Source organism: Rhinolophus ferrumequinum, chromosome 15 (assembly GCF_004115265.2).
Source record: "Rhinolophus ferrumequinum isolate MPI-CBG mRhiFer1 chromosome 15, mRhiFer1_v1.p, whole genome shotgun sequence".
Lineage (NCBI taxonomy): Eukaryota > Metazoa > Chordata > Mammalia > Chiroptera > Rhinolophidae > Rhinolophus > Rhinolophus ferrumequinum.
Genome location: NC_046298.1, coordinates 49,418,094 through 49,490,182, shown reverse-complemented (window position 1 = coordinate 49,490,182; position 72,089 = coordinate 49,418,094). Strand labels below are relative to the sequence as shown.

The window sequence follows — 72,089 nt, the reverse complement described above, 5'->3', positions numbered from 1 at the left end:
AAAGTTTACAAAAAATTTCTTTTTTGTTTTATTGGGGAACCAGTGTGTTTTTCCAGGACCCATCAGCTCCAAGTCAAATCGTTTTTTTTTTTTTTTCAATCTAATGGTGGAGGGCGCAGCTCAGCTCCAGGTCAAGTTGTTGTTTTCAACCTAGTTGTGGAGAGCATCGAACCGGCCCTCCAAAGCTCACTGGCCCACGTGGGAATCAAACCGGCAACTTTGGTGTTATGAGCACTATACTCTAGCCACTGAGCCAAACGGCCGCCCTTGTTTTAAGGTTCTTGATAATATACATCCAAGCCCCTCTGAAAGTTACACCAGTTTGCACTGCTACCTGGAAGGTGGGGTGTGTGTTCACACCTCCTTTCTGGCATTGTGGTTAGAAGTACTTTCCACCTTTGCTAATTGAATAAGGGGAAGGGCATCTAATTAATAGCACGTATTTGATTGTTAAGGAAGTTGAGCATTTTCCTCTAAGCTTGTTAAATGATTATATCTCCTCCTCCTATCAATTTGAACAATCTCTTTATATAATAAAAATACTCTTTGTCTTCATTTTGTCCATAAATATTTTTCTGTTTGGCATTTTCTTTGAATTATTTTTTTTATTGACAAGGTTTCCATTTTTATATGGCTCAATCCGTTTCCAAGCCTACAAAATCTAACCTTCTGTAAACATTAGAGTGTTTTATTCTGCAGTTTTCATTATTTATGCTTTAAATTTTCTTGATTTTACTTTTGAGTATTGTGTGAAGAGGATCAAAATTACCCGCCTATTGTTAATTGACCCAACTTCAATTAATAAATGATTCGTACATATTATTTTACAGTGTATGACCTATGTCTGGACCATCTGCTTTGTTTCATTGGCTTGTTGTGGCCCTGTTTTATCCTAGATATATCTTTGAATTTTTATGCCTTATATTTAATGAGTTTTCCATCATTGTGCCTTTAAAAAGTATATGTATGTTTATATGAAAAAATGTATAATTTTCTGTAATTCCTCCGGAATATTTATGTTTATTCTTTCGGAAAATTTATCAATTAAAAATAGCTGTTTGATGATTATGATTAGTGAAATGAATTTATAAATGAATGAGGAAGAATTCATACTATTACACTCAATCTTAGCATCCAGGAACATGATACTGTCCTTTCATGCATCCAAGCTTTTATATCAATCAGTAAAGTTTTGTAGTTTTCTTCTCATAAGGCCACACGTTTTCCTTAGTTATTCCTACACATCGTTGTAGTTGTGGGCTTCCTTGTGTAGGGTTTTTCTTTTTTTGTTATATTTCCCATAAAAAGCCAGCATCCCAGGAATGGGGTCACTTCAACCCTGCCCCAATGCATGCATTCAAGCCAGCAAAACCCCAGGCTTCCAGAAGTAGTTGGGGACCACAGATGCTCTTGAAATGTTGATGAAAACTGGGGAGCCTCTCTCCAGGAAAATGCAGGGAAGCCTAGCAGTGTGGGCAGGCCTGTGGGTTGCGAATACCACCTCAAGGGGTCAGCCATGCCCCTATCCAGGCCTCAGCCTGGAATCTCCTCCTGTTGACACTTCCAGATGAGAAGCTCCGGGTCCAGGGCTGGTGCCCAGTCCCTCTGATAATCAGGTCTCCTCCAGGTGAGACCTTGCAGGAAGGAAGTACAGGACCCACTGCAACGGTATCTGGCCCACTTCAGCCTTTCAGGTAAAAAGAGGTTTGGAATGAAGAGAAGGAAGGATGCAAACTCATGCACCCAAGGGAGTCAGGTAGGTTGGAGATGTGAAGAGGAGGGGTAATTCTAACCAAAGGAACCCTTGTTACCAGATGTTTTGGTTTGTCCAGAGGGTCTGGAATGCTCAATTTTTATGGGAAGTCTCCTAATGTTTTTATGTGGACAACTAATTTTTAAAAAGCCAACTCAGGACTATAAAACATTTGTGGGCTACATCTGGTCCGTAGCCACCATTTTGGGGTATCTGAACTGCTATGGGTTTATGTGGTTTCTAATCCCCACGTCCAGCTAGGTGGGGACAGTGAACAGGTTGGGAGAGGGAGAGGAGTGATTTGCTCAAGAGCACAGGGCTGGAAGTGGTGACTGTCAGACTGAATTCCAGCCAGGTCTGTGTGACTCCCAAGCCTTGCTGTTACCTAGCCTGTGGTTTAAGGCAGTGCTTCTCCATGTGTGGTCCCTGGACCAGCAGTACCATTACCTGGTATAGTAAGCTAATGATGGCCTCTAATCCCTGGAACCTGTAAGTGTGACTGTATTTGGAACAAGGGTCTTTTCAGATGCGATGTATTTTGAGATAAGATTGTCTTGGATTATCCAGGTGTACACTAATGCCGTTACACATATCCTTATAGAAGGGAGGGAGAGGGAGATCTCTCTCTCTCTCTCTCTCTCTCTCTCTCTCTCTCTCTCTCACACACACACACACACACACACACACACACACACACACAGATTTGAAAACTGGAAGGATTCAGCCACAAACCAAGGAATGCCAGCAGCTATCACAGCTGAAAAGGCAAGGAAAGATCTTCCCCAGAGCCTCCAGAAGGAGTGCAGGCCTGCTGACACCTGGATTTCTGGCCTCCAGAACTGTGAAAAAAGAAATTTCTGTTGTTTTAAGATACCAGTTTGTGGTATTTTGTTAAAGCAGCAACAGGAAATGAATATGCCTGGGAACATGTTAGAAATTCAGATTCTGAGGCTGCACCCCAGACCTACTGAATCAAATTCCGGGAGTGGGGCCCAGCACCCTGTGTTTTAACAAGCCCTCCCCCAGACTATATTGAAAGCTAAAGTTTCAAAAACACTGGTTTAAGACAAGGGCTGAAACTCAGGTGCCTTGCAGGGGCCAGGCACTTTGTGCAAATGTGTGAATGGGCCTGTGGCAGAATCAGAGAGGTGCTTGACCTAATGGCATTCACACGTTTGCCCAAAGTGCTTGGCCCCTGCAGGCATCTGAGCTTTCCACGCTGTCCTGAAACCAGTGTTTCTCAAACTTGAGTATGTAATAAAGAAAAAGGCAGTAAGCAAAACAAGGTGGTGTGTGCTACAAAGAAAAAGGAAACAGTAAGGAGGAGAGGAAGTGACAATGGGAGAGCTCATTTTAGACTGGGTGATCCAAGAAAAGCTTCCTGAGGAGGTGGCCTTTGAGCAGAGGCCAAAGGGTGAAGAGAAGTAAGCCACCAAACACTGGGGAGGAAAGCGTGCTGGGCAGAGGGAAGGCTTTCCCACCCTCGTTACACTGATAGGATTTCTCACCAGTATGAATTTTATCATGGAAGATGACGGCTGAGCGTTTGCCAAAGGCTTTCCCACATTCGTTACAGAGAAATGGCTTCTCGCGGCTGTGGATGGTCTGACACTCCCTGAGGAAGGAGCCCTGCCTGAGCGCTTTGGCACAGTCCTCATACTTGTGTGGTTCCTCTCCAGAATGGATCCTCTGATGCTGACTGAGGTTTGCCGTCTGGCTGAAGGCCCTCGCATACGTCCCGTGTTTCTAGGGCCTCGCCCCCATTTGGATTCACCGGATTCACTTGGAGCTGAAGGCTCTCCCACACTAAGGACATCCGTAGCCTGTCCTCTCTGGGACGCTGGTCAGAGATTTCACTGGGGTGGACATCTCTGCAGGCCTTTATGAAGTTCATGTCCCAAGGTCCTTTCTTTTGGGGCCTAATTTTTGGGGATGGCTATTCAGAGATGTACTTGGAAGGTGTCCTGTTTTCAGTCCTGCTGCCCCAGACTGAAAGAAACCTTTAAAAAATGCAAATTCCCTTAAGAGACAGGACACTGACAAGAGACAGCTACTCAGTCACCTTAACTCATCAGCCTGGCAGGCTCTAACACCAGTCATTCAGTCAAATACTAATCTAGGTGTTGCTGTGAAGGTGTTTTATAGATGTGGTTAGCATTTACAGTTGGTTGACTTTAAGTAAAGGAGAGTACCTTCGATAATGTGGGGTGGGCCTCATCTAATCAGGTGAAGGCCTTAAGAATGAAAACAGGTTTCCCAGACAGGAAATTCTGCCTTCAGACTGCAGCATCAGCTTCTCTCTGAGCTTGGCAGACCCACAGTGCACGAGTGATTTCTGAAAATAAATCTTTTAATATATATAGCTCATTAGTTCTTCTTTGGAGAACTGAGTGACATACCAGCTTTCTAGTGAGGCTGGACATCTAGGTCCCAGCTGGAAAAGGGGAAGGTATGCACAGATTATAACATCTGGGAAAGCAGGTTGACCCACAGAGAAACATGGCAGCTCACCGAGGGGTATGAGAAGCAGGAAAGGGCAGGCCAGGGTACTAGGGCCCCAGAAGCCCGTGTGGACTGAAGTGAGCCCCCACCATCTCACAGCCAGGTCTCAGAGGAGTTGCGCAGACATTCAATTTCAGGCAGTTGGGACTCTTCAATGAGTCATGAAACTAATTTAGTCAGGTTCTCAACTTTGGTACTCCTGACATTCTGGGCCAGGTCATTCTCTGTTGTGGGAACCGCCATGGGCCCTGCGGGATGTTGAACAGCGTCCTGGGCCACAGCCCACTAGGTACCAACAATACCCTCCGAGCTGTAACAACCAAAACTGTGTTCACGCATTGCTCCATGTCTCCTCAGGGCAAAACCACTCTCAGTTGAGACCACTGCTTTAATGGTTCTGACGGGAAGTTTTAAAAAAATGAAATATAGAATGGACTGGAATAGAACATATCAGAGTGCATTGTGTGTAATAAGGCTAAGTATTGTTCTGTAAAATTTTTGTTTCAATTGTATCAGATGTGTATCAAGTATGTGCAGTGGGCTGGGAAGTAAAATGTACTTTTTACCACAGGTTATGGTAGAAACAAGTTTGAAGAACACTGACATAAGGGTGGTCAACTCTATCACAGGGACAGAGAGACTGGGAGATGGAGGAACACAGAGAAGCAGAGACGAGAGGGGTCAGAGAGAAAAACAGGACTTTACATCGAGCTAAGATGTCCACTCTCTGTGGGCCCCCGTCAGAGGGCCCCCACAATCAGGTCATGGCTGACCCTGCCAGCCTCATCTGGGCACTCCTTTCCCCTCCCTCGCCCACCCGAGCCACACAGTGGCACATAAGGAGTGTTGAGTAGCTATCAGCTAGCAGTAACGGGCAACCTGGGTGTGGCCGATTAGAGAGCTCTGTCCCCTGGCCTCAGCCCAGGATGGTCTGAAGGAACATTGTGTCTAAAATGTTTTCTCAACCAAACAGCCCGTGTTTGGATTCTGTGTGACCTTGGAAAAATACTTTAATCTCTCGAGCCTCAGTTTCCTCCTCTGTAAAATGGGAGAAGGCAGTGCTGTGACGGTTCCATGAGGTAAGGAAAGGAACGTACTCTCCTTAAAGGTTGGCCATTACTGTTATCGTGTTCTCTGTAATGTGTGTTCCTTACCTTTGCATTATGGTCCCTGGGCTGCTGAGACTGTCAGAAAATAGGCGTGAAAACATATCTTTAAACTTAATGGAGAGTATTACTGCCTTTCTCTCTTCTCCACTCCCTGCCATTTTCACTTCCGTGGCTGGCTGCTGGGCGCTCACCTGGCTCTCCCACTTGAGTCTTGGTGGTCTCCTGTGGGACAGAAACAGCCTCACTTTGGTGGTGAGAATAATGTCCCCCAAAAGATGTCTATGTCCCAGTCTCTGAAACCTGTGAATATGTGACCTCATATGGTGATTAAGTTAAGGATTTTTATATGGGAAGGTTATTTTGTGTTATGGATTGTGTCCTTTTCCCAAAAAAGATGCATTGAAATCCTAACCCCTAGCACCTCAGAAGGTGACCTCATTTGGAAGTTGGGTCACTGTAGATGTAAACATGCGGGGGTAGGGTGGTCCCGTAATCCAATATGACCGGTGTCCTTAACAAGAAGATAGCCATGGGAAGACAGTGACACGTGGGGAGGGCCATGTGAAGATGGAGGTGGAGACTGAGGTGACGCACCTACCAGCCAGGGAACGACAGCTAGCTAGTTGCCGGTACACCACCAGAAGCGAGGAGCAGGCATGAAGGCTTCCCTGCAGGCTTCAGAGGGAGCCTGGCCCTGCTGACACCTTGATCTTAGGCTGCTGGCCTCCAGAGCTGTGAGAGAATACATTTCTGTGGTTTAAACCACTCAGTTCGTACCTGGTTATGGCAGCCCCAGGACACTAATACACTGGCTGAAACCAATGTAATTACAAGGGTCCTTAAAATATGGGAAAGGGAGGCAAGAGAGAGAAGATGTGATGACAGAGCAGAGACCAGAAGCCAAGGAACACGCCGGCCTCCAGAAGCTGGAAAAGATGAGGAAATGGATTCTCCCCTGGACCCTTGTCACACGAGAGACCCTGCTCGCTGCGCCATTTGTAGTGTGAGGTAGCCTGCGGGTCCTCTGGTCCTGCTCCCCACATAAGAACGCAGGATGTGGCTAGGCCAAAAAGGAACACCCACGGAGCCATAGGTAGGGGAGTCATACCACTATAGTCTCACTGGAGGCTGGAGTCACACGACCTGCAACCTGCTGTCTGCTTCTCTGCCTGCCAACCGGCCGACTTGACTCCCGACTCACCAACGCAGCCGCGGCAGTTGTATCAGTGGCTAATTGGCTAACTGGTGACAGCTGACGGCCATCTACTACCCGAGCCAGCACCTTTCTACGTGAGGCCGAGAGCCTGGAAACTGCTCTCTGGGACACTGTCCCCACAACCCTCCAGAAGAGGATGCAGCCCTGCCAACACCTTCATTTCAGCCCAGTGCAATCCATTTTGGACTCGGGATTTCTAAAACTGTAAGATAATGTGTGTGTTGTTTTAAGAGACTGCATTTGTAGTAATTTGTTCCTAGGAAATTACACAGTCTCCCTCCCTCCTCAGCTCTCCTTGTATTAGCAGGTTCTTTGTCCTCATCATGAAGTGGAGCCTTCCCATATGGAAGTAAAAGTAAAGAAAGCAGCACAGAAACACAGCTGATGCCATTTCTCCCTCCCCCACTCCCATGAGATGGTCGGGAAAGAAACACTGTAACCGGGTTTCCTTCAGCATCATACAGGACCGTGTGAGATAATTTTAAGGGGTAAATGGATGAACACTGCTTATTGTCTAGCTGCGATTTATTTTCAGGTGTGTCAGACTCATAACTTTTCAGATATTATGCTCAGAGAGAAGATAGAATGTACATTGATATTCCCAAAACAGCCAATGAAAAGAAACGTGGCAACATCTGTTACTCTCAGAGGATCCAACAGAATACAGCTTGCAGATTTTATACTGCTCCACCAAATCCAATTCCATACACCTGGGCCTATTCATCTTGCCTTCTCTAGATGTGTTTTCTCATCTCGCTCGTATGTTTCTCAGAACTCACTTAAAAAGAGAGATATGGCATTTTTGCACCTATCACTTGGAAAGGAATGAGGTTATGCACTGGTACCTGATACTCAACATATAATTGATAACCCTCAGCCCTTGCACTTGTAATTATTATTACTCCTGTTCCGGCTTTCTCACCTGCAAACTGAGGGGCTTTCAAAGTAATTTCCAAACAGCTCTGTGGAGCTTGTCTGGCCGGGATCTGACCCTTTCCTTCAGCTGGGGCCAGTCCCATGTTTATCTATGCAATTGTTATTGGATTATTAGCTCAGCTTTCATTGGATGACAGGATCCTGCTGTGAAAAACATGAGTTTGAAAGTCACCAACACTGGTACTCACGACCAAGAGGCTGGTTGTGTCATGGTTTATGGCACAGACTCGGACGGGGACTGCCTAGGTTCAAACCCCAGCCCTGCAACTTGCTAGCTGTGTGACGTTAGGTAGGCAGGTCATGTAACCAATCTGTGCTTTGGTTTCTTAACAATGACATCTCCCCCATGGGACTGTCCTGGGGATTAAATGAAGGTCTTAGAACAGTGCCTGGCACATGAAACACGGTGTGTGTTGTTATTTTCTCCAAGTGGATGAGGCTATGTTTGTCAGAACTGTGTAGCATGACCTCTTCCAGGATGTAAGTTAGAATACCACAAACATCATAATCTGAGTCAAGGGAGAGGAGCAGAGACCCCAGACCTGAGCGGTCAGCCGTGGGAGAAATGAGCCTGGCTCATCAGTGACACAGAAGCATCGCTTCCTGGGTAGGATGAGAGTTTAGGATCTGCCTGAGTATCTGCCATTGTGTTTCCACCCTGCAGTCTCACAGCTTCAGCTTACATGCCTCTACTCATGGGAAGCTCACTTAGAGCAGCGGTTCTTAATCGACGATGATTGTGTCCCCCCAGGGGACACGTGGCAATGTGTGGAAACATTTTTAGTTGTCCCATCTCAGGAGGTGCTCTTGGCATCTAGTGAGCAGAGCCCAGGATGCTGCTCAACATCCTGCAATGCACAGGACAGCCCCCCAAAGCAAAGAGTGACCTGACCCCAGAATGTCAGCACTGAGGTTGCTTTGAGTCCTTTATACCACATTTGACAGCCAGACCCTGACCTGAGTGCTTTTTATGCAATCCACATAATTCTCTCAACCACCCTGGAAGTTTGGAGCAGCTGACCTACCTGGCTGAGTGCCCTAGCCACTCTCCCCAGCAGCAGGTGAAGCCAAACATCTTCAAGAAGCTGAGCTGGGCTGGTGGGAGGCCAGTTCCTCCAAGGGGCTGAAGTGATAAAGAGGCTGGTATTACTTGCTGGGGGCTGGATCCCCACGTCTAAGCTGTGAACAAGGGAACTGTTAGGGATGGGCCAGCATCAGTGACTTTGGGTGGGGTTGGCTCTGAGCCAGCCCATCCCCTGTTGGCCGTTTCTCTCTCATCTTCTTGGGAATTCATCAACGGTTACCTCTGGGACCTTTCTGTTCCACGGTGCCTCCAGGCTCTGAAAAGAAGACTCTTTGACAACCAGGGCATCAGCCATGCCTCCTGGTCACAGCCTTTCTAGAGTGTTCTGGTAATATCAAAAGCCATAAGAGTCCATGCTATTGAACATTATTAATACTGTATAGTACCAAGAAACATTCTTTTGCAATGTGCATTTTTGCTTAATATGCCTAGGATATATTTCTGTTGAATAAGTAGGGATCACATAGAAACATGTCATTCTTTTTGATGGCTGCAGGGTGGGCCATGCTTTGGATGAAAAATTAAAATTAATGTAGCCATCCTTACATTGGTGGACTTTTAGGTTGTTTTCAACTATTTTTAGCCAAGACAATCCTGTGATTAGCATCCTTGTACCTTCCTCAGACATCTTATTTTAGTCTTTCAGAAAAGTTTTCTTTTTTAAAATAATTTTCTTCATGTCAGCGTTGCATACTTTTTTTCCCTCAATAACTTAGAGTTTTGGTGGCTCTTGTGAATGAGATCTAATTTCCTATGACTTTTCTAATTTGCTATTGCTGATATTGACAGGTTCCACTAGAGTGGAACTGCCAAATTGAAGGGAATACCCATTTTGATTCTGGTTAATTATGCAAACTCAGCATAAACAAGCTTTATCAATATATACCAACTATGTAGAAGAGTATCAAATTTTTTTGTCTTTCTAGCCAATAGTGGATATATCAGTTTTAAATTTATACTCATCTGATGACCAAAAATCATCTCATTTTTGTTTTAATTTACATTTTAATGGTTTCCAGAGAGGCTGTCCATCTTTTTATATGTATGGCTATTTATACGTAGTCTGTGAAATATCTGTGCGTAAAAAGTTTTCTATTGGCCTATTTGACTTGCCTTATTGACTTGTAGGAATTGTTTTTTATATATTATGTATATTGATCTTTTTCACAAATTTTCTTCCCAGGCTGTCAATTTAAACATTTTTCTTTAGAATAGTTTTTATCATACTGAAGTTTAACAGCTTATATAGTCATATCAGCTTATTGTTTTCTTTCTAGATTTTACATCTTTCTTAAGCAGCAGTGCCCACATGGACATTACAAAAATTATCTCTATTTTCTTCTTGTGTTTCTAAGTTTTCTACATTGCATTTATACCTTTAATCCATCTGAAATTTACTTTTTTTGTGTGGTGCAAATTAAAACTCTGTTTATTACTTTTTGTCCAAATACAAAACGAAGGTGTGTTCATTATCCGTTGCTGACTAATAAATTACTCCAAAATGTAGTGGTTTAAGACAACAACAGTTATTATCTTATGGCTTCTGTGGTCAGGAATCTGGGACAGCTTAGATAGGGGTGCTCATGGTCTCTCATGAAGTTGAAGTCAAGGTAGAGCTGGTGAAGGATGAGCTCCAAGATCATTCACATGGTTATTGGCAGAATTTCCCGTGGGCTGCTGGACGGAAGGTCTCAGTTTCTCTGGCCACTGACTGGAGGACCCCTCAGTTCCTGGTCACATGGATCAGGTGACAGCATGGCACCTTCTTTCCTCAGAGCGAGTGAGAAAGAGAGCCCAATATGGAAGCCACAGCATTTTGTAACCTAATCTCGCTAGTAACATCTCATCACTTTTGCTGTGTTCTCTTCATTGTCAGCAAGTCCGTAGGTCCAGCCCAACCTCAAGGAGCAGGGAATCACACAAGGAGGCGAATGTCAAGAGGTGGAGCTCCTCGGAGCCATGTTGGAGGCTGCCGACCACACAAGGACAGACCGGATTCCCATACCTGCCTGTTTGTTCCCGAGCTCTTATTCTATTCCCTTGTTTTAGTTTTCTTTCCAGCATCTCTCAATATGTACTCTGCAAAACACTCTTGGGACCCCTGGATACGCCTAAGACTCTTTCGAGGAATATAAAAACTCCTCAAGATAAAAACTCTCAGTATTGCTGACGAGATTGGTGGTGATACTGGTGAACATGATTTTTTTTTTTTTATGTTATATAATGTAAAGTGTTAACATCTGGAAGATCTTCATGACGCAATGAGTCCATTATTTTCTCCCAAATGACCAATGCATGCTGTGACAAAGTCACGCGTTGGTAAAAGATCTATTCACGTTAGCTCAAACAAGAAAAAAAAATATGATAGTGCTTGCTATGACAGCTCTGTTGATGAAAGTCTGAGAATTACTTTGAAAAGAAATAATGCTTTTTTTCTTTTTGAAAAAGACATCTCTTTCATGTCCTGTAATCTTTGAACATTCCTGTACTCTGCAAAACACTTCATTTATCATTTTTTTTTGTCTTTACACTATTCACTCATTGAACAAATGCTTTTTGAGCACTTCTGTGTACTAGAAAGTTCATTAAGGACCACCATAAACCAGATCTCAGATCTCTTAAGTTATGGATATTATATTCTTCTTGGGGGTCAGACAGTAAACAAGTAAACAAATCAATATATTTTCAAATTTCAGGTTGTGGTATGTGTATGAAGAAAAATAAAGCACGGTAAGGGGCATAGAAGGACAGGAGGGTGCTTACTGAGTCAGGCTGATTGGGGACAACTTAATGAGGTGGTGACAACTGAGCTGAGACCTGAATGAAGTGGCAGAATAAGCTGTACAGGGAACTAAGGAAAGAATATGGAAGCAGAGGAAACAGCATGTGCAAAGGTCTGGAGGTCAGGAGGCACTTGGCATGTTTGAGCACTGGGAAGAAAAGCCCGATGTGTCTGGAGCACAGTGGAGGGTGTGGAGTGGCAGGAGATGAGAAGTAGGGAGTAGGGAGACCACCTGGGTCACCTTGGCCATGGTATGGGTTGGAGTGTAAGCATGATAAGGAAGGCTTAGATGAAGGTGTGACATGGTCTGAATTATGGTTTTTAGTATATGTGCTGCCGAAACGAGCACCTGAATTATGTTTTTTAAAGACAGTTGCAATTGTGGTGTAGAGACTTAACTTTAAGTGGGTAAGGATAAAACCAGGGAGTCTGGGTGGTCTGGCAGGGTCTGCTCTGGCAAGGATGATAGTGGCGTGGACTAGCATGGAAACAGTAGAGGTGGTGACGGGTGGGCATAAATGTGTATATTTTGAATATGGAGTTGAAAATTCTTGCCAATGGTTGCATATGTGCTGTGGGAGAAATGGTAGTAATATAATACATAGCAATTCATAACAACAATGTAGTAATATACATGATAGCAACATAATACATAATATAGAACAATAACAATATAGGAATATAATATACATAGTAGTAATATGATACATAGCAATACATAACACAATAACATTATAGTAATAGGATACAATAATAGTAATGTAACACCTAACAATCATGAATACATGCTTACTTTGTGCCATACACTCATATATGTGACATATATGATTATATACGTATATAATTACACACACACACACACACACACACACACACCCCTTTGGTCCTGACAATAGCCCCATGTGGTAGGTCCTAAAATAGTCCCATTTTACAGATGAGGAAACTGAGGCAGAGAGAAATTGTGTCCAAACCACAGAGTAAGTGGGGGAGACAGATTTGAACCCAGCCACGTGACCCCAAACCTTTAACCATCAGGCTTTCGTGTTGGGTGAGTTCTAGGCTTTGGTCTGAGTATCTGGGTGAACAGTGATGCCATTTACTAAGCTGGGGAAAACAGTAGGAAGGGGAGATTTGGGGAACCTAAAGTCAAGATTATACTTTACTAGTATGTTAACTTGTGAGATGACTGGGGAGAGCGATACATGGGTGGGGGTGATTGGGGAGGTCCTGGCTTGAGTTATAAATCTGGGGGAGTCGTCAGCATATCGATGCCAAGTAAAGCCACGGGGCTGCGTGTTTTTGCTTGGGAAATCTGGCAATTAGAGAGTACATATCTTCAGTGTTGCTACTTGGGCTGACTGTTAAGTTTAGTCTCTACAGAGAGGCGAAGTAACTCATTAAGAACACAGAAACACAACTAGTGCCAGTTCCTCACTAAGTGGAAGCTGCTGGCGGCTCCCCGAGGATGAGAACTCTGCTAACACGCTCAGTGCCCAAGAGGCCCTGCCCAGCGATGTGGAGCTGTGGTCCATGGGGAGGAGCCAGACAGGACGGGGATAATTGGCCTCCACTCACCTCTGACAGCCACTGGGGCCCAGGGCCTCTGAGCTCATTAGGAACAGGTGGCCCAGACTCGCTTGGGAATCCTGAAGGAACTTTCTGACTTGTTGACCTCATTAGTAAGGAACCTGAGGATGTGGCAGGTGCCCCCCCCTTCCCAGGGGCAGCGAGCGGTTCTGTCTTTGTGCTGAGGAAACACATCCCAGGGTTGTGAGAGAGGAAAAGATTTTTCAGCATGATTCAGGATAACACTTTTGCTGTGTGTATTTCAGCTCTTTGAGGACTAACTTCCTCTTCGTAAAATGAGCATGTAGGGATTTGATTGTCTGGTTTCCTCTTGGCATGTTCAGTGCCAAGAATGGTGCTGAGCTCCCAGCACAGACTCAGTGAAAACTTGTTGAATGACTGAAGGACCGAAATGATCTTATTTGTTTCTTCACTGCAGTGGCTCTCAGTAGGGGTGACTTTGCTCCCCAGGGGACACTTGGCAATGTTTGGAATACTTTCAGTTGTCACAACTAGAAAGGGGGCTGCTGTGGGCATCTAGTGGGTAGAAGCCAAGGACACTGCTCAACATCCTGTGACAGTCAGGACGGTCCCCACAGCAGAGTGACGGCCCCAGATGTCAACAGTGTTGAGAAACTCTGATTCACTAGCTTATAATTCTCATCCCTCCTCAGAACATAAGATCCGCATATTTTTGTCTGACTTGCTGCTGCTGTCTTTCCAGCAAGTAGAACCTTGTCTGACATAGTAGATGCTCCATGAATATATACAGAATGGAATGAATTATAATAAGCCCATCCCCTGCTTCAGAGTTTCACTCTTCCTTCTCTCATTTCTTTTCTTTTTTATTTTAACCTTCTCTCCTTTCAAACATTCATTGAGTGTTTACTCGAGCAGGTCCAGGCTGTGCTCTGGAGATTTGCAGATAAGCTAAACATGCCCCATTCTCTTAAGAAGGGTTCATTCTGATGGGAATATATAACTCCCCATACACGAGCTTCAGAGAAATAGAACTAGAGATAAAAATACATCGCAGTGTGATGACAAGGGCATTTAGCTTCCGTGGTGTTTCTCCCCAAAACACACAGCCCCAATCTGATCATCACAAAAACACCAAATTCCACTAGCGGGCCATTGCACAGTATACCCGGCCAGTTTTTCTCAGAACTGTCCAGGTCACCAAACACAAAGAAAGTCTGAGGAACTGTTACAGCCCAGGGGAGCCTCCAGGGACATGACGACTAAATGCAATGTGGCATCCTAGATGGGATCCTGGGACAGAAAAAGGACATTAGATTAAAACTTAGCAAATCTCAACAAAGAGTGGACTTTGATTTTGTGTCAACGCGAATGGGCCACGGGATGCCCAGGTGTCCGGTTAAACATGACTTCTGAGTGTTCGTGCGGGTGTTTCGGGAAGAGATTAGCAATTGAAGTGGTGGACCGAGTAAACCATGCCCCTCCCTGAGGTAGGTGGGTGTCGGCCAATATGCAGTCAGTGTTCAAAGTCCCCAGTTGTCAGTTTGATTTTTTGATTAAGTGTTCTAATAAGACCCAGCCATTGCACTTGGTATATCTGTCTCTCAAATTTCTTTTCTTATTTTTTTTCACCCATCTCACCTGCTCTTCCCCTTTGGCAACCATCAGCTTGTTCTGTGTATCTGTGGGTCTGTTTCTGTTTTGCTTTGTTTTGTTTATTCATTTATTTTGGTTTTTTAGAAGCTACATGGAAGTGAAATCATACAGGATTTGTCTTTCTCTGTCTCAATTATTTCACTGAGTATACTACCCTCTCAGTCCATCCATGTTGTTGCAAATGGCAAGATTTCATTCCTTTTTATGGCTGAGTACTATTCCATTGTATATATGTACCGTATCTTTATCCATTCCACCTATCGATGGACACCTATGTTGCCTCCATATCTTGGCTGTTGTAAATAATGCTAAAACGAGCATAGGGATGCATGTGTCTTTTCAAATTAGTGTTTTTGTTTTCTTTGGAAAAATACTCAGAAGTGAAATTTCTCGATCATATAATAATTCTATTTTTAATTTTTTGAGGAACCTCCATACTGTTTTCAATAGTGGCTGCACCAATTTACAATCCCATCAACAGTGCACGAGGGTTCCCTTTTCTCCACATCCTCACCAGTACTTGTTGTTTGTTGACTTTTTGATGTTAGCTACTCTGACAGGTTTAAGGTGGTGTCTTATTTCTTTTAAGTTTCTTTTCATCTATAAGGACTTCCCTCTACAAATTTTCCTCACAATTCATTTATTGAAAATATGGTTAAGCTCTTGCTATCCTGACAGTATAGTGGTGAAGTGCATAAGTTCTCAAATAAAATAGTCTAGTTCATGTTTTAGGAAATTTTTTATGCCAGTGTTACTTACATACAGAAAAGTACATGAATCACAATTGTGCAGCTTGAATCTTCACAAATGAACACACCCTGTAACCAGCAACTAGACCAGGAAACAAAAATTATTGACATCCTGGAAAGCCCTCTGTACCCAACAGGAGACTCTATTATTTTACAAAGGTAACCATATCTTAACCCTATCTTAACCATATCTTAATCCTATCTTAACATCATCAGTTAGTTTTTCCTGTTTTTAAACTTTGTATAAATAGAATCATACAAAATGTTTCCTGCCTTCTTTTGCTCCAATTAGGTTTGTAAATTCATCCATATTGTTGCTTGTAGCAAAAATTTGTCCTTTCCCATTGCTGTATAGTATTCTATTGTGCGAATATACCACAATTCATTCAAGTATTAGATTGTTAACAAGGGCAGTTTCTCATAAAGTTAATTATACAGCTGTCCTATGACCAAGAAATGCCACTTCTCAGGGGTAATGATAATAGGATACATCTCGAAAAGCATTTGGGTTGCATTTGTAAAAACTTATCAAAAATTATCTTCAAGATCTCTGCATTTCACTGTAAGTAAATTTTATCTCCAAAAGAAAGAAAAACATAAGTGAATATTGAACTATTAACAAATAGCTAATGATGTGCATGCTGAAATACTGGCAGAAAGTATACCGATGACTAACTTATTTGGAAATGCATCAAAAATTAAGAGGCATTGATGGGTGGATAGAGGGGAGGGATGGATGATAGACATGTGGTATAACAAGTATAGTAAAATATTAATTGTGGGATCTAGGTTTAAACATGTTTGAACATTTTCATAATAAAATGTTGGAAATGATAATTATGTAATGTGATAGAAGTGCTAATTATTGCTACAATGGTGATCACATTACAATATATAAATGTGTCAAATCAACATGTCATATACCTTAAATTTACACAAAGTTGTATGTCAAGTATATTTCAATAAAAAATTAATTTTAAAAATTTTAAAATAAAAAAAATAAAGATATTTTAAAGAGTTCTCCATGCAGGACAAGTGTTGGAAATATATTTGTGAAAGCACACTCTTTTGAATGACACAGATAATTAATCAAATGATCATACAGACAGATACAAAAATGCATTTGTGAGGGACGTTCCACTGGAGAGATACATGCTGCAATATGAGCCCCAAACTGAGGGGAAATTAAAATAGTTGGGAGATCAGGGATGATGTCCTCGAGAAGGTGACGTGTGTGGAGACTCAAGGATGACTTGGAGTTAACTAAGGGGAGAAGACCAATAAAGAGTTTCGGGATTAGAACAGGAAGCCAGAGTGCCAATGAGATCGCTAGTTTAGATAGGGTGATCGAGAATGGCTTGCTAAGAAACAGGTGACATTTGAGGTGAGGATTAAACAAAAAGAAGGAACCATGTTGTCACAAGTGGTCCTATTTCATCTTTTCTTACCGCTGAATAGTATTCCATTGTGTATATATACCACAACTTCTTTATCCATTCATCTATCAAAGGACACTTTGGTTGTTTCCATGTCTTGACCACTGTAAATAAAGCTGCAATGAACATTGGAGCACACGTGTCTTTATGTATAAATGTTTTAAGATTATTTGGTTAGATACCCAGGAGAAGGATTGCTGGGTCATATGGTAATTCTATTCGTAATTTTTTGAGGAACCTCCACACTGCCTTCCATAGCAGCTGCACCCGTCTGCATTCCCACCAACAGTGTATGGATCTTGAGGCTATAGTGCTAAGTGAAATAAGTCAGACAGAAAAAGCAGAGAATCATGTGATTTCACTGATATGTGGTATATAAACCAAAAACAACAAAAGAACAAGACAAACAAATGAGAAACAAAAACTCATAGACACAGACAATAGTTTAGTGGTTACCAGAGGGTAAGGGGGGTGGAGGGTGGGAGATGAGGGTAAGGGGGATCAAATATATGGTGATGGGAGGAGAACTGAATCTGGGTGGTGAACACACAATTGATATATAGATGATGTGACACAGAATTGTACACCTGAAATCTATGTAACTTTACTAACAATTGTCACCCCAATAAACTTTAATTAAAAAAAAAAAAGAAGAAGGAACCAGCCACGTGAAGGGGTGGAGAGACAGTATCATCAGAGCCACACTTGTTTTGATATGAGTGATATCTCTGATTCTTGAATATTTCTCAAATATTCTGGTGAAATTGGCACTCTGTGTTTGACCAGGGACTGGCACATGGCTGCATATCTTAGCAGAGCTTCAGAGGCTGATAGGAAGGTGGCTTCTCAGTTGTGTAGTGGTTCAAGACCACCTGCTACCCTGTAAGCTGTTGAAGCCTGGGGTGTGTCTGCTCAGCATTCCTCTCTGCCATTCTCCATAGTCCCCGTGGTCTCCGGATCACAGCATTCTGCCCCACCTGGCTGCAGTTGTGGGCATGTGATCCAGGCTTGGCCAACCATAGCATCTTGTCCATTGGCGACATCTGTGGTTCTCAGTGCAGGCCATGATACAGCACACTTAATTCGTTCTTTGTAGGGTTGACTGAAAGATTCTGGGACAATGAAAATTTTTCCGGAGTTAGGGGAGATGCTAGCCATATTCCTTCATACCTAGCATGTGAGAGATTGAGTTTAATCAACACATAGAAGTAGAGACAGATATAGGAGATAAAGAGAAAAGGTGGGAGGAGATAGAAAGATGGAGATACATGGAGAGATAGAGATGGTGAAGGAGATTCAGGGGGTAGATAGGTAGGTAGGTATAGAGGTAGACAGGCAGACAGATGGACGGACAGATCTCTGGAAGTGTGGATCCCTCGTTCTTCCAGTTACAATCCTTTGCAATCTTTCTTTGATTCTGTGACCTCCCCCATTCTTCCCAGTTACAAGATCCAGGAAATTCCTTTTCAGCTTAAGCTTATTTGAGTTGGGTTTTGGTCACATTTGCTGCTAAAAGAAACCCATCAGTTTTTGTTTTTGTTTTCTCAGGTTTTAATTACTTTATTGTCTTTTTGGTTTTGCTGAATTCCTTTTATTTGTAAATCTTTGCCAGGTCTCTCTCTCTCTCTCTTTCTTTTTTTATTTTATTAGTTTTAGGTGTACGAAACAACGTAATAGACATTTGTCATTTATATCCCTTACACAGTGATAACCCCCCTCCCCCATCTACTACCCCTCTGACATCACCTACAGCCACTGCATTCCCACTGTCTCTATTCCTAATGCTGTACTCCACTTCTTCTAAATATATATATATATATATATATTGTAGTTGACATTTATTATTGTTCAGCTTCAGGTGTACAGTGCAGTGATCAGGCATCTACATCGTCCCTGAAGTGGTCTCCCTAATGAGACCAGTGTCCATTGGACACCCTACAAAATCTTTACAACATTATTGATTACATTCCCCAAATTGACTTTTGTAGCCCCATGGCAATCTTATGGTTACTGATTGTGCTTTCTAATCCCCTCACCTTCCCCCTTATCACCACCCCCCCTCCCATCTGGCAACCCTCAGTTTTTCCTCTATGTCTCTGAGACGGTTTCTGATTAGTTCGTTCATTTATTCTTTTCTTTAGATTCCACATATAAGTGAAATCATATGGTATTTGTCTTTCTCTGTCTGACGTATTTCATTTAGCATAATGTTCTCTAGGTCCATCCATACTGTTGCAAATGATAAGATTTCATTCTTCTTTATGGCTGCGTAATACTCCATTGTATAAATGTACCAGAGTTTCTTAATCCAGTCGTCTACCGACGGGCATTTTGGTTGTTTCCATGTCTTGGCTATTGTGTATAATGCTGCAAAAAACATAGGGATGCATAAATTTTTTCGAATTAGAGTTTTGGATTTCTCCGGATAGATACCTAAGAGTGGAATTGCTGAGTTATAAGGTAGTTCTATTTTCAGTTTTTTGAAATACCTCCATACTGTTTTCCATAATGACTGCACCAATCTGCAATCCCACCAACAGTGCATGAGTGTTCCCTTTTCTCCATGTCCTCGCCAGCACTTGTTGTTTGTTGATTTATTGATGATAGCCATTTTGACTGGGGTGAGGTGGTATCTCATTGTGGTTTTTATTTGCATTTCTCTGATGGTTAGTGAGGTTGAGCATTTCTTCATATGTCTGTTTGTCATTTTTTTATATGTCTTCTTTAGAGGACCCCTTATCGATATATCATTGGCAAATATCTTTTACCATTCAGTAGGATCCCTTTTTGTTTTATTGATGGTTTCCTTTGCTGTGAAAAAATTTTTAGTTTGATGTAATCCCACATGTTTATTTTTTCTCTTGCCGGAGGAAACCCACCAGTTTTACTATCAAAATATACCCCAACCTCTCCACCTTTTCCCACTTCCACCACTGCCAAGTCATCGCTATCTCTGCCTGGACACCTGCATTCACCTCCTGTTGGCCTCCCTGCACCCATGCTTGCCCTTGTGCAGTGTCCTCTGCTCTTCCATCAGAGTGAGCCGGCAGCTGTGGAATCTCTAAATGTCCTACACGGTCAGACTTCCAGGCAGATCCTGGAGAGAAGACAGTTTGGCAGTTATAATGCCATAGACGAGTCAGTGTCTCTAGATCATTCGATTCATTCCCTCGCTGTACATAAAAGGAAAAGTCCCAGAGCGGGTTAGTAACCAGATCACCAACTCCAGCCTTTGGTACAAAGATCTAGAGCCTTGTTTCCGACCACCCCCTTCCTTCCTGATTTATTAGCACTGTACCAGATGGGATGCTTTTGCCTACATGGAACAGAAAGCTGCAAAGAAAATCAGCGTAAATAATGAAGGTGCTTACCTTACAGTATAAGGAATACAGATGTAGGTGATTCCATAGGAGTGTTAATAGCATATGAATGCCATCGAGGACCCAGGATATTCTTTTTCCAGTCTTCCATCTTTAGTGGTTTGTTTATGGTTTTTCTTGGGGGCCACTGTGGCACCAAACCTCATGAAAATGATCAAAAGCAGGACAGGAGCAGGCAAGGAGGCAAAAGATCTTTCTCGTCACGTATTAGGGTGCAAAGCTGTTCCCAAAGCTCCCAACAAACTTCCCCTTATTTCTTATTGGCCAGAATTGAGTCACATGATGATCCTTGGATGAAGTGGCTAAAGGGAAATGAGATCGTTGTGATAGGTTTGGATCAGTTAAATCCTCTGGGATGGGGTATGTTACTGCCTGAGAAAAATTGGAGTCGGTTAGGAAGAGAGGATGGGGAAGTGGGTGTTGGGTAGGTAATAGGAATGTCTTCTACAAATCAGAGGTTATGATGGGAGCCTGAGGAGAGGGAAGTAAGAGAGTAGAACACACAAAGGCAGACAGGCTGATGAGGTCAAAGAGAGAAGTGGCATGGAGAAGAGAGAAGAAAAAATAATTGATGAGGAGGAGAGGAAGGAGACATGAGATCAGGAGGAGGGGACAAGCAAAGAAAATAGAAAAGAGTGATTTGAGAGGCAACATAAATGTGAGATTTCAGCCTCTGCCAATCAGGATCAGAGACACTGGTTCAGGGGTGGAGCCTGTGAACTCAATCTTGAATTCAGCATCTTTTTAAAAAGATTTTTATTAAGCTAACATACAATATTATATTAGTTTCAGGGGTACACCATAGCTACTCAATATTTATATACCTAAAGAAGTGATCACCATAATAAGTCCAGCAACCATCTGATACTGTACAATGCTGTCACAATATTGACTATATTCCCCATGCTGTGCATTACATCCCCATGACTTATTTGTTTTATACCTGGAAATTTGGACCTCTTTTTCCCCTTCTCCCTTTCCCCTCTTTTTAAAGTTTTCAATTACAGTTGACATTCAATATTATTTTATATTAATTTCAGATGTACAGCATAGTGGTTAGACATTTATATAATTTAAGAAATGATCCCCCTGACTAGTCTAGTACCCACTTGGCACTATACATAGTTATTACAATATTATTGACTGTATTCCCTATGCTTTATTTTATATCCCCATGACTATTTTGTAACTACCAAGTTGTACTTCTTAATCCCTTCACCTTTTCACCCTGTCCCCCACCGCCCGGCTATCTATCACCCCAACAAATCTAGTGCCCATCTGATACTATACCTCTTTATTACAATATTATTGACTATATTCCTTATGCTATATCGTACATTCCCATAACTACTTTGTAACAACCAATTTGTACTTCTTAATCCCTTCCCCTTTTTTCACCCACACCCCCAACATCCCTCCTATCTGTCAACCATCAAAATGTGTTCTGTATCTATGAGTTGTTTCTGTTTTGTTTGTTTATTTTGTTCTTTAGATTCCATATATACAAATGAAATCTCATTGTGTATATCTTTCTCTGACTGACATACTCCACTCAGCACAATACCTTCCAGGTCCATCCATGCAACCACAGATGGCAAGAACCTTTCCATGGCCGAGCAACATTCCATGTTACCTCCTCTTTCATTGATCAAAATGTGTTCTGTATCTATGAGTTGTTTCTGTTTTGTTTGTTTATTTTGTTCTTTAGATTCCGTATATACAAATGAAATCTCATTGTGTATATCTTTCTCTGACTGACATACTCCACTCAGCACAATACCTTCCAGGTCCATCCATGCAACCACAGATGGCAAGAACCTTTCCATGGCCGAGCAACATTCCATGTTACCTCCTCTTTCATTGACAAACACCCAGGCTGCCTCCACAATCTCAGCCATTGTAAAATGCTGCAATAAACACACATCCCCTTGAAGTAATATTTTGAGTTTCTTCAGATAAATACCCAGAAGTGGAATTAACTATGTCCTTCTTTGTCTCTTGTTGTAGCCTTTGTTTTAAAGTCTATTTTGTCTGGTATAAGTATTGCTACCCCAGTTGTTTTGTTTGTTTGTTTTGTTCTGTTTCCATTTTCATGAAATACCTTTTTTATCCCTTTACTTTGTCTTTGTGTGTCTTTCAATATGAAGTGATTCTCTTGTATGCAGCATATGTAAGAGTTTTGTTTTCTTATCCATTCAGCCCTCCTATGTATTTTTTTTATTGTCCAGTTGGTACGAATTCATAATGACTAATCCCTCTGATATCAAAAAACGTTAGCAACATTGTTGCAACAAGTTTGTGAACTTAATTGTCCGACCTCATATATATACTCTTAGGCAGTGTATCCTTGAAAATAAAATATTCTGCTCATGATTATATTTTATGGATGTATTAATAAATGACAGTCTTAACTGGAGTGCTGTAACAGCCTCCTATTAGGTCTCCCAGGCTCCCCTCTCGGCCCTTTACAATCTCTTTTCCACTCCACACAACAGCCAGAGTGATCTTAAAACTTAAATTAGATTGCATCACTCTTTTTTTCAAAATGTTTCAATGGGTTCCATTAGCACTTAGAATAAAATAAAAGAAGTTGTGGTATATATACACAATGGAATACTATTCAGCGGTAAGAAAAGATGAAATAGGACCATTTGTGACAACATGGATGGATCTTGAGAGTATAATGCTAAGCGAAATAAGTCAGACTGAAAAAGCAGAGAACCACATGATTTCACTGATATGTGGTATATAAACCAAAAACAACAAAAGAACTTGACAAACAAATGAGAAACAAAAACTCATAGACACAGACAATAGTTTAGTGGTTACCAGAGGGTAAGGGGGGAGGAGGGTGGTAGATGAAGGTAAAGGGTAAAGGAGATCAAATATATGGTGATGGAAGGAGAACTGACTCTGGGTGGTGAACACACAATGGGATTTATAGATGATGTAATGCCGAATTGTACACCTGAGATCTATGTAACTTTACTAACAATTGTCACTCCAATAAACTTTATTTTAAAAAAAGAATAAAATGTAAAATCCTTGTTGTTGCCAACAAAGTATTGTGTAATCTGGCTCTCCTACCACCTCTCTCTCAGGCTCCAAATTCACCTGATGTCCCTTTCCTTCTGACTAACTACTTTCTGGCCATACCAGAAAAAAAAATTTTTTTTCCCCGATTTCTGAATGTTCACAGCTTTTTCTTGCAAGTCAAAAAATGAAAGAGGAGCAAGAGTAAGCCAAGAAATGAAGAGTGTAACCTGCATGTTGAACACATCTGGTGCCAGTCTTGTGATCAGAATGCACCTTTCATTTCCCTCCCCCCCTTCCTTTTCAATTTCATTCAGGAGGAATGACTATCCCCACCCACCCCATCCCCAACACACACACATAAGATAAAGATTTGGGCAGACCTAATAGTTTTCTGATCCCTCTGAGATATTAAAAATTCTTCCAATTATTTTCAGTAATGAAAACCATTTCATTTCAGTAGTTAAAATGTCCTGTGCTGTGTGTATCCAAGTTCCACCAGAGAAATAGAATCAATAGGCTACATATAATAAGAAATTTATTGTCCAAAATCTACAGGGCATGTCTTCAGGGAGGGAATTCTCAGACACAGCTGCCCTACCAAGTAGAATGTCATTTTCCTCCTCTGTCTTTTGACTGGAGCATTTAATCCATTTACATTTAAAGTAATTGTTGATAGACATGTAGCTATTGCCATTATATTATTCATAATTTTGATCTTTTTTTTTCCATCTTAAAGAAGTTCCTCTAACATTTCTTGTAAAGCTGGTTTGGTGGTGATGAACTCTTTTAGGCTTTTCCTTGGCTGGGAAACACTTTATCTGTCCTTCAATTTTAAATACTAGCTTTGCTGGGTAGAGCACCCTTGGTTGTAGGTCTTTGTTTTTTATCACGTTGAGAATTTTGTGCCAATCCCTCCTGGCCTGCAAAGTTTCTGTTGAGAAATCAGCTGACAATCTTATGGGAGTTCCCTTATAAGTTACTAGTTGCCTTTCTCTTGCTGCTTTTATTATTCTTTGTTTTTAAACGTTGCCATCCATTCTAATGATAATGTGTCTTGGTGTGGGCCTGTTTGGGTTCATCTCATTTGGGACTTTCTGTGCTTCATGGGCTTGTATATTTATTTCCTTTTCCAGATTAGGAAAGTTTTTCAGTTATTATTTCTTCAAATAGGTTTTCAATCCCTTGCTTTCTCTCTTCTCCTTCTGGTACCCCTATGATGTGAATGTTGTTAGACTTGATGTTGTCCCTCAGGTCTCTTAAACTATCCTCATTTTGAGGGAGGGGGGGTTCTTTTTTCTTTTTGCTCTTCCAGTTGGGTGTTTTGTGCTACTTTGCCTTCCAAATCACTGATTCAGTCCTCTGCTTCATCTAGTCTGCTGGTGATTCCTTTTAGTGCATTCTTCATTTCAGTTATTCTTCACTTCTGACTGGTTCTTATTTATGGGTTCTATGTTCTTTTTCATGTTTGCTATTTCATTGTTGAAGTTCTCAAGGTTCCTTGAGCATCCTTATAACCATTGTTTTGAACTCTCTCTGGTAAGTTGCTTGTCTCCAATTTGTTTAGTTCTTTTTCTGGAGTTTTCTCCTGTTCTTTCATTTGGGATGTATTTCTTTGTTTCCTCATTTTGGCTGCCTGTATGTGTTTGTTTCTCTATATTAGGTAGATCTTCTATGTCTCCCAGTCTTGGCTGGGTGGGCTTGTGTAGTAGGTGCCCAGTGGGGCCCTGGCACATTCTCCCTGTGCTCTGGGTGCTCCAGAAGTGTCCCTTGTGTGGGTGTGTGTGCCCTCCTATTATAGTTGAGGCTTAATTGCTGTTGGCACATCAGTGGGTGGGATTGGCCCTCAGGCTACCTGGCTGTGGGGTTTGGCCACATCCACAGCTTACAGGCTGCTGTGCAGGGGGCCTACCCCACGGAGTGGAATTCGCCCCAGGGGCTCTGTTACCTGTTGAGACCACCCTTTGGGTGTGCCACTTGTGGTGCTAATTGGGTGGTGCTCTGTTCTGGTCTGAAGCCAGCATCCAAGTACGATGGTTCTGGGGTAACTTGGGAGGGACTCTGGTGCAGGCCCAGGCCACCCACTGCATGTGACCAGCCGGGGAACTACCTGGTAGGAGCTACAAAGTGATCTGTAGTTGTTCACTGCCTGTGCTAATCCTGGAGGCATGTGGGAGAAGCCATGCTGTGAACTGAGGATGTCAGCCACCAATACCAGGACTGGGGTAGCTCTGCAAAAAGTCAGGACAACCCAAGGCCTGCTGCCACCTGCCAGCTCCCAAAAAGTTTAGCCACTGATAAAGCCTCTTGCAGTATGCTTTTGGGTGAGGCAGGGTGTCAGGGAGTCACTTGAGTGAGAATAGTTGTGATCACCAGGTTAATGTGGATTCTGCTTTGGTGCCAGTGCTGAGCCTGGCGCTACTCAGCAAAAGTCTCAGAGCACACTGAGGCCAGTCACTGCTCACCTGGGGCCCATGGACCCTGATAGTTTTCCAAGAAAGAGTGTAATGTGTGTGGGGCTGGCTGCTTGCAGAGAAAGTGCCTCTGGTGTTGGGAGAGTTGTGTGGGGTGAGGTCCCAGCAGAGTCAGCAGGGTGGAGCCAGGAGAGCTCACCAGGCCAGTCAGGTTCATATTTGGCTGTGAGGGGAAGGGCTCAACACAGGAAATATGGTGCCTGCCTTCTGGCTACATGGGAAGAGGAACTGTCGTGCAGGGGATCCTGCCGACTACGCCAAGTGTCGTGCGGGGCATCCGGCGGGGTGTCAAGCGGGGTCTCAAAACTGCTTTTTGGGGCTCTGTCCCCACACTCCACCCCTACAGGGTCTCGCCTCACAATCTACGCGACAAGCATCTTCCGCGAGGGGCCCTGTGCGAGGAGCCTGGAGGTGAATTCTATTTCCTGGATACAGCCAAGCTCTCTGGTCACAGCTAGGGTTTCTCAGGGCACCACCAGTACTTCTGGGCACAGCCAGACTTCCTGGACTTCTTAGGGTACCACTAGTCTCCCCGGGCACAGCCAGGGTTTCTCAGGGCATCACAAGTACTTCTGGGCACAGCCAGACTTCCTGGACTTCTTAGGGTACCACTAGTCTCCCCGGGCACAGCCAGGGTTTCTCAGGGCACCACCAGTACTTCTGGGCACAGCCAGACTTCCTGGACTTCTTAGGGTACCACTAATCTCCCCGGGCACAGCCAGGGTTTCTCAGGGCACCAGCAGTACTTCTGGGCACAGCCAGACTTCCTGGACTTCTTAGGGTTCCACTAGTCTCCCCGGACACAGCGAGGGCCTCTCAGGGCACTGCCACTCTCTCTGGACACAGCCAGACTTCCTGGACTCAGCCAGGGCTCTCAGGGCACTGCCACTCTCTCTGGTCACAGCCAGACTTCCTGGACACAGCCAGGGTTCTCAGGGCACTGCCACTCTCTCTGGGCCTCTCAGGGTACCGTGCTGGAACAACAGCGGCTCACAGTCAAGGTGCTTACATATTCTCGATGGCAGCCGGTCAAGACACAAAAGCAAATATCCGCCAGTTCCATTACATGGTGGTATGTTCCCAAACAAATAGTCAAGCTGTCCATTAAATTAGGGATGGAAGGCAATTCCCCATAGTCCATAGTCATTTGCCAGGGCTGTCCTGGGGATGAGGGTTGACCTTGACCTCACCCTCATCTCCCATGGAGGACTCAGCAAGTGTTTCCTCCTGGGACTACAAGTCCTGCATCTGGGCTGCCTCAGCAAGCACTTCCCAGCCCACAGGGCCGCAAGGACCTTCGCTTTCTCCAGCCTCTGCTGGTTGGGGAACCGTCCATGTCTTCCCACCCCTCCACGGGGTTCCAGCTCTCAGGCAGCTGCTCCTCCTCGTCTTCCTGCAACTGAGTGTTCATATGCACAAACTGCTCCACTGCCCTTCGGGGAGCTTTGGCCGACACCGTACCCTGCTCGCTGCGCCATGCGTCATGCAGGGGATCCTGCTGACTATGCCAAGTGTCGTGCGGGGCGTCCGGCGGGGTGTCAGGCGGGGTCTCAGTTTTGGTGTTTCCACGTGGGGAGCCACGATGTTAGGCCCCAGAACACCGCCCAGCTGTCAGTACAAATAACTAGGGGCCTGGGCTCGTGGCTGATTACCATCCACACAGCCTGTAGCTCAGCCCTCTGGCTACTCTGGCCCACCCCAGTATCAAACCAAATGGTGTCTGTTTTGGGCTGCACACCAATAGCCGTCCAAACAGCTGCAGCCCCTCGGCTAGAACCATCGATAAACCAGGCATCCTCAGGTACTGGGGACTGTCCTTCTTTATAGGGTGAGGGCTCCAAGTCCTCCCCTCTAGGCAGAGCGCTTGGCTCAGCCTGGGCTACAAGCTCCACAGGCCCCAGGACCTGTTGTAGCTCTGTGCTCAAAGGGCTTGAACTAAGGGTGCTACGTTGCTCCAAGTAGGCACCCCACTTGGCGAGGGTGGTGGTCTGTGCCACCTCCGTTTTGGGTCCCTGGGTCCACGTACGGACCCACCCCTGGACAGGATAGGTTGTTCGAACCAACACCCGTGCTGTTCCTGTGATGGCTTCTGTGGCCACTAGGGCTGCATACACAGCGGCCAGCTGTTTCTCTATTAGTGAGGTCGCGGACCTCAGAGAGTAACACGCGCACAGATGTGGCGTGATCTTGTGGCAGCAGGGGTCGATCTGGAGAAAACAGACGGAAAATCCAATGCACTCCTGCTGGAACTTTGGAAACAGTTGCGTCCGGAACAACAATTCCGGAGAAGCATAAAGGAGAAGTCTGGGCAAGCGCGACCCGTGTCCCTCCAGGACTTCATGCAGCCGCTTTAGGCCGACTCCTTTCAGCTTGATTAGGGGTGGGGCCAAGGTACCCGGTCAGAGGGGACGATCAGGGACCGGAGGCCCCACGTGGAACTATCCATACATTGGTCCCCTTCTAATGTGCAGAGGGTTTTGGCCCTAGTTGACACTGGTGCAGACTGCAGTCTTGTTTATGGGAACCCTGAACTGTTCCCTGGACCAGCAATCTGCATTGATGGCTACGGGGGAAAGACTGTGACTGTGAAAGCTGTTTCCTTACCACTGGGTATAGGAAGGCTTCCCCCTCGTACCTACAAGGTTTATGTCTCCCCCGTTCCGGAGTATATTCTAGGGGTGGACGTGCTACATGGCCTCAGCTTACAGATGTCGGTAGGAGAGTTCTGTCTCCGGATCCGGGTGGTGAAAGCGGTGACACGTGGGCATGCTCACCACCCTCCTCAAGTGTTGCCACAGCCCCGGCGTGTGGTTACAGTGCGACAGTACCGCCTGCCAGGAGGGCAGGAGGAGATTGGTCGTACAATATTGGAATTGGAGAAGGCACATATTGTGAGGCCAACGCACAGTCCCTTTAACTCCCCAGTATGGCCTGTCAAGAAGCCAGATGGGACCTGGAGAATGACTGTGGACTATAGGGAGTTAAATAAGGTGACACCACCCTTGCACGCTGCAGTGCCTTCAATACATGATTTAATGGATCGTCTGACTGTCCACCTGGGGACATATCACTATGTAGTGGACTTGGCCAATGCTTTTTTCTCCATTGACATTGCACCCGAGTGTCAAGAGCAGTTTGCTTTTACTTGGGATGGGCGGCAGTGGACTTTTCAAGTCCTTCCGCAAGGATACTTGCACAGCCCCACTATCTGCCACGGGCTCGTGGCCCAGGATTTGGCACAGTGGGATCGCCCATCCTCTGTGGCCTTGTTTCATTATGTCGATGATATTCTGTTAACATCAGATTCTCTTTCTGATTTAGAGCAAGCAGCTCCCTCTCTTCTCTGCCACCTGAAGTCACGCGGCTGGGCAGTGAATGAGGAAAAAGTCCAAGACCCTGGCTTATCCGTCAAGTTTTTGGGTGTTGTGTGGTCGGGTAAGACAAAGGTTATACCTGAGGCAATCATTGATAAGATACAAGCCTTTCCCCGGCCGACCAAGGTCTCCCAACTGCAGACATATTTGGGTCTGCTAGGATATTGGCAGGCGTTTGTACCCCATTTAGCACAAATGGCAAGGCCCTTGTACAATATGATAAAAAAAGGGGGAGCTAGCAAGAAGATGGTGGCTGAGTCTGCAAGCGGCACAGTGAGGGTTGAGAATTGTGTTGTTCCTGGTTCCTGTTTCTCCAACCCAGCCGCCAGTGAGAGTATAGAGATATGACTCCCCTACTTATGGCTCCGTGGGTGTTCCTTTTTGGCCTAGCCATATCCTGCGTTTTTGTGTGGGGAGTGGGACCAGAGACCCCGCCTGACACCCCGCCGGATGCCCCGCACGACAGGACCCCACACAGAGAAATCAGCGACTGTCCTCTAGCCCTCACCCCCAAAGCCACACACCTCAGTCTGCCCCCTGTATGCCTCTGATGCCTTGAGTCACCGTTCTTCTGCGAGAACCCAGAGTGAGTGCCTGTGAGTGAGGGAGTCTGTGCACAGGCCCCATAAGAGGAAGTCTGGGTTTCCTCCAGCCTTCCTTCCCACCCAGATGGTCAGAATCACCACTGTTTTTCACAGCTAGATGTTGTGGGGGCTTCTCTTCCCAGCATAAGTACTCTGGGCTAGGAAGCCTGCTGTGTTGCCGGGGTCCCTCGCTCCTCTGTGGGGAACCTCCCTGGCCAAAATATCCCTCCTGATTCTCAACCACCACACGGAGGTTTGGGGCCAGCCTGTTTCATGTCTCCGCCCGTCCTACCAGTCTTGACATGACTTCTTCTTTTCATCTTTAGTTATAAAACTTCTGTTCCGCTGGACGTCGGATGGTTCTCCAGGTTGATTGTTCTATGATTTAGTTGTAATTTTAATGTGTTCATGGCAGGCACAGTGTTTATCTACTCCAACATCTTGGATCTCTCCAGATTCAGCCTCATGTTGCAGCCTCTTCCATTGGCTGGTGTGGCACTTTCAATTTGATATTTTGTGCTCTCTTTCTTAGGTTGCCCTTGATTTGTCCCTCTGTCAGTGGAAGTCAGCCCTGGGAACCCCAGTACTTCTCCAAACCCTGCATCATAGGGAGGCTGTATTAGTTTCCTATTGCTGCTGTAACAAATTACCACAAGTTTGTGGCATAAAACAAAACAAGTTTGTTATCTTACAGTTCTGGTGGTCAGAAATCTGAAAATGATATCACTAGGGTAGAATAAAGGTGTCCATAGGGCTGCATCACTTCTGGAGGTTCTAGGGGCGAATCCATTTCCTTGTCTTTTCTAGCTTCTAGAGATCTCCAGCATCCCTTTACCATGGCCCCTCCTCCACTTTCAAAGCCACAAAAGCAGCACTCAGACCTCTGCCTCTGTCACCAAATCTTCTCTGATTCTTTCTCTCCTACCTCCCTCTCCAGTGTAAGGGAGCTTGTGATTGCATTGGGCTCAACGGATATCTGAAGATTAACTCCCTGTATCAAGATCCTTAACCACATCTGCAAAGTCCCTTTTGCCATGTAAGGTCACATATTCACAGATTCTGGGGATTGGGATGTGGACATCTTTGGGAGGCCATTATTCCATTTACCAGAAAGTGCCTGCAAGAAAATGAGGTCCTCAGTCTAATGGTTGACAGGGAACTATGTGGAACTACCAAGAATTATGTCATCTTGGAAGTAAATCCATTCCCAGTTGAGCCTTGGCTTGAGACTGAAACTGTGGTAAACACCATAGCTTGTGAACCCTGAAGCAAAGGTCCCAACTAAGCGGTGCCTGACCCACAGAATTGTGTGATAATAAATATGTGTAGTTTTAAGCCTCCAAATTTGCAGTAATCTGTTATGTGACAATAGATAACTCACACATCTGTGTGACTCCCTTTGGCCAATGAGATGTTAGCAGATACAATGCAGGCTAAGGCTTACAATAAAACTAGTGTGTTTCACTTCTTTTCCTCTGCCTTTGCAATGAAAGCATGCCTGGGCTAACCTCCTGGAGGATGACAGGCAGGTGAAGCAGAGTCGAATCAGCTTTGTTGTCCCAGATGAGGCCATCTCACACCAGCTGACAGGCAGCTGACACCCACACATGTGACAGCCTGGACAAAATCAGTGAGGACGTTTAGCTGACCCATAGCTGACAGCAGATGCTCTAGGAAGGTCATACGAGCCCTGAAGAACCTCTAACTACATAAACAGATTTGTAAATTAATGCAGCCATTATGGAAAACAGTATGGAAATTCCTTGAAATATTAAAAATAGATCTACCATACAACCCATCAATTCCACTTCTGGGTATTTTTCCAAAGAAAACAACATTGCTAATTTGAAAAGGTGCACCCCTATGTCCATTGCAGCATTACTAGTAATAACCAAGATACAGAAGCATCCTAGGTATTCATCAATAAATGAATGGATAAAGAAGATCTATTACATATATATATATATATATACAATGGTGATTGGTTTAGGGATGAGCACGTGACCCAGTCTGGCCAATGAGATGTTATGGGAAGTCTTGTGCTGCTCCAAGGAAACAGTTTCCTCATGTTAAAAAGAAAGAAGCAGGAAAAACTACATTCCTCTTTCTCTTCTTTCCTCCATTTTCTTCTTCCTTGTGCTTTTGGATGTTGTCCTGTGAGGATGGGACACTGGCAGCCATTTTGTAACCTTAAGGGGGACACTTAGAGACTCATAGAGAAGCGAATTTCAAGCGCTGGTGTCATTGATATGTTGAATTTCCCAATCCTGGAACTACCCATGTATGGTCTTCTTGTTATATGAGGAAGTAGGGTAGCTAGATTTAGCAAATAAAGGTGCAGGATGCCCAGGTAAATTGGAGTTTCAGATAAACAAACTTTTAAATAAGTATAAGTAGGTCCATACAATATTTGGGACATACTTGTGCTAAAAACTTATTTGCATAATTATACTGTCGTGGGCGGTGGCCTGCGGGGCTTCTGGTCCTGCTCACCACATAAGAACTCAGGATATGGCTAGGCCAAAAAGGAACACCCACGGAGCCATAGATAGGGGAGTCATACCACTATAGTCTCTCTGGCGGCAGGTGGAGACACACGCAGTAGTACGGCTGATGGCCAACCAATCACAGCTGATGTAGCTGTGATGTAGCTCATTCACTACAGGAGCCAGCACCTCCCCTCGCGAGGCTGAGAGCCTGGAAACTGCTCTCTGGGACTGTGTCCCCACATATACTTCAAGGAAAGTTGTTTATAGGAAATTGAAATTTAACTGGGTGTCCTATGTGTTATCTGGTAACCCTGACAGATAGCAAATTCATATTGTTTTGAGAAGCAGTAGAATGTAATGGATGTATGTTCTCTGGAGCAAGACTGTGTGAGCCCAAATCCTGGTTTTTTTTTTTTGTTTGTTTGTTTGTTTTGTCTTTTACTGGTTTTGTGGCATTGCACCCGTGACTTATCCTCTCTATGATTCAATTTTCCTCATCTATAAAATGGGGATGATGATGATGGTAATCAGCCCACGGTATTGTTTGAGAATTTAATTGACATACATAAAGGCAAGCACTAGGGAACGCACGCTTTAATTTTAAGTTGGTTCTGGCAGCTTGCCCACCAGGGTAACTGTACGTTTGCATTACCACCAGAAGAGCAGGAGAGGACCAACTCACCCACACTCTTGCCAACGTCAACCATTTTTGCCACAAAATTGAGCTTTCCCATGGTGGAGAGGTGACTCTTTTACACCTGTGTCAGAGAAAAGGTGGGTGAATAGAATGGAAGGGCTGTCTCCCCACTGCTTGTGGTTGGCCACAGAGGGTAGATAACGAGCTCTGATTCTGAGGTCTTCAGGGAGAATGACAGCCTCAAAGTCCCTGGCCCTAGAAGTTGATATCTCGTTGAGCCTGCCGTTAGCCTCTGAGGTGTGGACACACTGGGAGCTGACACTTCATCTTTGTCCTCCTTCAGACCAGAGCATTTTTTGGTTGTTCAGGGAGAAAAGGGTGGTTCTTCTGAGGATCTGACTGGGGGCAGTATAGATGCCCCTGCTTTGTTTTGTGAGCTGGTGAAGCTATCTGGGCTTCTGTTTCCTGCTTCATCCATCATTTGAAGATAACCTTACAGAACAGAATAATGATAGGAGCATAGATGTGGGGAAAGAGGGCTGCTGGGTCATGTGGGCAGAGACGGGCCCTCTCATGGCTTCACTTTTTCAGGTCTGAAAATGAAGAGCATTGACTAATCTTCAAGAAAACTTTATACTCCACAACTATAAAACAATTCCTTCCTGTCTGCCTTCTTTCCTCCCTCCCTCCCTTCCTCCTTTCCTTCCTTCTTTCCTTCCTTCCTTCCTTTCTTCCTTCCTTCTTTCCTTCCTTTCTTCCTTCCTAACTTTTGTGCTAACTTCTGAACTTCCTCCTTCCCTCTGTCCCTCTGTCCCTCTTCCTTCTTTCATCCCTCCTTGCCTCTTTCTCCCTCTCTCAGTTCTTTTTCACTATAATTCACTTTTAAAATAAGACTATCCCAAAGTTTGTCTAGAAAGACGTCCATTGTAGCATTCTTTCGAATTCTAAACAACTGAGCACAACATGATCACGTAATAATGATGATAATAAGACAGCACTTGTTAAATTCTTGCTATATGCTAGGACCCTCCGTGTTAAGAATTTTAATGTGTGAGCTCCATTCATCCCCACCACAAGCCCCTGAGATAAGTACTTTCACTCACCTCATTTGGCTGAAAAGAAACTGAAGCTTTTTCATGTAACTTACATAACAGAATTGGTTAAATATTATATGCCAACACCATATAACAAGATATGGTGCACCAATTAAAATCACGAACATTTTTATTTAACTTGGAAAAATATTCCATGGATGAAACACATGAAAATGCAAAATATGATTAAAAATAAATTGCAATTTTGTTTTAAAAATGAAATCTATATCCAGTGCCTCAAACATTCAAAGGGATGACCTATGGGTAATGGAGATACTGGCAAATTTTCATAAACCTAATTTTTTTCTGATTCCAAAGTGTTAGATGATATTGTATTACAGTAGGAGTCAAATTATATAAAACTTTTCATGAAAATAACAAATATCTGACAGTTATAAGCCAAATGATCAACCCTGGAAGCGGGGATTGATTTTTGGGGGATGCTCTCTTTCTATTTTATATATACCTGTGTTATTTTAAATATACTTAACTTTTTTATTTTATTAATTTGTGGTAAAATACTCATAGCATAAAATTTACCATCTTAACCATTTTTAAGTGTACAGGTCAGTAGTTTAAGTACACTCACATTGGTGTGCAGCCAATCACCACCATCCATCTCCAGAACTTTTCCATATTCCCAAACTGGAACTCTATCCCCATTAAACACTAACTCCCCATTTCTCCCTCCCCGAGCCCCTGGCACCCCCCTTCTACTTACTTTCTGTCTCTATGCGTTTGACTACTCTAGGGACCTCATAGAAGTGGATCAAATATTTTTATAGCAAATTTGTTTGTTTGTTTACAAACACTGTCTACAGTTTTTGCAGAAACAAAACTTTGAGAAGCAAAATACATGCCCACGGACAAAATAAAAAATGTTCCAAGGATATATGATAACCAATGTCTCTTCTCTGTCTGACTCCCAGTGAAACTCTCCAAAGGCAGCCAGTGTTAGCAGAATCTTACGTGTCTTTCCAGAAACACTCATTGCATATATAAATATATACAGAGGGTGCCAAAAAAATGTATACACATTTCAAGAAAGGAAAAAACCATATTATAATTGTAATACTCGGTATATACCGATAACAAGAGATGAATACAAGCCATGTGTATACATTTTTTGTCATCCCCAGCATACACACACACACACACACACACACACACACACACACACGCACACATATATGTATATAACAAAATGGCAGTGGAGGTTTGGAGAGGAAACAAAAGTGTCCCAAGGTCACACAGCTAGGAATGGGCATCTGGGATTATTTATTTTTTAAATAGTTGATGATAATAACAATTTCTGAGCTCCTACTAGGTGCCAACCCTCGTCCTATTGATTAGTCTAGGTTAACTCTTTTAATCACCATCATGAGGAAAGTATCACGTTGTCCCCATTTTACATGAGATAAAGCTGAGTAGGATACTAATAGTGTAGGAACACATTTTCCCTGAAAAACCTTAAAATTTTATGATCAAACTAACATCTCGTTTAGCTACAACCCACATGTGTCCTCTGCCACTACCCAGGGTGTGCTCTACGAAGCTGAGTTTCCAGTGGGTGCTGGGTGCTGTTACAAGTCTGTGACACGCAACCTCATTGGATTCTCATGACCCTGTGAACTGGGTCTTCAACAAAAAAAATTTTTCCCTCCAGTTTATTCACTAAGGAATGGAAGTTCAGAGAGGCAAATGCCCTTGTCCACGATCACATGGTCGGAAAGAGTGGAGCCCAGATTTGAACCCAGCTCTATCTGAGCTCTGCTCATGACCCCAGTTCACAGGGAGTGGAGGACATAATTTGTAATTGTCACTGGTAAGTGCAAATGACTTCATCTATCAGGACTGAGGGAGGCAAGGGGTGGGGGTGGGGTGTTCTGTGTGGGTTTGGGGGAAATAAGGCAGGTGTACAGGAGGCCAACTCATTTTTGTTGTTGTTTGTGTGTGTGTGTGTGTGTGTTTTAAAATAAATTATGTATTGTCTACTGTGGGTAGAGGCTGCATAGGATCAAGCTTATCCCAGAGCTGGCTGGACACTCTGGGTTCAGACCCAGGTTTTTCCATTGACGTGGGCAAACTCACTTAACTTCACAGACCCTCAGTTTCCTCCTACAAAAACAAGAATGACAATAATAGTACTTCATATTGTAGTGAGTGCCCAGTTAGAACACGAATTCTTATGCCCTCCTCTTATTACAGAGGAGAAAATGGAAATTGGGAGGCATTAAATCAACATCATCTTTCTGAATAAGCTCATCCAATCCACGACCTTGAAAAGTTTCTCTATGCTGACATTTATGGCCATCCTGAGCTCTCATCTGAACCCAAGTCCTGGAAATCCAGCTGTTTCCACTACCACCCAACTGAGTGTCCCACAGAGCTCTCATAATTGTGTCCCAGGCTGAACCCTCGTTCTCCTTAGCCCAACCCCAAACTTGACCATCTCTGACCCTTTCCATCTCAGTAAATGAAATTATCCCGTTGCTCTGCACAAACGTCTCAGCGCCCTTTATTCCCCCTGACCCTCCATTCCTCATATCCACTCCATCATCAACATCTATTGACTCGACCTCCAAAGTTGATCCTGAAAGTGGCATGTCTCGTCATCTAGGCATCTACCCCTAAGTCCCAGCCACTGTCACCAGCACCAGGACTGCTGCAACTGCCTCCTGATTGCACTCCCGGGTTCACTCCTGACCCCCGACAGTCTGTTCTCTGGAGAGAAGCCCAGTTAACTAGCACATTTCTGGGACCAGAATAGGTGTTCAGTAACTATCAGTTGAATAAATAAGACTAGGGAGAAATTTTCAGAAGAGTGGAGGCAGATATGGGTCTTTGGAGAGTTGATGGGAACCCTTGTTGTTTCAGGTAGCAGAAGACAAATCTAAAATGTGTGCATCAGCAGACTACGGAGTCTCCTGTCTAGAATGTAGAAGCCATGCTCTCTGCTAGGCACCCAGTTATTTTCCACAATGAATTAAGTCATATTGCTCTGGTAGGGAGTAGGTGGGGCTGGTGAGAACAGAAGCAGAGGGGCCAGGTGTGAGCCCATGACAGCTTTCATGTGAAGAATGATCACGGCCTGGACCAGGGTGGTTGGCATGGAGACACTACCATGTAGGACCATCGTTAGGTGTACACAGTGGTTTTTTCATGGCATCCCCAACTTCGAGAAGGGGGAGTGTCAACCTAGTTGATGGAAAGGCAAGAGCATGAATCTCTAGGCTACTGTTTAACAGCTGTGTGACTCTGGGAAAGTTACTCAATTGCAGAGTACCAGTTTCCTCTGGACATTGAGCCAGACACTTACATTCTCTGTGCTTAATTTTCTTCATCCAGTCCTGAGATACAGGTTTTTTGTTTGTTTGTTTGTTTGTTTGTTTGTTTGACAATGTAACCCACTTATAGATGAGAAAGTGAGGTTCGGAGGAAAGTAAGCACCCTGCTGGCACTGCAGGGTTAGTAAATGGCAGACTCAGAGCTTCAACACCACGTCCTTGACTCCAGCCTCATTACAGTGCTTGGGGAAACTATGAAAAGAATGTATTTAAGTGGAGAGGAGCAATGAGAACTCAGAGCCTCTCTTTAGTTATTCAACAAACACTTTTGTGCCTTATGCTGATCTCGGTCCTGGGGAATGTGACATAGTCACACGTGACAAGATAGATGGTTGGCCATTGAATAAATATTTATTCAGCACCTACTATGGGCCAAGCATTGTGTTAGGTGCCTGGGATAAAATCGTGGGCAAGATAGAGATTAACGCTTGCAGTAAGTGTTGATGGAGCATCTCATTGAGCTAGACATGAGACCAGGGGTAAGGGTGCCATTCTAGGAAAACCTCTTTGTCCCCTTCTGAGGAAGCCATCTCTCTGTTCTCCCAATGCATCACGAGAGTAGGGAAGAGCTCTGATTTTCCTGTTCACCCCCAAACCCCAGCTCAGTGCCTGTGACAGTGCCCTGTGCAGTGAATACACTGTGGCTGACATAAAAGCATGAACGCAGGGGCTGTGCCTCCAGGAGGCTTGAATGCCATGACAGCGTCTTTAAGTTTCTTCTTGCAGGTAATAGGAGCACAGAAATGACATGGTGTGGGTTTTGAATTCATTTAATGAATACTGATGCCCATGACATGTTCACCCACACTTACTGAGCACCTGTAGGTGCCAGCCCCAGTGCAAAGAACTTGTGTGTATTCTCTCATTTATTTGTCACAAACACTCCTGTGAGAGAGAAGTAACAGTACCATGAAAGGGAGAATAAAAGGTGCAGGGTATTACATGGAAAGGTGTATATTCCCATGGTGTTCACGGTCTCTGAGGGAAACAGACTTTATTGAGCACAAACTGAATTCAACTTAATTCCAAATGTAGATAGTAGAGGGGGTGGCTGCCCACGTTATTTCTGGCCATCAGGGCAGCGGAACCTCCAAAGGGGGGTATTTGAATGAAGACCTGGAGGAGGAGAAAGGCCAACACCACCAACAGTGAGGGGGATGGGATTGTGCAAGTGCAAAGGGCCTGAGGTGAGAAGGACATGGCAGGTATCACGGATAACGAGGAGGTCTTCCACGCTGGACTTCGTGAGGGAAAAGATTGAAAGGAGATGGGATCACAGAGGTAGTCAAGAACCAGTCCACCCAGGACCTGTAACAGGGAAACAGTGATACAAACACCCAGGGGAAAAGCACTTCCAAGGGAGAGAATGGCCAGTGCAAAGGCCCCGAGGCAAGACAGGCCATTGTGGACACACTCAGTGGAGATGAACTCAGAGAGGGGGATGGGGCGCGGCCGGCCAGGGTCCCATGGGCCTTGGAGAGGCCGTTGGCTCTCATTCCAGGTTCACGGGGCGGGGGGGGGGGGGGCATTCAAGGAGGCCCTGCCTGCACTGGGGGGACAGGGCGAAGCAGGCGCAATTCTCCACCCGGTGCTTCTCCTTTCCTCTTCCCTCCCCAGACTCCTCTCCCCACTGGGCGCGGTCGCCTGCACCCGGGTCCATGCCGCTGGCCCTGGGCCCCCCGGGCGCCCCTGCAGCCCCACCCTGGGCCAACCAGAGCTGGGAGCTTGAGTTCGTGCTGCTGGGCTTCGCGCACGTGCCCGCGCTGCGCCCCCTGCTCGCTGCGCTCTTCCTGGCCGCCTTCCTGCTCACGCTGCTGGGCAACGCGCTCATCGCGCTGCTCACCGCGCTGGACCCCGCCCTGCGCGAGCCCATGTACTTCTTCCTGCGCCAGCTGGCCCTGGTGGAGATCTGCTTCTCGCTGGACATCGTGCCCCGGCTGCTGGTGACCCTGATGTGGCCCGGGCGGGGCGTGTCGCCCGCGGGCTGTGCCCTGCAGCTGCTCCTGGTGCTGTCCTGCGTCACGTCCGAGTGCTTCCTCCTGACCGCCATGGCCTGGGACCGCTAAGTGGCCCCTGCACTATGGCGCCATCGTGAGCCCACGGCTCTGCCACGTGCTGGCCGCCACGTGCTGGCTGGCCGGGGTCCCCGTGTCGCTGGTCTTCACCATCTGGCTGTTCCGCTTTCCGTTCTGTGGGCCCCGTGGCATCTGCCACTTCTTCTGTGACATCGCACCTCTGCTGAGCCTGGTGTGTGCGGACACCCGAGTCTTTGAGGTCAGTGTGTTGGTGGCCACAGTGCTGGTCATCATGGTGCCTTTCTGTCTGATAGCCATGTCCTACATTGGGGTCTTGGTCACTGTCCTGCGGATGCCATCGGCCACTGGGCGCCACAAGGCCCTGTCCACATGTGCCTCCCACCTGATGGTGGTGGTTCTGTTTTATGGAACAACAGGGGTCATCCACTTGCGACCCAAAGCCAGCTACTCCCCAGAGAGCAAGCAGGTGGTGTCCCTCTCCTACACCCTGGTGACCCCCGTGCTCAACCCGCTCATCTACAGCCTTCGGAGCAAGGAGGTGAAGGCCGCCCTGGCGCATGCGTGCTGCGGACATCAGGGGTCTGGACCCCTTGAATAACCTCTTCAGGACCACTTTTTAGAGGCAGGAATTGTTGACGTCTGTTTTCGCTGAGGACTTATGTGCAAAATGTGATGTAGCACTCTGAGTTTTCCCCCCCAGGGAACTATAATATTTCCTCTTTCAGTCATGGTGGTGCTGGTTCCACCTTTCTGTTCAGGCATTTTGTCCTTGGTCACAATTATTTGGTATTTGCTAGTGTTGGACAAAAGAAATTAATTTGGGTCAACTAGAGTGTGTCAGTCAGCATTGGCCATAAGAATGCTGTGGAACAAACCATCCTAAACTATAGTGTCTTAAAATATGTAATTTATTCTCATGAATTATTCCTAACAGAAAAGTGCAAACCCAGGGGCAGACGGGTAGCTCAGTTGGTTAGATCACAAGCTATGGGCAGTGGGGCTGCTGGTTCGATTCCAACCTGGGCCAGTGAGCTGCGCCCTCCACAACTAGAACGAAGTCAATGAGCTGCTGCTCAGCTCCCGGGTGGCCAGATGGCTCAGTTGGTAGGAGCGCGGGCTCTCAACCACAAGGCTACCGATGTGACTTCCCACAAGGGTCAGTGGGATGTGCCCCCTGCAACTAACAACAGCAACTGGACCCGGAGCTGAGCTGCGCCCTCCACAAGTAGGATTAAAAGGACAACAACTTGACTTGGAAAAGTCCCGGAAGTACACACTGTTCCCCAATAAAATCCAGTTCCCCTTCCCCAATAAAATCTAAAAAAAAAGTGCAAACCCAGATATCCATCAACTAATGAATGGGTAAACAAAACATGGTATATACATATAATGGGATACTCTGCAGCCAGGAAAAGCAATGAAGTACTGATCCAGGCTACAACATCTATGAACTTGACAATGTTATGCTAAGTGTAAGGAGCCACACAAAAAGCCACATGTTATATGACTCCATTTATGTGAAATAGCCAAACAGGCAGATTCACAGAGACAGAAAGATTAATGGTTCCTTAGGACAAGGGGACAGGAGATTGGGAGTGTCCAGGTTTCTTCTGGTGGTGATGAGATGTCGTAGAATTAGATAGTGGTAACGATCACATAATTTTGTGAATATACTAAGAACCACAGAATTGTACATTTTTAAAAGATGAAATGTGTGATATGTGAATTATATCTCAACAAAAATAGAAAATATTGATAGCTTGAGATCTTCCCTATTCCCTGGTCACCTGGTCAGCCTCTGGACCAGTGCAGGGTTCTATGCAAAGCTGCCTGGACTTCCTTGTTCCGCAGGCAGTAGATGATAGGATTGCACATGGGCGTGACCACTGTGTAAATGACAGACAACACCTTGTTGAGATCCGTGGCTTCTATGCGACTGGGACGGGCGTAGATGAAGATAGTGGCTGAGTAGAAGATGCCCACCACTACCAGGTGGGAGGTGCAGGTGGAGAAAGCTTTGTAGCGGGCAGCGGCCGATGACATACAGAGCACGGCCCTACCGATGGCCGTGTACGAGGCTATGGCCACGAGGAGAGAACCCCAGAGGATGACAATGGCAGAGATGAAGTCCACCAGCTCTGTCAGGGCCACGTGGGTGCAGGACAGGTTGAGCAGAGGGGAGACATCACAGAAGAAGTGGTTGAGCACATTGGGGCCGCAGTAGGACAGGCTAGCAATGCACGATGTCTTCACCACTGAGACCAGCAGCCCACTAAGCCATGAGGACACGGCCAAGCCCAGGCAGACCTGGGGCCTCATGAGCAGTGGGTAGTGGAGTGGGCGGCAGATGGCCACGTAGCGGTCATAGGCCATGGAGGCCAGGAGGGTGCACTCGGTACAGATGAGGGAGATGAAGAAGAAGAGTTGGGTCATACAGGCTGTGAAGGACACATGGCAGACTTCAGTCCACAGCCCCACAAGCAGGCTGGGCATGGTCACTGACACGTAGCACATCTCCAGGCAGCTCAGGTTGCCCAGGAAGCAGTACATGGGCTTGTGGAGCTCACTGTGAGTGCAGATGAGGTAGATGATGAGTGTGTTCTCCAAGAGGGTCAGCAGGTAGAGCGTCAGGAAAATGGCAAACAGGACATCCCTTATGTCTGGCCGTGTGGACAAACCCAGCAAGACAAACTCTTGGACTCTGGTCATGTTGCCCAGCTCCAAGGGTCTCTCCATCTGAGAACAAAGTACATCTACAAAATATGTTGTAAATCTCTCTCTCTACACTTTGTCTCACCCTAGATTCAGCCATTGTCTCACATGAGTAAATGAAATAACCTCTTATCTGGCTTCTCTGCTTCCATCTGCCTTCGACAGTCCTTCCCTATGGGGCAGCTAGTGGGGTCTTTCAAAATCATAGATCACACAGCCACTCCCCTGTTTAAAACTGACAGATTTCCCCATTATTCTTACAAGAAACATCATACTCTTTATCATGGCCTTCAAGCCCCCAATTTTCTGATTCCTGTCAACTGCTTCCAGTTTAACACATGTCATCACTCCTCGTCTCTCATCTACTGAATCCCACAGGTGCCAAGTGCTCCAAGGCCCTTCAAGCCTTAAAGAATCCCACATGAAGTTCATTCTGCCTGGAACACCCTTCTCATTGCTCTCACTTTTCCTATTTCTGGGAATCCTTAACAACCTTGGCATGAATTTTTCAATGTCCTTTCCTCCTAAAAGGGTTTTCTATCTTAAAAAACCCTTCCTTGAAAATCCTCTATCAAACCCTGTCGTTATTCTCTATCCCTATATCCCATCACTTCCTTTCAGAGCGATTGTTATTGTTACTAGTTTAAATTACTTGTGTTTGTTCAGTTATTCAGTGTTTCTCCATCTGGGTTGTAGTCTGGGGCAAGGCAGTGGGTCTGTCTGACTCAGAACTCTATCCTCAGTATCTAGCAAAAAAATACATGTCCAGTATATTATAGGTATTCAATGCATATTTATTCAGTGATCAATGCTGGATGCCCAGGCTCACACTTCTTAGTAGGTGCAGCAACAAATGGTAAGGATGTTGGCTGGGAGTGTTGGGACTCTTCCTAGGTGACCTTCTCGTCAATTTCTGATGGTTGTTTATTTGGAAGAGAGTCAATAGAATGTGGTTGGAAGAACACTCACCGTGGGGTCAGAAATCCTGCCTGACCTGCTTATGACAGTCTTTAGCACATTGCTTGATTTATGCAAGCCTTCATTTTTTTCCCATCTGTGGAATGGGGAGAATGATATTGGCTCCCACAAGATGTTGTGAAGATTACATAAGGAAATGAAATTGAAAGTTCTAGACAAATGAGTTATTTTGATAGAACTGGATCAGTCTAATTTTTAGGTAGTATTTTAAAACAACCAATTCTACAGTGAACTTCAGTGGTTCTCCTGGATATCTAGAAGTACGGAAAAATCCTTATGTCCCTATTCTGAGATTCCTATATTAATCAGATGACATTTATCAAATTTTATCAATTTACCACCATCTATTAGTGAAGAGAGTCAGCTATGGTAACTTTCTAGAAAAACCAATGGAAATTTGATTCCTGATTTCTTCTAGAGAAGGCTTGGTCTCACCCTCCTAAATCTCTTGTTTAAAAATGGAGATAACACTTATTGCATATATCTATGTCCAGGGTGTGTCCTTTTAATAAAATATTTCATTCATTTTCCAATACCCTGCAAAATAAGTGTCATTTTCCTTATTGTTAAATATGAAGAAACTGATTTCCCAGAGGCTACAAATACGAAATAAGAACACTGGGAGTTTTCAAACCAGTTCTATCCGATTTTACTACCCATCGGTGCCCTGCATGGGGTTGTGTTGTTTACAAAGCATACCCTTGGTCTGTTGGAGAGCTGCCTGAATGGAGTCTCATCTAACTTCAGAGAGGATTGAATGAAGCAATGAGGTTAGTAGCTTAATGCTCAACTCTGTCCTCTCCAGTCCAATAGTTGTTGGAGCTGTCCACAGCACTGAAACAAGTACCTTACACCTGCCCTGAGAACATCTCCCCCGCCCAAAGGCAGCTGTCCGTGGTTCTGAACATGACTCTCCAGCCAAGCAGCTTTAGCACTGACTGGTGGAGCTCCCCTTGGTTTCAAACGACAACTCCTCTATGTCCTCTTCCCTTTGTGTTTCCCTCATTGAGCTTTTCTCTTCCGTCATTCACATGGTTTCTGTTCCTGCTTCCAATCCTTTCTTTGCCCCTGCACCAGACTTACCTCTGCTATGAAGACGCCCATGTGTCAAACCTTACAGCCAGTCAGTCACCTTAGATGCTAAGAGGTGGTTTTTGCTAATTTCACGTAAGAGCCAATCAGTTTAATTCCAAAGCCACTTTGGAATTATTTGGCCCAAAATCAGGGTGCCCAGTGACTATTGAGGATTTTGTTTCATCCCGTAAACATTTAGCGAGCATGAACAATGTACTGCACAGAGTGCAAGGCACAGTGGGGACATGGAAATGAACATGATACGGCCTGCCCATGGGAGTTTTCTATCTGACTCTTTCTTATCAGCTAATCTCGGACAAGTTAAATAACCTGTCTGACCCTCAATAGTCTTTTCTGAAAAAAAAAAAAAGATGGATGGAACTATCTTCATCTCAAATTCTGTAATAGCTCCACTATTAAGTAAGACTCAGATAGACCTGGCTCTGAATATGGGATCTTCCACATAATAGTTGTGAGATTTTGGGCAAGTAACATGTCCTCGTAGAAATTCAGCTTCCTTATATGCAAGTAGGGGAATATTTGAGTATTTACTCAGCATTGCCATGTGCCAAGTTTCTGGCACATGATAGACAATAAATATTAGCTATTATTACTAAGTAGTTTGCCATCCAAATATATGTATTATCTCTATGATATGTACATTATTTCATGAATCCAGGTTGCAACCTTTCTGGATGTGAAGTATTATACTCTGCACTTCACAGAAGAGGAACTAAACTTTAGAGAGGTGGAGAAACTTGACCAGTTCACACAGACAGGAGCAAATCCAGCAGTCACATCTGGGTCTATCTGATTTGAAGCCAGTGACCATTTTTCTAGATGTTGCTGCCACTCTGTGGGAAAGAAGTTCCCCATGCTTGAATCTGTACAACGAAGCTATGCTTTGGCCTGACCTACAAACTGGATTTTAGTGCTGACATACTAATCTAATCCCTTCTTACAGAAGAGGCAGTCATGCAAACAAGGCAGGGCAGAGGTTTGATGAAGAAGCATTTACTTATTATAGAAGGAAAGACTGAGAAAACCTCATGAAGGATCTGACATTTTAACTGACTCTTGACGGATTAGTAGAATTCTGAAAGTTGGAAAATGGGTAGAGTGATGAGCAACCCAGGAAGAAGGAACTGCACCAGCAAAGACATAAAAGTGTGACCACACTTTGACCTAAGTCATTCACATAGTTGCAAACTTTAGCCCAAGTTTCCAGTGTTTCCTTTTCACTGATCCCTAAGAGACGTCTTAGTGTGATAGAAAGAATCCAGGCTTTAGAATCACATGGATCTGGATTCCAACTCCACGACCTCTACTGACTACTTGTATGAAAAAAAGCATTTTTACTTACTCTTACTGACCTTTAGTTTATCCATCTGTAAATAGGGACTGTATTTATAACTACATCACAGGATTACTGAGAGGATTAAAGAAAACAATACAAGAAAAGCACCTGACCCAGAGTTTATGTGTTATAACTACCATTTCCTTTCTTTTCATCTTGCTAGTCCCTTCCCTTTGTCCCCCAAATGGGCGATCCAGTCTTCTTACCTGAATAGCTCAAGTATAATGGGTCTATCCGGTGGATACAGTTAATATTCTTCCTTCCTTAGGGCTTCTGGTCAGTAATTGGATGGCCTGAGTATCCACCCAAGGACCAAATATTCAGCAATGGAGCCAGAGGATTCAGTAGTCAGAGGACAAAGAATTCAAGCCAGCCTGGAAGGAGCTGTCCTTGGTCTTGAGCTGGAGTTTCCACTAGAGCCACCTCACACTTTTACCCACTGCACACTCTGAACTGGGTGTTGTCTGGGCACTGCCAAGTTGCCTCAAAGCCAGTAGGCAAGCAGAGAACCCAGCTTAAACCAAAGTTCAAGATCTCTGAGACCTCCCTCCCCTAATCTCTGTGGAATTAAAGAGCAGATGAGAATGATTTTTTTTTTTTCTGAATCTCTACTAGGCAAAGGCACACTTATTTTGGAATCCATCTTTAGGCCATAACAATAAGCATTCACTGATACCTTACTGTGGTGTAGAATGTATTCCATATGCTGGGAATACAAAAAGAAATCAGACTTTTCTTCTGCTTTGAAGGTCTGTGGCAAAAGTGGATGTGAAAATAGATGAGGGTCAGAAATTGAGGAAGCAGAGAGGAAGGAGACTAGTCTGGTACGAATTTTTAGGGGACTCTCAAAGAGAATATGGTAACTGTTTTGAAGTTTCAGGAAGCCTGCTAAGGTTATCTTCACTTGGCATAGGCAAGAAACTCCATACATACAGCAGGCACGTACTAGGTCATATGCAAGATTTTTTTAAAACATACTCTCTTCTTTGTCCTCAGTATGAATTTAGAATTTATTAGTATGGTATTTCAGGCCCTAAACAATATGTATCCAAGCAAGATTCCATGCTTCACTTGATGTGGTTCTCCATTATCTCTGACTCTTCCCCGTGCCTGGAACACATGGTTCCCTTTCATACTTCTGTACCTCGGCATGTTCTGATCCTTCTGCTGGGAGTACTCTCTGCTGTCCCCTTTCCTCCTGCAGAAAAGATTCCTCCCTTAAGGTCAAATACTTGGGAAAGCTATCATTAACCCCCTTTATTACTGACCCCAACCTGTCTTTAGTTCTTTATGGATTTTTTAAATTGGTAAAATATACATAACACAAAATTTGCCATCAACTATTTTTAGGTCTACAGTTCAGTGATATTAATTACATTCACACTGTTGTGCAACCATCACTGCTATCCCCTTCTTGAACTCTTCATCCTGCAAAATTGAAACTCTGTACCCATTAATCAATAACTCCCCACTTTCCTTTCTCTTTAGCCCCTGGAAGTCATCAATCTACTTTCTCTTTTTATGAATATGATCACTAGAGGGACCATATAAGTAGAATCACACAGTATTTGTAGTTTTGTGACTGGCTTATTTTACTTAGCATAATGTCCTCAAGGTTCATCCATGTTGTAGCCTGTGTCAGAGTTTCCTTCCCTTTCAGGCTGAGTAATATTCCATTGCATGGATGGACCACATTTTGCTTACGCATTCCTCTGTCAATAAATGCCTGCTTTCACTTTTTAGCCATGGTGAATATTGCTGGTATGAACATGGATGTATGAGTATCTCTTTAAGACCCTGCTGTCAATTATTTTGTGACCCCAATATCCTTTTGTTCAATGCTGCCTGGGGCTACTTGGATGTCTGTAGGTCCGGGGCTGGTAGGACTAGACTCAGACCTGATTGGAGTTCATGGACATGACAGTGGCTTTGAATACCTGATAGGTTCTGGTGAGGAGAATTGTGGTGCCTGTTTTTATCCAAAAATGTCAGCTCAAAAATTTGGGTCAACAAAATAAGAATTCATAGGCAAACCACATCTAAGTCAGGTAACCATAAGAATGAGGTCTTTGGAGGGAGACTCAATTTATAATCCTAATTGTGCCAGATACTAGTTGTGTGAAAATATTTCTCCTATATCTGTATTTTTTTGTATTAAATTTAGTTGATATCTTCATACTTTAGTAGTTGAGGTCTTGGTGTGGATTTCTACCAATACAAAAATATTGGAGAAGTGTCAACGTACTTGGAGGAAGTTTTCAATTATAAAACAAATATTTGTTTTTTATAAAATATTTGAATTTTATAAAAGTAAATACGCCCTTTTCCATTCCTAATCAGAGATAAGAAATAGCTGTTATATATCTTTCCAGAAATTTTCTATACAACATTTATATATATGCTTTTGTTTTTTTTTGTTTTTTTTCATTTATTTTTAATTTATTGGGGTGACAATTGTCAGCAAAATTACATAGATTTCAGGTGTGCAATTCTGTATCACATCATCCATAAATCACATTGTGTGTTCCCCACCCATACCATGCATGCTCTTTTACAATTTCTTTCTTTAACTCTATATCATAGTTCCTCATTCTGTATCACTATATATAGGTCTCCCTCCTGTTTTTTAATAGCTACATAGTAGCACATTGTATACTAAGCACCATAACTTATTTTACCAATTCCAATGATATAAATTTAGGTTGTTTCCCTTTTTTTTTTTTTTTTACCATTCTAAACAATTTGAAAATGAAAATTCTTGTATAAATGTACTATGTGTTTGAGCAAGTGTATTTGTAAGGTACATTCCTTGTTGTGGCATTTTTTGGATCAAATGAAGTACACGGTATAAATGTTGAGAGATGCTGCCAAATTATTTCCTAGAAATTTGTTTTGATGTACCTCCTATCAACAGTGAATGAGAGAAGAGAATATTCTTAATAAAGACTTATTAGAACACCGTCAGATAAGGATGTTAGTACAATGCCATGAGCTCCTTGAAGACAAGATATGGTCTTGTCCATCTTTCATCCTTGGCACACAGCACTGGGACCACTACGTAAATACCACTATACAAGGGAAAGAGAGAATGAAGGGAGTTATTCTGAGAAGAATGTGGAGTAGGGTGAGCATGACTTTCCATAACAGGAAGTGGACGTGAAGGATGAACACTAACTCCAAACCCTAGCTGTGTGCAGACCACGAGTCGGGGCATTGTAAGCAGCAGGGAGGAGGATAAGCTGGGTATGAACTCAATTCAGGACTCTGCCAAGTCTTCATTGACATCATGGCATGCCTCTTTAAGGTGTAAACAAAAAAACAAAATAAAACTCAAAATGAAGATAAAAATAGGAATTTATTGACTCATGAACTGAACATCCAGGATAATATGGCTTAGAGAAATCCAGATACTCTTACAATGACATCAGGACTCAGTGCGTCTCTCCATCGCATGAATCTTCTGGCCTCTATATGGGTTTTATTCCAGATATGCTCCTTTTAGGTGCCTCTTGGTAGGTGCAGATCCACTAGTCTTAAATATAGCAGAAAGACAGCCAGTCTTCCTCAGTAGGTCCAGCACAAATATGAAGATTTATTCTGATTGTACTGGCCTGAGTCCTGTGCTAATCTCAGAGACAAAAATTGATCATGGAGATAAAACATAGTAGTGACTCCAGTGAAGGGTCAATGCCAAGTGAAGCAGCAAGAGTGAGAAGCACAGGCTCCCCCAGAACACTGGAGGGGCCATTGGCCGGGAGAAAGGGAAGTGAGTGATGGGCAAACATCACTGCAGATGTCTTCTACACCAGATGTCTTAAGGTCCAATGCCAGTGCTTGCTGCCCCGTGGGCACTCTGGCAGGAGACTCTGTCCTCTCAAAGAGGGAACGTCCTGAGGGTATATCTGAATATTCACTCATTCTTTTGGAACACGTTATTATTATTTTTTATTAGTTTCAGGTGTACAAAACAATGTGATAGACGTTTATCATTTATATCCCTCACACAGTGATAACCCCCTCCCCAATCTACTACCCCTCTGACATCGCACACAGCCATTACATTTCCACTGCATCTATTCCTAATGCTGTACTCCACTTCTTGTAAAAATATATATATATATAATTATAGTTGACATTCATTATTTGGAACACATTTATTGAGTGACTACTATGTGCCAGACAGTGCCAGGTGCTGAGGATAAAATAATGAGTAGAATTAGACATGGCCACCTTACAGCTTAGCAGGGACCGGCAGACATTAACCAAATCATCAAACAGATACAATGAAAATTGTAACTGAATAGATGTTTTTCCAAAAAGACATACCAATGGCCAACAGGTGCACCAAAAGGTGCTCAACCTCACTAAGTATCAGGGAAATGTAAGCCATGGACTATGGGTCCCTCTTCTTTGAAGAAACACACGCGCCAGGGCGGCCTTCACCTCCTTGCTCCGAAGGCTGTAGATGAGCGGGTTGAGCACGGGGGTCACCAGGGTGTAAGAGAGGGACACCACCTGCTTGCTCTCTGGGGAGTAGCTGGCTTTGGGTCGCAAGTGGATGACCCCTGTTGTTCCATAAAACAGAACCACCACCATCAGGTGGGAGGCACATGTGGACAGGGCCTTGTGGCGCCCAGTGGCCGATGGCATCCGCAGGACAGTGACCAAGACCCCAATGTAGGACATGGCTATCAGACAGAAAGGCACCATGATGACCAGCACTGTGGCCACCAACACACTGACCTCAAAGACTCGGGTGTCCGCACACACCAGGCTCAGCAGAGGTGCGATGTCACAGAAGAAGTGGCGGATGCCACGGGGCCCACAGAACGGAAAGCGGAACAGCCAGATGGTGAAGACCAGCGACACGGGGACCCCGGCCAGCCAGCACGTGGCGGCCAGCACGTGGCAGAGCCGTGGGCTCACGATGGCGCCATAGTGCAGGGGCCAGCAGATGGCCACGTAGCGGTCCCAGGCCATGGCGGTCAGGAGGAAGCACTCGGACGTGACGCAGGACAGCACCAGGAGCAGCTGCAGGGCACAGCCCGCGGGCGACACGCCCCGCCCGGGCCACATCAGGGTCACCAGCAGCCGGGGCACGATGTCCAGCGAGAAGCAGATCTCCACCAGGGCCAGCTGGCGCAGGAAGAAGTACATGGGCGCGCGCAGGGCGGGGTCCAGCGCGGTGAGCAGCGCGATGAGCGCGTTGCCCAGCAGCGTGAGCAGGAAGGCGGCCAGGAAGAGCGCAGCGAGCAGGGGGCGCAGCGCGGGCACGTGCGCGAAGCCCAGCAGCACGAACTCAAGCTCCCAGCTCTGGTTGGCCCAGGGTGGGGCTGCAGGGGCGCCCGGGGGGCCCAGGGCCAGCGGCATGGACCCGGGTGCAGGCGACCGCGCCCAGTGGGGAGAGGAGTCTGGGGAGGGAAGAGGAAAGGAGAAGCACCGGGTGGAGAATTGCGCCTGCTTCGCCCTGTCCCCCCAGTGCAGGCAGGGCCTCCTTGAATGCCCCCCCCCCCCCGCCCCGTGAACCTGGAATGAGAGCCAACGGCCTCTCCAAGGCCCATGGGACCCTGGCCGGCCGCGCCCCATCCCCCTCTCTGAGTTCATCTCCACTGAGTGTGTCCACAATGGCCTGTCTTGCCTCGGGGCCTTTGCACTGGCCATTCTCTCCCTTGGAAGTGCTTTTCCCCTGGGTGTTTGTATCACTGTTTCCCTGTTACAGGTCCTGGGTGGACTGGTTCTTGACTACCTCTGTGATCCCATCTCCTTTCAATCTTTTCCCTCACTAAGTCCAGCGTGGAAGACTTCCTCGTTATCCGTGATACCTGCCATGTCCTTCTCACCTCAGGCCCTTTGCACTTGCTACACCCTCTGCTTGAGATTCTTCTTCCCTGTAATTGGTATAAGTTTTTCCTTGTCTTCCTGCAAATATCAGTTAAGATGCCCCTCCCTATCAGACAGTCGTTTGTCAATGATCTGATTTAAAGCAGTCCCCACCCCCCACACACATATACAGTCACTAGTCACTCTCCATGACATCATTTAGTTTCTAAAAGCTCATCTGAAGTCGTCTGGATTGTTTGCTTACTTGCTTATTATCTGTCTGCCCCACTTAATGTGTCACATTATGAGGACTTTCTGCCTGGTTTGCAGCTGTGTTTGCAACACGAGAAAGCATTCCTGGCACATAGTAGGAGCTCAATAAAATTCAATCCGTTAAATGGTTGAGTTTCTTTTCCAGTAGAAAACAGACAAAATATGTACTTTCTCCACCACACAATATTTTCTTTCTGTTTGGTTTGAATCTATTCTATCTCATTTTTTAAATGTTGGTTTTGACTGTCTAAATCAGTGGATCTCAAGTGGGGAGGATTTGCCTCCCACACCCTGAGGGGACATTTGACAGTATGTGGTGACATTTTGGGTGCTATTGGCACCTAGTAAGTAGAAGATAGACATGCTGTTAAACATCCTGCAGTGCACAGGACAGCCCCCGCCCCAAAAAAAACAAACAAGCACAGAATGATTCTATCCACCATGTGAGTAAAACCAAAGCCAAGAAACCCTGATATAAATTGATCTCAGGATCCACTAATGGCCGTGGCCTGAAGTTGGAAAAGAAAAACAGCAGACTAGTAGGAGAGACTGAGCCAGTAAATGGGAAAGTACGATGAAGTGATATTGGGAGGCAGGACAGGGTCTTGGCTGAGAGATGGGGTGATAGAAAACTTAGGGTGACTCCTAGCCCTGCTGTATGAGCCAGGTAAACTCGGGTGAGTTTCATCACCTCTAAGCCTGTTTTCTTATCTGTGAAGTGGTGATAGTAGTATTTCCCTCGTCTGGAGGACGGCATGAAATAATCCTACTAAAGCACTTAGCACTCGTCTAAAAACACAAAGAACTTTTAAAAATAAATGATCACGTCATGCTCTGCTTCAGAATGATGGCTGTAGGAGGGGTTGGATCTTATTCATTTTATTCTAAGTGCCGTGGGAAGTTATTTGAAGCTGGCAGAATCCTGGCAGATCGATGTGGAATATTATGCAGCTGTTAAAAAGGAATGCAGCCTAGATACAATGAAATTAAAGATATTCAGGAAATACTATGTAAAACAAAGCCAGCGACTTATGGAAAAAGAAGTATGATATAACTTATGAAAAACAGCCAACCAGAGCAATGCCTCATGTTTTTGTTCAGGTTCATATATATGTGTATAAACATAGAAAATGTAGGGAAGGACACTTATGTAACCGGTGACGAAGGTCACCTCAACGGTGAGGATTGCCGTGGGAGGTGAAAGTCAAAGGGAGATTTAGACTTATCCCTTTAACGTTTTATGAAGAGAGTATTCATCGGTTACTGCAAAATTAAACATGACTTGATTTCATCTACTTTTTAGGAACTTGACCTGCAGGACTGGACTCAGAGCCAGGAGCATCATCAGACGACCTGTTCCTTAAGCCCACATTTGCCAGGTCCAACAGGATGTTTATGGAACGAGTTTTAACCATAATTTTCTTTACCAGCTGGAATCACTAAACTAAGAACAGGTTGCACATCAGGACACGTTGCTTCTTCACGATACGCTTTCTCCTTAAATTTCCTGACACTCAAGAGAAGGCATGAATCCTTTCTGTGCCTCAGAACAGTGCTTTCCAAAACTGTGGGTTGTGACCCACTAGTGGATCATGAAACAAGTTTAGGAGAAAGTGTCCGGCATTCTTTTAAGTACTGTAGAATAGAATTTAAAAACGAGGTCATGGCTATGGTACAACAAGGGTGAGAATTGTTTCATGAAACTTGTTTTGGTTTTGTGTGTGTGTGTATGTGTGTGTGTGCATGCGCGCAAGCATGCGTGAGCGTACAAACTATATTTCTTCCTTGTCCAAAGAAATTTGAGAAACATTGCTATAGAAATTGCTTTTGATTGGAGAAGAAATACACACTAGGACCCCCTTTTGTTTGAGCTACATTTAAAGGCCGAGAAACGTTGTTTTAGAACATTGCAAAAAGGAACAAAACACTGGCAGGTGGGGAAAATCTGTGGCAGCTCAGAAATGGTACCAGTTTGTATAAAGGACTGAGCAGTATACTGGTTTCCTCTGCAGTGCTTATCTCTCAGATCTACAGAAAGGTCATGTCATTCCCGGAGGCAAGAGAGGGCAGAGCCCCGGCTTCCTCTTTATGCTACAGCTGTACTCTTGGTTTTCTTTTTAATACAGTATCTGCCAGTTTTAGATTAATTTTCACCCTTTTTTTTTTTTTTTAAGAAATTCTCTTCCTCCAATAGTAGCTACCTCCTGGACCATTTTAGAGCCGCCCCCCAGGCTTCCCACCTCCGCTACCTGCCCAACATTCATCATCTCCATGCTCAGCGAAGCCCACTGCCCCTCCTGTGAAACTGTGTGCAATTTCCTTGCCCTCCTGAGAATGACACTGATAAATCTTCAGGCTGGTGGTTATGCCCAGGAGGGAAAGAGAGGGACTTAGTCTGACACATGCCAAGTGGCAGGGCAGGACCTACTGTGTGCCAGGCATTGCTTTCACACGTTGCTAATGCAACACGAACAGGGTCCTTTCATCCCCTTTACCAGAGCAGGGAACTGACTCAAAAGGTTAAGTAACTTACCCCGTCCCCACAGTTCCTAGTGGGCCGTGCCAGCCGAGGCCTGAACCTTGGTCAGAATGATGAACCATTGCCCCCAGGAGATGTTCACACCCTTGGTCTTGTACTCACGGGCTGTTCTGATCACCCCACCTTTGCTTCTGGCAGGGGTGACTGCTGGTGATTTCGGAGGTTTTGCTAGAGTTCCAGAAAGGATTTCCTAGGTACTGGGTCCTCAAGGGTCAACATCATCAGTACCGCCTAGGGGCTGTTTAAAACACAGAATCTCAGGCCCCACCCAGACCCACTGAATCAGAACTTTTAACAGGAGGGCCGGGGGATTTGGGTGCCCCTGTGGGCCACAGTGCTTCTCACGCATTGTACTTGTGTGTAATTGGCTTTAATGAGAAATGTCCACACTCTGCCTGGGGTGGGGGGGGAGGGGGGTGTCTCACTTACAAACAAATGGCCACCAGTCCTAATGTGTTAATTCCATATTTCTTATAGAAAGAGTAAGAGAGAGACAGAAACGGAGAGAAACAGAAAGAAACACAGAGACAGAAAGAGACAAAGAAATCGTTAAAATGCTGGTGAATCTTAGAGAATTTTTTCAGGGAACTTCAGGATATGCAGAGGAATTTGACCAGTGATCTTGGAACAATGAGAATATTTTTAATCAGATAAAGGTCTCTCAGATTCTCTAGTTGGGCCTATCAGATAGGAAAAGTTCACACAAAACCTCTTGATGACCATCTTTGAAGGCAGGGACTTTCTCTGCTTGGTCCCTGCTGAATGCCCAGGGCCTGACCCAGTACCGGGCACATAGAGGTGACTTCTGTATCTGAGGATGTCTCTCTCTGGAATCATCCTTCTTGCAATATGATTTCCAGGCACCGTGAGGTCCCTACCCCACCCCTGGCTGTGTCAGGGATGACCGGAACATACTCTGCAGAATGACAACTGTCTCTGTTAGTGACCCAGCATCTCCTTCCGTGCAGCCCCAGACCCACCTAGGATGCTCGCCTCTGGACGGGAAATGAAGCACCTGTCTTGGAGGCATTCTCTGAAACAGAGTTTGAATGCCAACAGTATTAATGGTGGAAGGCTTGCTATGGAGGATGGAGTTAGAGCTTAGTAACCCACCAAGAACTATGGGGAAAACAGCCCAGAGTGAGAGTTCGGAGAAGCTGTGAAACCTTGGGCAAGTGGCTTAACTTTGATGAGATCTTTACTCACTCACCTGAAAAGAGAGGTAACAATACCTAAGGCTCAGGGCTGGCGGGAGGAGAAAGGCCTGGCAAAGAGCAGGTGCCCCCAAATGTTTCAGGGAGCAAACAGACAGCACCTTAAACCCCAGCTCTGCCGCTGACTAGCTGTGTGAGTTATCAAACCTCTCTGAGCCTGTTTTCTCACCTGCAAACTGATGATAACAATGGTGTCCACCCCATGAGATTCTTGTGAGAATTCATTGAGATCATGCGCAAGCCTTGGGGCACAGTGAGCATTCAGTAACTGTAGGCAGTGGCCAGCAACCTCACCACCGCCATCACCACCATCATCACCACCACCATCACCATCATCACCGTCATCACCATCATCATCATCATCACCATCCTCACCAGCAAAGACTGATAACACCCTGATACATTAGAAATTATCATCAACATCTGGAGAAGGGCAGTGGATGTCCCAGCATCACATGGTTAGGTAGAACCCCGGCCTTCTCTCCCCCTTGAAGCCTGAAGTCTTGACCCTTCATGGAGGACCCACTCACCTTCTGCTTCTTGGTCTGTCTGGAGCCGAGGACAAAGCTCTGTCTATGCCCTCAATCCAGGAGCTCCCAGGGATCAGAGGAACCAGAGATTTCAATCTTTGACTCTGGTCACAGGATGAGAGCCCTGAGGACTCAACCTACAGAGAATTCTGCTCATTACCACCTCTGTGCCTGTGCACCTGTGTGAAGGCAGAAGGAGGTGAGACGTGTGCAGCTTCCCTGGATGCTGTGATCCCCACCATATTTCCTCTTCCTGGGCTTCTCCATCCCATGGCCCTTCTGACTTCCTGACTCCAGGATGCCCCAGAGGGGCTGGATTCTGTCTGCTCCTATCACTCACTGAAAAAGTCCACATGCTTCAACATGGCATTTGAGGCCCTCCTCTCCATCTTCATGTCTTGCTGTGTTCTTGCCCCACTTTCCCACACCCGGTGACTCCTGGTTTTATCAGGGGGGCTGAAATAAACTCTGTGCTTGTGATCTGTTCATTTTCCTGTATGGCTGCCGTGCAGCAATAACAATAGCCATTTTAAGGGCCTTATTGTAGAAAATGAAAATACAGTTTACCCTTGAACAACACAGTGAAAATCCACATATAACTTTTGACTCCTCCAAAACTTAACTGTTAAGAGCTTATTGTTGACCAGAAGCCTTACCGATAACATAAACAGTTGATTAACACGTATTTTGTATGTGATATGTATGATATACTGTATACTTATAATAAAGAAAGCTAGAGAAAAGGTTATTAAGAAAATCATAAGGAAAAGAAAATACGTTTACAGTATTTATTGAAAAACAGACTTGCATGTAAGTGGACTCACACATACACAGTTTAAACACAGTTTAAACCTGTGTTGTTCAAGGTTAACTGTAGTACTATTGGTGACAGTGTTTGGGTTTGTAGGCTCTGAAATCAGATTTCCTCACTTGCTTGGGCAAAGGGTTTGAGCACCATGACCCACAGTTTTCTCTTCTGTAAATGGGGCATAAACGTTGTACTTACCTCCTCTTGTTGTGTGTGTGTGTGTGTGTGAGTGGTGTGTGTGTGTGAGTGTGATCAGAATAAGTTCAGATCTCAGTGATTAGCATGATGCCTGGTTCTTTCCATGCCATCAATAAACGTTCTCTCCTCCTACAATGTTTCCCTGAAAATAAGACCTGCCTGGCCGGACCATCAGCTCTAATATGTCTTTTAGAGCAAAAATTAATATAAGACCTGATATTACATTATATTATATTATATTATATTATATTATATTATATTATATTATATTATATTATATACCCGGTCTCATATTATAGTCAAATAAGACCGGGTCTTATATTAATTTTTGCTCCAAAGACACATTAGAGTGTAAGGAATAGAATATATGAAGGTCTGCCTGGGAACATTTGGGGTTGGAAACTCTCACAGTGGCTGGGGTACGTGCTTGGCCTTGGAAGGATTGGCTACCCTCCCAAGGACCAAGAGAACAACAGGATGTGGAGCCTGCCCTTACCCTTGGCGCAGGTGGGCCGAGCTCCGATACATCTAATCTCGTACCAAGGACTGGCCCCGGCTCCTAACCAGATCCGAGACAGTTCCTTGTGTTGTTAACACGTATGCTTATTGGCTCCTTGCCACTGTTGTTAGTGAAGTCCTCAAAACCCCAGAAAGCCGAGGCAGACACAGTTGTTGTTCCCCGGCCGCCTCGGCTGCTGCGAGATATTCCGCCCCTGCTGATGACTTTACTTGACTGGGATTTCGCCCACGCTGATGAAGGGCCGGTGCTGTTTCTGCGACTCTGATTGACTGGGCCCTGGTGGTATGATGAATTGCCTCCTTGCTTGTTAGTGGTATGATGATATATTCCCCTAATCTCTGTCTTATCTAACTTACTTTCACTTTGTAATAAAACTCTTTAACCCCTTCATCTCGGCTTGTGGTGGTGTGTCTTGCGTATCGGGCCTTGAAATTAAGTCTGTGCACAGCAATCGATAATACTTATCGATACATAGAGATGATTGTCTTACTTACAGGGAAACATGGTAGTAACACTGCATGCCTAATCACATGCCACATCTTCAGGGCCTGCATTTGTTCACATCACATTGGGAGCGCTCAGTGTGTTTGCAGAATGAATGAATGAGTGGGCAAGTGACCATTGCCATCTTTACATGCCTACTGCATGCCAGATGCCTGCCTAAGCATGCCTGCATGCTTTACCATCTGTGAATCAGTTTAGTAAGTCACCCATGGCATTAAAAATGGAATGCAGCAGAGAATATCAGCATCTCAGGATGTAAGGAAGAGTAAAGCTTCGGATATATCTATGTCTGTATCTATATCTAAATCTATACCTACAACTATATCCCTTTCTCTCTCTTACATCTATGTCCATTTGTACACATATAATCTATGTCTACATGTATGTCATATCCATGTTGAAATGAATGTTGATGTATCTGTGTGTCAATTGTTAGGTCCATGTCCATACCCATATTAATATTTATATCTATATATTTAGGAACGTATGCAAAGGAGAGAATGTATATACACTACATGTACATATATAATTACATGCACATATATATTACATGTACATATATACTATACATATAATGTATATGTCTTGTCTTATTGCATTGGCTATATATACACATCATGTTACATATATGTGTGTATTTATATATGTGCATACATACGAGGTGTGATCAAACAATACTGTGAATGTCTAAATAAAAAAATTTATTACAGGAAAAGACACATTGCCATTAATGCCCCTCAAAATACCCCCCCTCGCTTAGAACATACTTATCCCATTGTTCTTGTCACTTTCTGAAGCAGTTCTGGAAGTCCTCTTTCGTGAGTGTCTTCAGTTGCACTGTTGTGGCTGCCTCAATGTCCTGAATCATTTTGACTTTGGAGAAGAGCCAGAAGTTTGCATGATAACAGATCCGGTGAATAAAGTAGATGAGGACACACAATAATATTTTTATTTGACAGAAATTGCCATATACCAAAAGCACTGTGTGACACAGAGTGTTGTCATGATGGAGGATGATTTACAACACACTTTAAAACATACTTTCTCTCAACCGTAGCTCACACCCGACTGACTGCACTGAACAAGTTGAAACTTGTCACACACTGTTGCTAAGGTTCAATGCGCTACTTCCCCTATTGAAGATCCCTGACTTCCCTTGGATGGCACTCAGCAGCAGCATTCACCGTATTTTGTGATTACAATGAAAAGACTTCACGTCACACTTCACTTCTAGTACTGCAATTTCTGTCAAATAAAAACATTATGGTGTGTCCTCATCCATGTTATTCACCAGATCTGGCACTGTGTGACTGCTGGCTCTTCCCCAAAGTCAAAATGACCATGAAAGGTAAATGTTTTTAATTGATTCAGGACATGGAGGCAGCCACGACAGCGCAGTTAAAGACATTCACGAGAGAAGACTTCCAGAACTGCTTCAGAAAGTGGCAAGAACGATGGGATAAGTGTGTTTGAAGCCAGGGGGGTTGTTTTGAGGGGGATTAATGGCCATGTGTCTTTTCCTATAATAATTTTTTTATTTAGACATTCACTGTATTGTTTGCTCACACCTTGTGTATATGGAGAGAGAATAAATAACACAGTGATTAAGCTTGTACCCTTTGACCAACATCCCTCCATTTCCCCTACCCCACCCCAAACCCTTGGCAATCACCATTTTACTCTTTGTTTCTATGAGGTTGATATATTTTAGATTCCGCATATAAGCGAGATCATGCAGTATTTGTCTTTCTGTGTCTAGCTAGTTTCATTTAGCCTAATTCCTTCCAGGTCCATCCACGTTGTCATAAATGGCTCCAGAACCTGTTTGACCATCACTCATCCCATACTAAAGGGACATGTTACCTAACTTATTTATGCTTTTGTTTTCTCACTTGTTAAATGTGTAAACGGAGATCACATAATATTTTCCTCATACAGTTATTCTTCAGCTTGTATTATGTGTATAAAGCCCTTATAAAAATGCTTGGCACACAACAAACTCTAGATAAAGTGTCATTATATCTGGGTGACAATGAAAAATGAGTGTCTTCCATTAGTTCAGGGTCCAAAACCACGAAAGTCCATGCCTGGCATGCCTTACTTATTTCATCCTGATAATGATTCTTGGGGCCAGTCTTTTGCCCTATATCAAGGGTCAGCAAAGTACAGCCTTTGCTAAAAATGGTTTTCCTCTTATTAAATGGTCAAAAAGAAAATCAAAAAAGGTAGTGAGCTCTATATAAAATTCAAATTCCTTTGTCTATATAAAGGGCTGTTTTGGGAACATAGCCCCACTCACTCACTCACGTATGGCCCGGGGCTGCTTTCAGGCTACAATGGCCCAGTGAGCAGTCACCAAGAGAGTTGGCAAAGCTGAAAATATTTAGCGTCTGGCCTTTGATAGAAAATGTTGGCGGCCCTTGACGTCTGCACACAGAGTCACAGAGACAGCACGCTCCAAGGGGTGTGTGGAGATTCGGAGAGATAGTGACGTGGGCAAGGTCACAGAGCTGTGTCAGCTCCCAGCTCGCGTTTCCAGCTGCTCTGATCAGCCCGGGGCAGGGCGCGACCCTGGCAGCGGGGCAAGGGCACAGCAGGCTGCGGCGTGCACCTTCCGGTTCCGAAGGCTGTAGAAGAAGCATGGATTCAGGACAGTCGTGCTGACAAAATAGAAAAGTTGGCCGCCAGCTTGTGGCACTTAGGAGGGCTCTGGAACCCTTGGGGCGCTGGTTCGTGGCGGGGTCACCGTGCCATAGGGGAGAGCCACCGCGGCCAGGTGCAAGGCGCAGGAAGACAGAGCCTCGAGGCTGCTCCTGGCGAAAGACAGCGTGCGCACAGCCGCCAGAGTCAAGGCGCAGGAGGCGGGGGAAGGCCCAAGGTGCCCAGAGGGTGGGTGCCCCCAAGCCATAGACCAGCCTGTGGTTGGCTGTGGTGGTCGGACACCCCGTCCTCAGCTGCGGGCAGCTGGCCCAGGAACTCGTCCACCGGGGGCCTCTCTTGCGGCCGTGGCCTTGGGCACCGACAGCAAAAAGCCCAGCGCCCAGGCGATGGAGGCCAAGGCGGCGCAGCGAGGAGGCGGGCGTCCTGATGACTCGGTAGCTCGTGGGAGGCACACGTCCAGGATGCGGTCCAGCGCCCTGGCGGCCAGGAGAATGGCCTCGCCGCCGCCCAGGGAAGGTCCCCACGTAGAGCTGGGCCACGGGACGCGCCAGCATGGGCACCCGGGCCCGCCGGAGCGTGGTGCTCACGGACGCGGGTCCAACAGCCCCAGGTGAGCGAGCAGGGGTCCATCGCCGGTGCAGCCGCGGGTCCAGGGCGATCGTGCCGCCAGGATTGCCGCACACAGCTGGGGCCGCGGGGGTGGCGGCGCCCCGGGCCCCAGCAGCACGAGGGCTGAGGCTCCCGTCTCATTTCAGGTAACCATTCTGGGGAGAAACGCAGACGTGAGGCTCCACTGTACACACTTCTGGGGCTGGAGGTGTTGGCACTGATCCTTTTCCTGGGTCTATTCTTTCTCACCTCCCTCTACCTTTCCCCTCCTCCCCCCTTTGCCTGTCGGGGTGCTTCTCCGTCTTTCCCTCCCCCATCTCTCTAGTGCTCTCCATCTCTCCATTCCCCTTTCCTCCTTCTCTCTTTCCCTTTCCTTTGGCAACACCGTTTTTCTCTTGCACTCCTTTCCTCTGCCTCACCTTTGTCGCTGACGCTTGCCATCTGTGTGACTCTGGGGACATAACTTCCACCTTTGCGAAGCTGACTTTTCTTTCTCTTAACTTTCACTGCGACGTTCGACTGTAGTAGAGTGATATTTCCACGCCGCTGACTGCCGCGTTCAATTTTACCCCACGAATTCAAATTGTAAAAAAGTCTTATCGATATTCCAGAAAGGAAATTTAGGAAAGCATATGTACATTTTTCTATATTTTCGTGTTTTTCAAAAATAAATAGCAATGAGAAATTTTTATACTTTAAAGTAATCATTTATTTTAATAAAATGTAGCACCTTAACTTTATTTGTTTAAAATATAAATACTGTAATTATCTTTTGTGGATTTTTGACACATTTTTGGAGAAAAATCTTGAAATCATTTAACACAGTGAAAGGGTTAAAGTTAGGATCCTGAAAGCCATCTCGCAGAGTTGGGAAGGTTGAAAGAATGCATACATCCAGCTCTGCCTCGCCGGCATTATTATGTTTTTATTCCTTTCCTCTCTCTTCAAGTGGGGGTTCAAACCTAGACAAACTTTGGAACTAGTCACCTCTATGCCATTCCAGTAATATTGAAGACCTTATCTTTGCATCACTGGGATAAATGTCACTTGTTCCATGTTGTATAAATATGTCGATAGAATGCTGGATTTCTTTAATTAAAAATTTGTTTACTTTTGGCATGCGCCAGGCACCCTAAGCCTGCGAAGCGTGTGACCGGCCGGAGTGCCACCGTTCCTAGCTTTCTCTGGTTGTGGAGGAGGCTTCCGGGCTCCGTCTTGGGCCGCCATGGGGAAGGTGAATGTGGCCAAGTTGCGCTACATGAGCCGGGATGACTTCAGGGTCCTGATCGCGGTTGAAATGGGCATGAAGAACCATGAAATAGTTCCCTGCAGTTTGGTTGCTTCTATAGCCAGCCTTAAACATGGTGGCTGTAATAAAGTTTTAAGAGAATTAGTGAAACATAAACTCATAGCTTGGGAGCGTACCAAAACTGTCCAGGGCTATCGGTTGACAAACGCAGGCTGTGACTACCTAGCTTTGAAAGCGCTTTCTTCTAGACAGGTAGTTGAGTCTGTTGGAAACCAGATGGGTGTTGGCAAAGAATCTGATATTTATATTGTTGCAAATGGAGAAGGTCAGCAATTTGCAGTAAAGCTTCACAGACTGGGAAGAACCTCCTTTCGAAATCTGAAAAACAAGCGTGATTACCATAAACACAGGCATAACGTGTCTTGGCTTTATTTATCTCGTCTTTCTGCCATGAAAGAATTTGCCTATATGAAGGCATTGTATGACAGGAAATTTCCAGTTCCAAAGCCAATTGATTATAATTGCCATGCAGTGGTTATGGAACTCATAAATGGCTTTCCCTATGTTAGATACACCACGTTGAAGATCCTGCATCAGTGTATGATGAAGCTATGGAACTAATTGTCAAACTAGCAAATCATGGGCTAATTCATGGAGATTTCAATGAATTCAATCTCATTTTGGATAAAGATGACCACATCACCATGATTGATTTTCCACAAATGGTTTCAACTTCGCATCCCAATGCTGAATGGTATTTTGACAGAGATGTTAAATGCATTAGAGATTTCTTCATGAAGCGATTCAGCTATGAAAGTGAGCTTTATCCAACCTTTAGTGATATCAGGAGGGAGGACTTTCTTGATGTAGAGGTTTCGGCCAGTGGCTACACAAAGGAAATGCAGGCAGATGATGAACTGCTTCATCCAGTAGGTCCAGATGATAAATATACTGAAACAGAGGAGGGATCTGAATTCTTATTTTCTGACGAAGAGGTACCAGAAAAAGCAAAGGTTTATAGGTTAGAAAATCAAAGTGAACGAAACTCTGAAGATGAATCAGTTCACTGCTGTTGCAGCTAATCTGGAGACCTTGAAGAAATAAAGGAAGACAATTTGTCAGAGGAGAGTGCTGATGCACACAATTTTGAAATGACTGGATTCAATCAAGCTTTAGAAGAAATAAAAGGGCAGGTTGTTGAAAACAAGTCTGTAACTGAATTTTCGGAGGAGCAAAACAAAACTGAAAATGACACGAGGCAAGATGGTAAGACAGGTCCAGGAGGAATCCCCACAGGCTCTGAAGAGGATGAAGATGAATGCCCTCATCTCATTGCCTTGTCGTCATTCAACAAAGAATTCAGGCCTTTCAGAGATGAAGAAAATACGGAAGATATTAATCAATATAGAACGAGAACTCTGAGTATTACTTCTGTGGGTAGTGTTTTAAGCTGTTCAACAATTCCTCCGGAAGTGGTGAAGCAGAAAGTGAAACGTCAGTTGACAAAACAGCAAAAATCAGCTGTCAGACGTCGATTGCAAAAAGGAGAAGCAAACATATTTACCAAGCAACGAAGAGAAAACATGCAAAATATTAAGTCAAGCTTGGAAGCAGCTAGCTTTTGGGAAGAGTAATATATTTAAGATCTTGAATATTTTTCAGAAAGTTGCTATGATCCCTTTTTAAGCCACCTTTAGTCTTTTTTGGACCAAGACAGATAAATAAACCCTCTCTCATGTATGAAAAAAAAAATTTGTTTACTTTTGTTTCACATTCATGATATATTTTTCTTACACTACATTTCTTATATTTTTGACCAGTTATCAGATCAAAATTAACCATGCCTGATGAAAGGTAGATCAACTATCAATCTTTTGACCAGTTGTTAATCAAAGTTATCCATGCCTGAAATAAGTTAAATAGCTTTCTCTTTTTCCATTTCCTGTAACATTTTGTATGAGAATTGCTTTGTCAATTACTTAGGAGATTTGGGAAAACACATTCTGTTCTCCCTTGCTCCCTCCCTCTCCTATTTTATTTCCTTTCTGTCTTCATCTCTCTTGCTAGTCTTCTACTGCTCCCTTGATCTCACATGTGGCAGGGATGTGTGTGTATGTGGGGGCCACAGAGCCCATTCCCCATGGGCCATGACTCTCACACCCAAACATAAGCCCAGGGGTCCTTTACACAACACTCTGCCCAGCTCTGTCCCTCTTTTCTTTCCCCTCTTCTGCTCTCCCTGCATTCCTTTCTCCATTCTCCTGTCATATTCCTCCATTGTTGAAATCTCCTCTTCCACTCCGTGTACCAAGCGAGCACTGCTAACCTGAGGTCCACGGTTGTGCTTCAGGACTCTGTGAACTCCCAACATTAAATCACAAGGTGTCCCTGTCCATTGTGTCGGGAGGAGGGTGCGCTCCTCCAAGAGCTCAGGACCACGGCGGCAGAGCAGCACTTCCTCCCCCTCTGGTTCCCGCTTCTCTCTCCTGCATTTCCTCTTGGTCTCAAGAGGTCCGTTCATATTCTCGCTCTGTCCTTTGCTTCTGTAGTCCACATTTTTCTTTCATTTCTATTTATCCCTGCTTTATTTTCTCTGTTTGTGGCCCCCACCCTGCCCCATGTCGCCTGCTATAAATCCCCTCACTGAGTCTTTCATTTCTCTCTCTCACTCCCTCTTCCCTCTCTTCCTTCCTTAGTCTCTCACTTTTCTGCTTCCCTTCTAGTTTTATTTGTCTCCATGCCTTTCTCCTTCTTTTCCCTCTGCCTAACCCTCATTTTCACGCATTCTGTCTCCTCTCTTGGCCGCCTTTCCTTCCTTCCCTCCCTACCACTGTCATGACCCCTACCATCCTCAGCTTCCCCTCTCCCCACAGGTTTCTCTAATAGTCTCTCCACATCCTCTCGTGCTGTCCCTCTGCCTCATCTTTCTTCTCCTCACCTTCCTGCTTTTCTCCCGTCATCTCCCATCATCCTCCAACTTTTCCCCTGGTTTCTCCTTCCTTTCCCTCCTTCTCTCCCTTCTTCTCCCTTCTCAGGACCAATGGCTGATGTCAGTCCATTGTGGGAACAGCAGGGCTCAGGACTCTGGTCCCCACCCTTCCTCTCCCAGCACCAGGGCCTGGAATGGAAAAGCATGGGGCAGGCCATGAACAGATAAGAAACCCATTCATCCCTTTTCCCCTTCAGCTATTGAGAATTTCTAGGACAGTCTCCTTGACATCACACACACACACACACTGAGCCCAAGCTCTTGTTTCACTTCCTCAGAGAAGAGAGTGTAGGATCCCTTTTTTAAAGTGTGTGTGTGTGTGTGTGTGTGTATAAAACACCCTCCATAGAATTGTTGCCAACAAATAACTCACAGTTCACAGCCCAGGCAATCTGAATATAAGTTTATTTCTCCTCCCCTCATCACTGCATCTTAGGAGTCCGTCTTCTTCCCCAGGAGCCTCCTGAAAGCCCCTTTCGTGTCCTTGTTCCGCAGGCTGTAGATGAAGGGGTTCAGCATAGGGGTGAGGACTCGTAGGACATGGAAACGATCTTGTTTCTATCACTCATGGTCTTGTCTTGAGGCATCATATACATGGAGATGGCCATGCCACAGAAGAGGGCCACCACAGTGAGGTGAGAGCCACACGTGGAGAAGCCCTTGCCAGGGCCCTCCGCGGAGTGCATCTGCAGCACGACCACCAGGATCCTTCCGTAGGAGGCCACGATGAAGGCACAGGGAGCCAGCAGGCTCAGGGCACCGGGGCCTACCATGAGCGATTCGTAGAAGTGCAGGTCAGAGCAAGTGAGCTTGAGCAGGGCCAGGAGCTCACACGAGAAATGGTTGATGACATGGTGGCCACAGAACTCCAAGGGCATGGTCAGCACGAGGACCACAGTCAGCAGGAGGGCAGCAGTCCACAAGGTCCCAGCCAACAGGCAGCACATGCAGGGCCCCATGCGCACAGAGTAGCGCAGGGGTCACCAATGGCCACACAGCGATCATAAGCCATGGCGGCCAGCAGGAGGCGTTCCACAACACCCAGATCAAGTCCCCTGGCCATCTGGGCCACGCACTGTCCTAGTGAGATGACGGGACTGGTCACCAAGGAGTTGACAAGTATCTGGGGCACACTGGATGTGGTGTAGCACATGTCCAGGAAGGAGAGGTTGCTGAGGAAGAAGTACATGGGCATGTGGAGCCGGGGGTCAGAGCAGATCAGGAGCAGGATGAGGCTGTTCCTCAAAAGTGTGAAGACGTAGAACATGAGGAACAGGCAGAAGAAGGTGGTCTGCACCCGTGGGTACTGGGAGAGCCCGAGCAGGATGAAGAAGACCTCCTCCAAGCTGTTCTGTCTGCCCATGTTCATCTGAAACACTAGCTGAGCGGGAAGCTATGGGTCATCGTGAGAGTGTGTCCAGAAACTGGCTGCTTTGTGTATTAATAAATAAGGTTTGACTCTTTCAAGGCACTGACATGAATGTGTGCCGGGACCCGGCTCCACAGATTATTCCCCCGCCACCCCTGTGTCACTAAGTCCCTTGCTGGAAACATTGCTTAATACAGTCTACCATTCAGCAGCACTCATCACTGATTTGTAGATGGATGGATTGTGCCATTCATTCATTTGTTCTTTCACATACTGGTTAATGGGGTCTTTCCTTCATTTATTTATAATTGAGTCCTTCACTCACGAATCCATTTATGGATAGACTCACTTGTTGCTTCTTCAATGGATTCATTCACTCATTCACTCAATAGTTTTGAGCAACTACTAACCAGGTCCAGACTCTACCCCAGGCGATGGAATTACAATGAAGAACAAGGAAAACAGTCTCTGCCCCTCAGAAGTTGACAACCTAAAGAAAAACTTGAAAAGTAACACTAGTGTGCAATGTTGGCTCACATTTATGCTTAATTGGCTTACTTATTCACAATGAAAATGCTTAAAATCATTTAGAGATTGCCATATTTAAAATAGAGATATTTAAAATAAATTAAAAGCACAATGCATATACAAAGGAAACCTAAAAGAAAAAAACTCAATTAAATATTAAGAGCAAAGTGGAGACGTAAAGGAAATTAAAAAACGGCAAGGCCTGCCATTCATTCACTCACGGATTCAGCACACAAATGTTTATCACCCATTTCCTAAAAGTCTGTTCTAAGTATAGGGACAAGTAATAAAGTAATATGCCCGAGATCACAATGATTCCATTTAGGAGCAGAGCTGGGAATATAGACAACAGGCATATAAATAAATCAAACCCTCAAACCCCACAGTGGAATATCACGGGAACTGAGGATGGAAGGGGAACCAGGCTGGTCTTTTTGATGAGTAATTTGAATATCTTTAAGGAAAAGGGTCCCCTAAGAAGGGGGTTGATGGTAGTGCCCACCTCACACAAAGAGTCACCATGCTATGAAGCCATTGTCACCATCACCAACTCCCTTCTCTGCTCCTGGTCTCAGCTCCTCACCTGGAAAATGGGAAGAATTGCCCCAATATGTGGAGAGGCTAGTTGGGGATCAGGTGAGAGGACTGCTGCAGGCAGAGGATGCTGAATAAACCTGTCTCTTCTACCTTTTCCTGTATGTACCAAGGGACTACCACTGCTCTCGGAACACCCAGAGACCTTGCTGTGCTCCCACTCTGCTCCCTTCCCTGACAAGCTATATGTATCTTTAACAGTTCCAAACTCCTACAGACGTGATTTGTCCTACAGATGTGATTACACGTGCAAAATGAGAGATTAGCAGGACTAGTTTCAACTACATTAAAAGAAATACGTAAGTACTGGGCTGTATTCCAGAAGGTGGAAAACTATCTCAGTATCCATAAATAGGGGACCAGGTAAAGAAATTACGGTCTATCCATAACACAGAATACTATGCAGAAATGACAAGGATAAGAAAACTTTCTATGCTGATATAAATGGATTTCTAAGATATTGTTAAATGAAAAGGAAGGAAGAGTGAGTTTGGTGAAGGCAGTAATTAGGGCGAGAATAGTGGGTATGCTACAATGAGGGAGAGAACAGTGAATAGGCTACAATATTTTTTAATGGGGGAGAAAATACGTGTATACCTTTACCTCCTCCTTTGACTTGACATCCAACTCAAACACTCATTTGAAGGGGACGAGAGAGGACATGCCTATAAGTAGGACAAGGGACTACAACAGGATTACTATAATACCTCCCTAGTACTTGTAGGAATTTGAGTTTCTGACATGAGTAAAAGGGACCTTGCCTTAATCTGAGGGGACAAAAATGCTTCCCAAGGAAGTGTATTGAGAGGAAAGAAAATGATTCTGTTACCATGGACAGGAAGGAGAGGGAAGGGCATGCCAGGCGGAGGGAAAAGGAAGGAATGATGATGGATGGATGGATGGATGGATGGATGGATGGATGGATGGATGGATGATGGATGGAAGGAAGGGAGGAAGCATGGATGGTGGGTGTATGGGTGGAGAGATGAAGCTGTATCTGGTGTAACATCATTTCTCACACACCCAACCACATACCTGGCAGGAGCAGGCTCTAATCCAGGAACTTCACCCCTTCCTGCCATGAGGACACCACACATAAACAGGTTTCAGGATTCTCACCAACTTAGTGGCGAATAAGAAAATAATTCCAAGGAGGTCCATATAGAAAGTCTTGGATCCCAGGACTTCCTCAGGCAGTATTCCTGAGAATAAGGATCTCTTTATCTTCCCCTTCAGTCTCCCCTTCAGTCTCCCAAGGATGGAGCTGAGGCAGAAGAACTGAGGAAGCAGAGAGAACTGGGTAATTCGTAGCCTCTTCCCCTTGCCATTTCTGGATGTTTCGGGGCACTCCCTCAGGATCCCATGCTCATTAGCAGAAGATTGGACTGAGATTTTGGAAAAATGAAAACTTTCTGGGTCCCTCTAAGTCATTAAAGGGAAAGTTTGGTGAGTGGATTCCCCCCTCCCACCATAATCTGTGCTGCTGTGTGTGTGCAGGTGAGTGCAGGTGGAAACTACGTCTGGACATGTCGTCCCAGCTACACCAGGATAGGGTTATGGGGCCTTTCTGAGAGTCACATCCTTTATGTGTGAAGTGGACAGAGAAATCCCAGCTACTGTGACCCCAATAGGGTTCCTGCACTGGCGTGAGAAGACTGCCTGTGACTTTAATCTGAGAAAGACAGACTTAGCCCTTGAGACGCAGGAGCTGGTCTGGCAGCCAGCTAAATCTTGGTTCCCCTGCGGCACATCCATAGTTTCACAGCGCACTGACACAGCCAAGGCCCTTCTGTGACTGAGATGCATGACACACAACCAAGACGACTCTGTCATGAACGCAGACAAAAATGAGCACTGGCCAAAGAACAATAAGGCCTCTCCAACATTTAGGGTGACCAACCAGTTTTCCCAAGATGGCCCACTTTTAGCTAGGGAATTCCTGTGTCCCAGAAACTTCTCAACACTGGGAATACCAGGAGGATTGGTCAGCCTATTTGTGACGCTGGGATAGCACATTGCTGTTCTCTGGGCTTCGGTTTGTCCAGAGGTATTGAGAAGGCTGGACTCTACCCCTGGTTTTAAAAATCCCTCTTTGTAGTTGGTTATTTGGTTGGTTGGGGGCACCAAAGAAACAAAAGCAAAGCTTTATGAAAAAAGTTGCATGATCTCACTTGTATGTGGAATCTAAAAAAGTTGAATATGTAGAAGCAGGGAGGAGAATGGTGGTTGCCGGGGGGCGGGACGTGGGAAGGTGCTGGTCGACAGCTGCAGTTACGTAGGATGAATGTCTAAATCTCATGGGCAGCGTGAGGACTGCAGTGAATACCAGAAGTTCACTGCAAGAGAAGATTTCAGGTGTTGTCATCACATACACAAAATGGTAACTTTGTGAGGAGATGTTGTGTTAACTAGCTTGATTGGTGTCATCTTTTCTCTGTGGGTATGTATATCAAATCACCGTTATAAGCCTTACATATATACAATTTTTATTTTAGAAGTTAAATTAAATTTAGAAGAAGAAATTAAGGGAACCTACATAAATGGAAGCATGTTGTGAATCTGAATAGTCAATCATTTTCAGTTTTCATTTTTATCTATATTAGTTTGCAGATTTTATGCCATAATAGTCAAAATCCCACAACTGAATATGTTTGCTTGTATAAGTTTGTGGGAAATTAGACAAACTGAATCAAAAATTTATGTGGGAATACTACAAAAGGATCAACTCTAATGGAAAGCAGTGCTTACTTCAAAGCTACAGAAATAACAATGAGGACATCTGACCTCAATGAACTAGCAAAGCAACTACCCAACATATAAATGTTTCTTTAATTTATAGGACACAAAATGGCATAACAGAGAAGTGAAGAAAGAATGGTGTTTTCAATAAATGGTTTTAGTCCAATTTGTTACTATTAAGAGATAACATGAAATATTCTCAGTCTCCAACTGTTGTTAAAATTATGTTCCATCTAAAGAAAAAAGTAAAGGTCAAAAAACGTCAAAAACAATAAAAACTCTTAGAGGATAATATGAGATACATTGCTTTGGAGTATGTTTAGACTTAAACCAGTGCAACTGAGAAACTTGACTACATTAAAACCAAGTACTCTATTTATTAAAATAATAAGGAAATGAAAAGTCAAAATACAATGTGGGAAATTATTTGCAGCACATATATTTCTGTGTTCATCATCCTGAACATAGAAATAACTCCTTTGAGGCAAAGAAAGAGTGGAAAAAATTTCAACAGAAAACACTGGGAAATAAATTTAAACTAGCACATGAGAACAGAGGAGGACATTCAATATATGAAAAAAAAAATCCACAAACTCATTAGCAATATGGGAAATGCAACAGAATAATGCAATGAGATATTACCACAAACCCTCCTAATACAGTTAACATCAAAACAGCGCTTATGACCAAGTTTTGGAATAGAACATATATGGCAATATTCATTCACTATTGCTGGAAATGCTAATTGGTCAGCTATGGCAACAAATCTGGCAGCATCTACGTAAGTGTAACATACACAAATTCTGTGACAAAGTGACTTCCTTGCCTACGGGTGTAGTTGATGGTGATGCAGGGACCTGAGCCCTGAGACAGGTACGAGAATGTTTACAGCAGCGTCAAACAAGAAACCACACAAATGTGCATTAATACAAAAACATATGAAAAATTTGGGCAAAAAAAGAAATAAAAATAACCAAATGACACCTGCATGCAGCAACACAGTTAACTCTCACAAATGTGTTGAACGAAATAATGAAGAGCATCTGGTGTGTGAATCCATGTGTATAAAGTCCAAACACGGCTAAACGAAATTACAGTTAGACACGGGATTGTGCTAATAATTTTTGGGAGAGATGCGTGGAACCAAAGGAGCCAACCCTGCGGACAACCCTGTGATCTCAGATTTGCAAGAGAATGAATTTCTGTTGTTTAAGCCACTCCGTTTGCGGGCCTTTGGTACAGCAGCCCTAAGAAACTAATATTCGCCCCACTGATAGTTTTCATGCGAAATTCGTGAGGACTCACGAGACAGGTGGGTTCTGAGTGCTCTTGGCAGCCACCCCAGGGGGGTCCTAGCTCCGCCCACTCTGCTCTTCCTCATGAATATTCGTGCACGGTGCTCTCCCAGGGTTATATGTCCTTCCTCCCCATTCTCACTCTCCAGATGAGTTTGCTTTATTATTCGCTAAGAAGAAACCGGAAGACAGTAGGCTCAGGTGCCCTCCTGGCTTCTACCCACGTGTGGCCATCTGTCCTGTGTTGAAGTCCTGACCCCCAGCACCACTGGAAGTAGTTGAGGTCACACTGGAGAAGGGTGGGCCCTAATCC

General features: G+C 44.7%; 4 protein-coding genes and 1 pseudogene across 4 annotated transcripts; 2 read left to right on the top strand and 3 right to left on the bottom strand.

Moving 5' to 3' along the window:
* Nucleotides 1–38,838: 38,838 nt before the first annotated feature.
* On the top strand, nt 38,839–39,814 carry LOC117035446 (olfactory receptor 10A7-like; annotated as a pseudogene).
* Nucleotides 39,815–41,007: 1,193 nt separating this feature from the next.
* LOC117035445 (olfactory receptor 5) lies at nt 41,008–41,952 on the bottom strand. Its single transcript, XM_033129305.1, has one exon. The coding sequence runs from the start codon at nt 41,950–41,952 to the stop codon at nt 41,008–41,010; it is 945 nt and encodes a 314-aa protein (XP_032985196.1).
* Nucleotides 41,953–49,708: 7,756 nt separating this feature from the next.
* Nucleotides 49,709–50,707, bottom strand: LOC117035444 (olfactory receptor 10A7-like). The gene has a single exon (XM_033129304.1). It carries the CDS (start codon nt 50,705–50,707, stop codon nt 49,709–49,711), a length of 999 nt encoding a protein of 332 aa, XP_032985195.1.
* An 11,435-nt stretch (nt 50,708–62,142) lies between these two features.
* On the top strand, nt 62,143–63,989 carry LOC117034594 (serine/threonine-protein kinase RIO2-like). Its single transcript, XM_033127747.1, is given in 2 exon segments — nt 62,143–62,821; nt 62,824–63,989. Coding segments are annotated over 2 exon segments (1,656 nt in total). The 5' UTR covers nt 62,143–62,238; the 3' UTR covers nt 63,897–63,989.
* A 1,774-nt stretch (nt 63,990–65,763) lies between these two features.
* LOC117035442 (olfactory receptor 13H1-like) lies at nt 65,764–66,614 on the bottom strand. Its single transcript, XM_033129303.1, is given in 2 exon segments — nt 65,764–66,227; nt 66,230–66,614. Coding segments are annotated over 2 exon segments (849 nt in total).
* Between the last annotated feature and the right edge of the window lie 5,475 nt (nt 66,615–72,089).

Coding starts and splice junctions, on each gene's coding strand:
- LOC117035444 (XM_033129304.1), bottom strand. CDS start 50,707: ATGCCGCTGGCCCTGGGCCCCCCGGGCGCCCCTGCAGCCCCACCCTGG.
- LOC117035445 (XM_033129305.1), bottom strand. CDS start 41,952: ATGGAGAGACCCTTGGAGCTGGGCAACATGACCAGAGTCCAAGAGTTT.